Source organism: Mirounga angustirostris, unplaced genomic scaffold (genome assembly GCF_029215605.1).
Source record: "Mirounga angustirostris isolate CCGP_5_RB_7025 unplaced genomic scaffold, mMirAng1.0.hap1 SCAF_2, whole genome shotgun sequence".
In the NCBI taxonomy this organism is placed as follows: Eukaryota; Metazoa; Chordata; class Mammalia; order Carnivora; family Phocidae; genus Mirounga; species Mirounga angustirostris.
In genome coordinates this window covers 6,093,021-6,165,109 of record NW_026991710.1, presented here as the reverse complement: position 1 = coordinate 6,165,109, position 72,089 = coordinate 6,093,021, and positions in this window count along the sequence as shown.

Below are 72,089 nucleotides of genomic sequence, written 5' to 3'. Positions count from 1 at the left end.
AGAGCGCCTCCTCACACAGAATCACACAAAAACTAACCACTTAGTCCGTTTTGGAAGGGAAGTACCTTACAATTTTGGGTAGGTTCCTTGTTTTAAAAGCATCGAACTGCTTCCTACCCATCATAAAATATTATTTTAAAGATACTTCTTCCTCCAAATAGAAGTCTTATTCTTCACGAGATAATGCTTACATAAGCTTTGGCTTTAGACATTCTTGAGGTAGAGGTCTGACCGTCATGCTGTGCAACATTGGACAAGTCACTTAACCTCTCTGAGCCTGTTCCCTCAGCTCTGGGAGGGACTCTAACACCTTCCGCACCCAGTTGTTGTGGAGGTCGGTCACCACTCATGGGGGTGAAACTGTGAAGAGCTGAACTTATGTGGAGTATTGTTATGTTTTTTCGTAGTTACAATATATGTGTCTTAGGACATATAAAGGAATGCGTGTCCTTTCGGGAACAGACTGAGTGGATCACAAAACTCACGGCAGAGGGTGGGCACGCAGAATTCCCCAATAAAGGATGATCAGAGTCAACACTGAAGGCTCTGCCCTGCACCGAACACCTGTTCTCCGTTGGAAGTTGGGGGTACTGAGGCTCCTGCGCCCCCCTTCCTCCAGGCAGCTTTCCAAATCCTGTGCGATCAGAAGGCAGGCCCCAAGAAGGGGTCCACACGTGGTCTCGGGAGCCCCCCCTTCCTGGGTTTGAGCCCTAATTCTGCCATTTCCTAGGCGTGTGACTTTTGGGCAGTGGAAGTTTACCTCTGGGTGCCCCGGGCCGTCAGGAAAACGAGGCTGGCCACGGTGAGGACAGCCGGGTCCTCCGGGGCCGCTGTGAGGATTAAGTGCCTTCGGTCAGCAGAGCATGAGGTCCAGATACTGGCACGTCGTAAATGCTGAGCTGGCCGGATTTGGCCCAGGCCTTTCTGGCAGTGCTCCCTCCACAGTGTGTCTCCTAGCTCTGCTGTCACTCGATGCCTCCATGTCCCCGGCTCGGTGTCCACCGCCGGGCCAGGCCCTCCTTTCTGTGATAGCTGGACGACAGCGCGACAGAGCCCGGCCCCTCACCTGCTCCCTGGGCTCCCCCCCCACCCCCGCCCCGTCAACAAGGCACACAGGCTTTGCCCAGATCTCGGTGGGAGGGTAGGGTTGTCTCCCAGGGGGATCGTGACGCCCTTGTCCCAGCAGGGGCAACACTTGGAGATCTGGCCTGACTCGGGTTTTCCCTCGTGTTGCTCGGGACTTGGGTCCTCCTGGAAGGGGAGCCCCTGCCCCACTGCCCTGCCCTGGTCCCCGATCTGGCTCCTTCTCCAAGTCTCTCAGTGTGAAACTCCACCCCTCCTTCTGGAAACAGGCTTCACGCCGCAGGAGTCTCACCCTCGAGCTGACTGTGCCACCCCAAGGCCAAGCCCAGCAGCTGGGGGATGGGTATCGGCCTTGGCCTGAGTGGGCACTGATGCTCTCCTGCTTGGTCCCCCTCAGGTGGGCCGGCTGGCCAGTCCGGGCGAACGCCCACCTGTGGAGTCTGAGTCTCCACTTCCATGGCCCTTCCAAGTGTGAGCGGCAGGTCCACGCCCCGGCTCATCGCTCCCAGTCAGGTGCTGCTTGTCTCTGGTGACCCTACAGTCTACTTGCATCTCAAGGAAGGATGATCTCTTTTCCTGGGAAGGCTGGGGCCCTGCCCTTGGAAACAACAGACCCCACGATTCTACTTGGTTATTCTATATGAGCATTTGGTGGGGGAATGACCGTGCTCTCAGGGTATTATGGAGACCCTGAATCTCTCTCTGGTAGTGCTGGTCCCGGGGGGAGTAGCAGGCAAATCGCCCAGTGGGACTCTCCCCCACCCCCCCTGTATTGCTCGCCCCTTCTCCTCCGTGCTTCAGGTTGGTGAATGGCACCATGGCTGGACCAGTTCTCGGAGTCACTGTCCAGCCGTCATATCTGACCCTCCGTCCTCCTTGGCACTCCACATCCAACCGGTCAGCAGCCTCTCTTGGGTTGGTCCTCACTCAATCATTCGACAGACATTGACCGCGTTTCTGCTGTGTGCTGGCCCCTGGGGGTACCCCACGGTCTCCGTGCTCATGAGCTTGCAGTCTGCAGGGGATCGAGACACAGAGAAGCCCGCTGAGTCGATAAACCACACTGTGAACCCCGAGGAACAGGAGCAGAGCAGGGAAGAAACTAAAGCTCACAGAGGCCATGATCCACCCCCCCACCCCCACACCGAGATCACATGATGTCATCGATGGAGCCTTGAATCCAGCCAAGCTGGAGATCACATCTATCCCGACTGTGGGGGGTCCACGAGGCACAGAGCTACGACAGGGCCCCTTCCCCGGCTTCCCAGGGGTGGGCTCAGCTGCCCCATGGCCTGTTCCAGCCCCAGCATTCCCTGGGCCAGGATTAAATGTTAATTTATAATGGGGTCCGCTGAAGGCATCTCTGGTTGCAGGCCGCAAGGCAGATTACTCTGGAATCTCGGTGGAATGAATCAGAGGCCTGCTTTTGGCAGTCGGCATCTGAGACTTACCCAGGGAAAGATGGCAATTTATGCTGCGTTGAAGAGAATGATAGTGTTCTCATTTTCCTGCCAGGAGAGCCCCGTGGGGCAGGGGCCTGGGGATGGAAAACCAAAGCTGTGTCAGCTGGAAAACTTTTGTTTTTATTTATGAAACTGATTTGTATATGTTAAGGCCAATTGGTAGAAATTGGTCCATTTGCAAATTGGCAGACAGAGAAAAATCTTGATTTAGGACAAAAAGCAGCGAAGCTCAAGCAATAAAAAGAGAATCACTTTCATTAAAACGAAAAAAAGCAGACAACGACTCGAGCTTTTTTTCTTCTGCTCCAGTTTTTAACTTCTCCCATTGCAAACGGGCTTGAAATAGTTTCAGGGACACAATATGGGAGGATAGAGAGAAATAGATTAAGAAACTGGGGAGAAGGGACAGTAGAGGCAAGATAACAGCATAAAGTCAGAGAAAAGATAAAACACAGAAATATATGATACTCTGGGGGACATTAGGAATAGTTAAATTTTATTTTTTAATTGAGGTATAACATACATAGATGAAGTACAAAAATCTTGGGTGTGCAGCTTAGCTTGATGAATTCTTGCCTGTGAATTTTTGCCTGTGTACCAGCACCTCGATAAAGAACAGAGAGCTTTGCAGCATCCTGGAGGCTTCCCCCTCTGTGGCTGGCTTGTTTCTCCTGCTAATAATACATGCGTGAGATCCAGCCACACTGGTACGTGGAACTACCAGGTATCTTCCCTGTTGTGTGATATTCCCTCACAGGGATATACCGGGAGGTACTCATCCATTCTACCAATGATGGATACTTGAGTCATTTCGGCTTTTGGCTGTGATGCAGATAGCTAGCCACCATGAACACTCCTGGACATGTCCTTTGGGGGATGTAAGCACTCACTTCTGCTGGGTATATGCTCGGAAGTGTGGCTGCTGGGATATACTTGACTTTGGGAGAAAATGCCAAGCATTTTTCCTAAGTAGTTGCACCACCTCAGCCTTCCATCAGCAGCATGTGTTTGCCAATGTTTGGTGGTGTCAGTCTTCTTAATTTCAGCCATTTTTGTGGTGTTTCTAGAAGACTGTTGTCCCCTTTTCAACAACTTGTTGGGCAGAAGCATGGCGCTCCCATGGCATCCCCCAATCACTAGCCTTGGGCAGGGAGGTGGGACACATGACCCAGGTCTAAGCCCATCAACACATCATCTTGCCCCGATGTACTAATTGGCTGGGGCTGAGCCACTTAGGTGGACCACTATGAGTGGATTTTCAGCCTTTTGCTGGAAATTTGGGTGGATCTGGTATATGCTTTCCAGCTGCAAGGGACAGCTGGTCTAAGAATATAGTCAACGCGAGGGACCAAACCAAGAGGACAACAGAGACAAGAGCACCGACTGATCCCTGATTCCAGCTGTCCCCACATTGCACCTGCTTCTCTGGCCAGCATTTCCCCTTTTACGCTTAAGGCAAGTTGAACGAGGGTTTCAGTTACTTGTCTAGTTCAAATGCCCATTAAGTCCAAACCCCCACATCAACACTGTTGCAAATACAGCTCAGGGCTTCTGCCACGTGTGAATCTCTGTCCTCTGCCCCGGAGATGCTCCTTCTCTCCACGGGGACTCCCCACTCTTTAGGTCTCCCCCTTAAGCATCTCCCCCAAGGGAGGAGACCCAGCCTCACTCTGCAGGGTACGTGGGCACTCCTTTCAGCTTGTTTGCTTATTGCTTATTGATGGAACCCCCAGTGGCCTGTGGTTTCCAGAAGGTCAGAGATCATCTCTGTTTCGTGCCCAGCACAGGGCCTTGCCCATCAAGGCATCCGTTGGTATGTGTTGAACGAACAGATGAAAGGCTGTGTTTTAGCCTTGGTCTGGACGCCCATCTATCTGTCACTGGATGATCCAGTTGTCAGGTTGGTTCCCTGAGCCCCAACGTGCACACCTTCATTTGGATTCTCCTGGAAGCAGAGCCCGAGACACTCATCTGAGGGAAGGGCTGTCAATGAGGAAAACATTATAAAGTGGGTTACGGCTCACGCCCACTGGAAACTTGGGGACAGCGTATAGACAGCCAACTCAGAGTTACCCCACCCAAGGGAGAGGGAGCTGGGGTATTTACACTCCTACTCCTGCTAGCCTGGGGAGGCATGAACCCCAGTCCTTGCGGCTCTGCCCTGCGGTAACCAGAGAAAGCCCTCAGGTAATGAAGGACGAGTGCTGCTGTCAGGAAACAGGATGCTGTTCTCCAGGATGGTGAGGGCGCCAGGCTGTAGATGCGGCAGTCATGGTGTCTGCCTTACAGTCCAAATGCGGTCCCGCGGATGACCCGCTGTCCCTAAGGAAGCCACTTGGAAGGATGGAGCAGCTGCTTTGCACCCCGTCTGAATCTATTGCCTCTTTTGCTGCCGTGTGAATTCACCTAGTTCCCTCTACCAGGATGAGCCTCCCTGTGCTCACCCATGAAATGGGAGAGCAAGCCTCGCCTGCAGGGTGTCTGGCCGGAGTGCACACCACGCCGGCCGCTCAGCTCCTAGCAAGGGGTCTGGCCCAGAGTCTTTGCCACCAGTGTGCGTTTCCTGCGTCTCGGCCCCAAGGCTGGACAGCAAAACAGAAGCTCAACCTGACAAGTCTGAAACGAGCGTTGTTTAAAATGCTGGGTGGCTCCCGGACAGTCACCTCTAGGCTCTTCTAGTTGTGCTCCCTGGAGAACACACCTTTCCCACTTTTGTGCACGGTTGGGGGCGGGGCACGGCAGGGGGATGGCTGGTGGCCAAGTAAGGATTAGACCATTTCGGAAAAGTCGAAAGCAAACAAATAAATAGCTATTTCCCCCAAGCCACCCGATGGAGAATGTCTTCTCAGTTTAATTTCAAACGGCCCCTCTTTGTGGGCCTGGCAGCCTGAGGCCGGCAGAGCACAGGGACCCTGAACAGCTTCCCTTTGGATCCTCGCAGAAGACTGAAATGCCTGGGGGACAGCTCCCATCTCTAGGAAGGATAAAATTGCCATGACTCCTCCAGGGCTCAGGCCCTTTACAGTTTCAAAGCCTTTCCCCATCCAGCTTCTCCTTTGATCCTTGGAACCAGCCCTACTGTGAGCAGGGCCGAGTGGCCTCATTATATCCACTTTAACAAGGATCAGGGAGGCCCAGAGAAGGAGAGCTACCCGTGAACGGTCACACAGCAAGGCCCAGCACAGCCAGCATGGGGACCCAGGCCCGGCTCCTGGAGGGGCTCTTCCTCCACTGTAGCCCTCTGCACCCCAATATCAAACCCTGAAACTCCGGAAGGGAGGTGACGCCGGTCCCTTCCTGTCTTTTAAAGAGACCTCTCTTCTTGTCCCCACCCCCTTCTTTTTAGTAAGTAGAACCATTAGTTTTTATTGACGGGACTAATGCTTTTCATTTAGGGCCAATTACAATGGGAAGGGAGACGCTTAAGGGTAACTGGGTGATGAAAGGCCCCCATTAGGGAACAAGCTCAGGAGCTGCTGTTTCCCATTTGTAATGCTGGTTCCACATGCGAGTCATATTTAAGCCATAAACGGTGGCGCCCAGGGAGCACTCGCGGACTGCCTTGAGAAACCCAATACTTTTATCAAATCGCCAGATGGCCCCGTATTAGAGAAACCATTTATTTAATTTATTTTTTCCCCCTCAGAGCTGCTTAGATTCTCAGAAGCTGGCTTCACCTAACCCCATAGACCTTCCAGTAGCATCTATGCTCCTGCTTGAACTAATCGTCCTTTGGGTTTTCCTGGCGCCCCCGTGGCTGCTTGTAAACCCTTGCTCATTTCCCCCCCTCTTTTTTGCAGTTCTGTTCAAGAGGGGAGGAGATGAATATGTTCTCCGTGCTTACCTGGTCCTGGGTGCTGGGTTCCACCCTTCATTTGCCTTCAATCATGTAGTCCTTGCGGGGCTCCTTCAGATGTACCCATTTCACAGATGAGAAGATGGAGGCTCACAGTGACCGCCCCCCCCCCCCCCCGCCCCCGGCTTGCCAGGAAGTGGACAGAAAGAAGGGATGTCAGCCCAGGGTTGTCCGCCTCTTTTCAGGGCTGCAAATAATTTGGAATCGACACTGAAAATTCCTAATAGTCTAATATGTTATATATTTACATTGTATTCCGCCCCCCCCTTAAACCAGAGACTTGGCAAGACCCGTGATTATGTAGAGAATGATGATTATGTGTGGTGTCTGGGCTTCGAGGAAGGTTTTGGCATTTGTGGCCGCCTTTTTTTTTTTTTCTCAAGGTTTGTGAAAGTAAACTAGCGCTTGCCTTAGGGGACTGAGCAAGCGGGGGCTGGAGAGCAGGCCTGGGCTCCGGAACAATGTCGGCTGGAGGCCTGAGAGGGGAGGCAAATGTAAACAGAAAACCGGGAGCATAAACAGCAAATCAGCCCAGGACAGAGACTTGAGGGACTGGCAGGAAGGGAATTCTAGCTGTGGTGGATGGGAAATGAAGCAGGAGGTCGGAATCTGCTTTGAATTCTGCAGGCAGATTGGCTTCAGAGGTGGGGGTGAGGGGGTGGGAAAGTCCAGAGTGTGGGGGGCATTCTCCTGCTGGAGATGTCAGTCCCAAGACGGGGGGGGGTGCGGGGGGAAGAGTCCACACACGCGGTATTGGGAAGAACCCAGGCTGGGCTGAGGAAGGGCAGTGATGAATGGGAATCCTAGGAAGCGAGTGCAGATGCAGGACGGAACAAATTCATTCATGGTCCCAGGGGCAGGGCGGGTAAGAGCAGCCCACAGTGTGTTCCCATTTCATTGGCACACTACCCTCTTCAGTACTGGAATCAGTCTCATTTTACAGATGAGAAAGTTGAGGTTCAGGGAAGCCAAATCATTGACCAATATCCTCTCGTGAGTAAGTGGGAGGCTGAACCTGGTCACATTCCAGAACCCAGCTCTCATCACTGCACAGAGCTGTGTCTAGGGAGAAGCAGGGAAGGGGGAGAAGGCGCAGAAGAAAGAAGGGTCAACTCAGCTTCAAGAGGTCAGGGAAGGCTCCCAGGAGGTAGTGGTACTGCACACATGCCCTGGCAGGTGAATTCACCCATCAGAGGGGAGGAGAGAACGTTCTAGGCAGAGGGAATGGTCCAGGCAAAGGTGTGGGGGCTTAGCTGTGTGTTTGGGGACCTGAGCAGAGTTTGGTGAGGCTGAGGTAGTGGGAGTTTTGGGGAACGGAGCAGAGAGAGGAAACCCAAGCAGCCCCGCCTGTCACCCAAGGCTGGGCGATGTGAGGTCCCGATTTTATTTTGAACTTGTGTTTTGTCAGTGAAGTCTGACGGGACAGCGGAGCATGCGCAAGAACAGAGACGTATACAATAGGTACATGCCCTGCTGTTCTTTGCTGCCCCCTTTGCATATAGCATCCGTGAGACTCCAGTAGGGCAGAATTCCGATGGATCCACCTGTGCTGCGCGGGTCCAGGAGAGCTCAAAGCAAGAACAAGGGAAGCTTGTTACATCTTTGGACAGACTTAGGGGGAGTACTAGTAGTTCCAAGGAGCCACACCTTTTTTTCCAACCATAACTTGCTTCAAACACAGAAAGAAGACCCTGGCATTCTCAGAAATGCAATATCCTTTCTTATTCATGTTACTTCCCTGTACTGGCCAAATGCTTCTGCTGGAAGCCATGGCGTTGAAGGAAAAGGAAACCAGGCCAACCCATGGTTCTTTCTCCATTCAGTCCTTCTTTACTGGTGAGCAAGCTGAAGGTGGAAAGTAGCAGAAGAAAGTGCACGTGTCAGGAAGTGAAGTAAAGACAGACGAGTTAATTTTGTGCAGTGTTCCCACTGTTCTGGTAAGAACGGAATACATATACGTGAGCTATGAGATATGAGTGCGTAACTCCTGCAATTTCATCTAGAAGTGCTCTTATATTTGCATTTAAAACTAACATTGTACACCTTGAAGAGGAACGGTAAAACTTATGCTAATAACATAAAATTTTAAAAAGCTTTTTTGACTTAGAATGTCATAAACAGCGGTTTAAAAAACACCATGGCAAGCCGACAGTGAGCCTGGAAGAACAAGAAAAGCTTTATATTTCGGTACCATGAACGGCAAGTTTTTTTTTCTTTTATGAACAAGTGGCCCTGAGCCGCTTGGCAACTGAGGGGCTGCTTGCTTTGGGGTCATTCCTTCGTCTGTTGGAACAACCACCTTCACACGACCTGGCAACTCTCTGACCTCAGTCTCCCCATTGGTAAATGAAAGGAGCGAAAAGCTGATGAAAACAATACTTCATGGAGTTTTGGGTTTTTTAAAGATTTTATTTATTTGAGAGAGACAGCACGAGAGAGAGCAAGCAGGAGCAGGGGGGAAGGGCAGAGAGGGAGAAGCAGGCTCCCTGTTGAGCAGGGAGCCCGACGCGGGGCTCGATCCCAGGACCCCGGGACCATGACCTGAGCCGAAGGCAGCCGCTTAACCGACTGAGCCATCCAGGCGCCCCAGGAATGATACTTTTTATTTTTTAAAGATTTCATTTTATTTATTTGAGAGAGAGAGAATGAGAGACAGAGAGCATGAGAGGGGGGAGGGTCAGAGGGAGAAGCAGGCTCCCCGCTGAGCAGGGAGCCCGACGCGGGGCTCGATCCCAGGACCCCGGGACCATGACCTGAGCCGAAGGCAGACGCTTAACGACTGAGCCACTCAGACGCCCCACTTCATGGAGTTCTTATGAGACTGGCTCCACAAGGCAGGTGGCAAAGTAGCGAGTAACTGATAAACGATTAGCCACTATTTCTAAGTTATTACGAAGGCACACAAGAGGTACACAGCCGCGGAAAGCACCCTGTTTTGTCCGCCCAGTCCCCGCCCATGCCACCTCTGGAGCAGCTCCCCTCTGCGTCCCGGAAACTCTCCTTCCCCCTCAAGGAGCGCTTTCTAGAGGCGGCCATTTTCCCACGTGACTCCGCCCCCTTGGCCGGTTGTTGATTGGTCGGCAGGTATCCCGTGACCAAGCTCAGCCAATCAGCTGCAGAAACCAGGGTTTCTCGAACTACACGCGGCCATTGTTCGCTGTGGTCTCTACTTAAAGAGGCAAAGCCCGGGGGGCGTCAGAGGCGTCCTCTGTCTTTAGTGGGCGCTTTCGCAGGCATGGAGGAGAGGCATCGGGGCTTGCGGGACGCTCCCCGGTCGCCCCCGGGGAACAAACTCTGGCTGCCCTGCCCATGGAGGTTGCCTGTGTTTCTGTGGCTTTCACAAGACGATACATTTCTCTTTTTTAGAGATTTCCCGACTGTTCATTAAAATGGTTCGTTGGCGTCTATTGCTTCTAATGCGAAGACTGCTGCTTCATCTATTTAATGAAATGATCTTTGACTTCCCGCGAAGACTTTGGACAGCTTCCACCCGACCTGTGGGTGTGCTTGAACTCTGCCGCCAAGTGGGGCCCCCGCTCTGCCTCACGTGCCCTCTGGGGGTGCCTGAGGGCCGCCCGGTCCACTCCGGGGCTGACTTGATGGGGCCCCTTCTAGCATGCTCTGGAGAGAGTGGCAGGGATTTACTTATTTAGCAATCACTTCAGGCGAGGCTTGGGGGGCCAGCCAGCGTGGTAAATGATGTTAGTTCCCTCCCCGCCCCCCCGTTCCTCGTTCCTCGTTCCTCATCTTCTCTTCTGTCGTACCGCAAAAGGTCCCTAATTCACCCCAGAGACCGAGGTACTGCATGAATGGTCCTAAGTTAGAAGGAACCTGGGGCGTCCCCTCTGGGGAAGTTCATAGGCTGGTAAGGGAAAAAGCAAACCAACCCACAATTCACTTAATTAGTTAAGGGCAGGACGGGTCTGTATGTAAACCCTTGTTCTTTCTCCATTAAGTATGAGGCTAACTATAAGTTTTTCATAGATGCACTTTATCAGCCTGAGGACAGTCCAATCTATTCCCAGTTTACTTAGATTTTCTAAAAGATTCTCATGTACTAAGTTACCCAATCCTACCATCCTTATGTGGTAGGTACTGCTATTACCAACATCACACAGATAAGGAAACTGAGGCATATATAACTGGGCAGAAACTTGCCCAAGGTGCCATATAAGTTAGGGGGGTGCCAGAGAGTTGGACATGATGAGCTCCTTTCCAACACTCAAATTCATTCATTCATTCATTCATTCATTCATCTCTCTGACAAATATTTATGCTTCAGTAGGATCCAGACACTTCTGGGGTTCAGGATACAGCGGTGAAAAAGTTAAACAATGTCCCTGTCCTCAGGGAATGGAGATTAACCCAGAAAGATTAACCATCACAACACGCGTTCACACATCCATCAGGCACTTTTTGGTTTAAAATACTTTCACAGTAGTTTCCTAAATTTAGCCCTCCCAAGAGCCTCCTGGGGCAAGTACAATCCTCTCCCATTTTACAGGTGATGAAACTGAGTCCAGGCTGTTAAGTAATTTGCTCAAAGGGATTCAAATATACCTTGGATTCAAACCTGATACTGCTCCCAAATTTGTATTTTTTCTGTTAGCATATATATATTTATATAATTACCTGCTTACTCATTCATTCATTCAGCAGGGCTGGCCAATGAGACAGAGGAGAGGTCTGCTGGGGGAAACTCAGTAAAAATATTTTTGTTCCTTGCAAGCAGACAAGAGCGGCAAGAGTCAGATGGCTCCCTCTCCCATTCATACCCCTACACATCCCTGTACACATGGTCTACTTCCAATCTCAACCACGGTTGTGATGTCTGCACCTCACAACTCCAGGTAGCAACCGCCTTGCAGCTCCGAGACAACAAGCAGGAGGATGAAAAGTCAGTAAGCTGAGAATAGCGGTGAAGAAAGGTTGAGAGAGCCTGGATTCTTGAGAACACCTTGAGTTGCTGTATCAATCCAGAACTGTTTCCTCCAGACTTTATATTATGGGAGACAATTAAAGGTCCCTACTGCTTAATCCTATATAGATATTCTGTTACTTGGAGCCCAACACATTTCTAACTGATACAAACTGCCTGAATTTGAGTGTTGGAAAGGAGCTCATCATGTCCAACTCTCTGGCACCCCCCTAACTTATATGGCACCTTGGGCAAGTTTCTGCCCAGTTATATATGCCTCAGTTTCCTTATCTGTGTGATGTTGGTAATAGCAGTACCTACCACATAAGGATGGTAGGATTGGGTAATTTAATACATGAGAATCTTTTAGAAAATCTAAGTAAACTGGGAATAGATTGGACTGTCCTCAGGCTGATAAAGTGCATCTATGAAAAACTTATAGTTAGCCTCATACTTAATGGAGAAAGAACAAACGCTTTTCCTCTAAGATCAGGAAAAAGACAAGGATGACCTCTCTCACAACTTCTATTCAACATCATATGATAGATTTTAGCTACTACAATAAAGCAAGAAAGAGAAATGAAAGGCATTCAGATTAGAAAGGAAGAAGTAAAATCATCTTTTTTTAAAAAAGATTTTATTTTTAAGTAATCTCTACACCCAGTGTGGGGCTTGAACTCACAACTCCAAGTTCAAGACCTGCATGCTCCACTGACTGAGCCGGCCAGGCGCCGAAGTAAAATTGTCTTTATTTTCAGACAGTAGGATCATCTATGCAGAAAACCCCTATGGAATCTAGGGAAAAGCTGCTACAGCTAATAAGTGAGTTTCAACAAGTTTTCACCTTATAAGATCAATTCATATCAATATATTGTATCTCTATATAGTAGCAATGAACAATCAGAAGCTGAAATTTAAAAAGAGTGCAGGAGTCAGGAAACTTTCTCTGTAAAGGGCTAGATGGTAGCATTTTTAGGTTTGTAGCCACATACAGTCTCTGTCCCAACTCCTCAACTCCGGTTTTGTAGGACAGAAGCAGCCAGGGACAATATGTAAATGAAGGGGCGTGGCTGTGTTCCAAATACAAATTCCCTGACAAAAAACAGGCAGTGGATGAGAGCTAGCCCATTGGTTAACCCCTGCCACATACAATAGGATAACAGATATAAAATTCCCAGGAATAAAATTGACAAAAGATATGTACATTAAAAAACCACAAAACATTTGTTAAAGAGAAATTTAAAAGGACATAAATACATAGAGAGCTATACTGTATCTGGATTGGCAGGCTTAACATTGTTAGTTCTTGCCAAATTAACCTATAGATACAGTGCAATCCCAGGCAAAACCCCAGGAGACTTTTTTTTTGTAGAAGTTGACAAGCTGATTCGAAAATTCATATGGAATTGCTAAGGACCTAGACTAGCCCAAACAACTTTCAAAAGAAAGTTGGAGGACCTACAGTACTTGATTTTCAGAATTATTTTATGTGTGCTGTTGGCATAAAAATAGACAAGTAGATTTTTAAAAGCCAACAATAGAATCAAAAGGCCAGACTACCCACATACACAGTCAGGTGAATTTTAACAAAGGAGTAAAAAGGCAATTCAGTTTCACCAAATAATGTTGGAATAATTGAATATTCAGATGCAAAAAACCAAGTCTCAATCTATACCCTGCACCATATAGAAAATTTAACTCATAGACCTAAATGTAAAGCCTTAAACTCCTAAACTTCTAGAACAAAACGTCATGGCAAATCTTCATGGCCTTGACATAGGCAAAGATTTCCTAAGTATAACACCAAAAGCCCAGTATATATATAAAAGAACACACTGGTGAACTGTACTACATTAAAACAATGTTGTTAATAGATTAAAAGGACAAGCCACAGATTGAAAGAAAATATTTGTAAATCACACATTGGTAAGGATCTTGTATTTAGAATATATGAAGAACTTTCAAAAATTGGTAAGAAAACAACTTAAAAATTGGGCACTACTATTCCTAGATATTTACCCAAGAGAGATGAGCGCATATTTCCACTTAAACACTTGAGCACAATTGTTCATATCCGCTTTATTTGTAACAGCCAGAAACTGGAAACTACCTCAATGTCCGTCAACAGGTGAAACATGAACAGGTTGTGGTATATCCATACAGTGGAATACAGTCAGCAATAAGAAGGAATGCACTATCAGTGAATGCAGCAATGTGGGTGAATCTCAAAAGCATTTCACCAAATGAAATGTCAAACTAAAAAGAGTACGCATGTATGATTTCACTGATATGGAATCCCAGAAAATGCATTCCAATCTACAGTGACAAAAAGCAGATCAGCCGTTGTCTTGAGTTGGGGATGGAGAGGACAGGAGGGGCACAAGGAAATTTTGAGGGCCTTGGATATGTTTACTCCCTTGATTGTGGGGATAATTTCACAGGTATAAGAACACGTCAAAATTAAATTGTACACTTGAAATCTACACAGCTTATTACATGTCAATTATACCACAATAAAGGTATAAAGATAAACCTAGAACAATGCTAAGCACAGTGAATGTCAATTCTCACTAATATTTTTCCTGAAGAGGTAACTAAAACCCAGAGACAGAAAGTGATTTCATTCCACACCTATTCTGCTGTTCCTTCATCCAACCTCTCTATTCTCTTCTTTTCCCCCTGCCAATATTTATTGCATGCATTCTATGTCCCAGGCGCTGGTCTTGGGTCCTGGGATGCAAGGATGGATGGCACTCCATCCCTTGCTCCTCCGGAGCCCACAGTAGTGATAAATTAACAATCCTAAATGATAGGCCACAGTGACTTTGTATGGGATACATGCAGACTGGGGGCCTGTTTCCATTCAGACTCATTCCTCACACGTCCCGTCCCTGCTCTGCTCTGCATCTCCAGGGGTTGATCTCCACAGGAGGCAACTCCAGGGCTCCCATCAGCTGGATTCCGGCTGTGTTCAATGGATGGAAGGCTCTGGAGGGAGTCTTAAGGGCAGATGTGGGGAGGGAGGTTGATACAGAGTACCTTTCTTTCCTTCTCGGCCTCTTTCCATCTCCGGAAGCAGCCTTGCTTCCTGCACTACTCAGCTTCCACCCTGCGATTGGCTCCAACCCACTGTGGTCGTGCCCGCATTGGGTGGTCCTGCCCCCTTCCCCTGCTTCATTAGCACCCCCACTTTGTCCTCCATCGTAGGGGTGCAGGCAGCTCCAGCTGTTGGTAAGCTCTGTGCGACCTCGCATATTCACTCCCTTGTCAAGTCTGAAAGTGACTTCAACGTTCCTGTTAAAACTTGACAAACAATTTCTAAGGTTTCTTCCAGATTAAAAAAAAAAAAATCAAGAGTTTAATAGTAGGTTGGCTAACTGAACATAAAAAAAAAAAGAGTTTAATAGTGGAATTTCAGGGGGCGCCTGGGTGGCTCAGTCGTTAAGTGTCTGCCTTCGGCTCAGGTCATGATCCCAGGGTCCTGGGATCGAGCCCCACATCGGGCTCTCTGCTCGGCCGGGAGCCTACTTCTCCCTTTCCCACTCCCCTTGCTTGTGTTCCCTTTCTCGCTGTGTCTCTCTCTGTCAAATAAATAAAATCTTAAAAAAAAAAATAGCGGAATTTCAGGCATGGCAACAGGCAGTGAGGGAGATATGTGGAGGATGGGATGGCCTTCTGGAAGTCTCTCCAGACAGCTGTGTCCCTCCATGGCAGGACCCATGGGACTGTGTGCATGGGGACTGAATCCAGCCCCTAGTCTGAGGTTCAGAGGAGTATTTGGCAGGAAGCTCAGACGTTTCCATTTAGAGCCCAACACAGATCAAAGTGATGTGGCCGCACCCTGCTTTATCGTCTCAGTTAAAGCGCTCCAAGGTGCTTTGGAAGGACACACTTAGTCTGACCAGACTGTTGTCGACATCAGCTGGGAATTTCAACGGGAACAGCTGCGATATCTCTGTGCACACGTGTGTCTGTGAGCACGTACGTGTGTCCTCAACTTGGGGATCCTCTTGTGCCTGTTTAACTCCCCTGCATCTGGGACGCCAAAATTTAAGCCTACATGGAATGTCCCGCTGCTTCACTCCCCAGGAAAGCTGTTACTAAATCAATGACGCCTTTTATCACTGATGGTGTCTTTGAATTGAGGAAATACAGGACTCCCCCTCCCCCAGAACACCGCCCAATTAGTGTTTCCCCAGAAGGTGCCTCTTGTTTTCTTAATACCCAAATTTTATAGACTATCTATGTCTCACAATACTTCTTCTTTTTTTTTTTGGTTTGGCATTTGTAGGAGAAAAAATTATATTTACAAATTCAAATAACATAACATTTTTCCTAAATAAAATGATGAGTGGAAAAAGTTTCCAATTACATCCCAAATAAAATCCGTAGCATGTCAGAATCACACATACCTGTCAACAGAGGAGAGTATATGCTGATATATATGCTGATGTTAAAAGAAGCCTCCCAGATTCTTCTCGCTGTGAGCCATTCTCTACCATTGTGTACTTGCCCGCAGTGCTCAGGTCCTGCCCTTGTTTTTGACTAGTGTTGAACAATATGTCCCCTCCAAAGTTGAAAACTGTGGCAAAAAAAGTGCTTATGGTGGAAGAAAAGATGCTACCCCCCAGGACATGTATCAGTCAGCTGTAGCTGTGTAACAAATTGCCCCCAAATTGTCAGTGACTTAAAATAGCAATTATGCACCTGCAGGGTGACTGGAGTCTGGCTGAGCTAGGTTGGGCTCTGCTGGATGTTCTAGGATATGGTTGGCATTTAGTGAGATGGGGAAGATGATAGAAATAACAGGTTTGCGGGGAAGGGAAACCTCAGTGGTTGGGGTAAGGATTTGTTGAGTTTGAGAGAGGTGTTAGACTTCCAAATAAAGGTGCAAGTAGCCTGAGCCTCAGGGGAGAGGACACACCTGGAAAGACCAGTTTGGGGAGCATCTGCTAGTAGTTAAAGCATGAGATGGGGTGAAGTCAGAGAGGGAGTGCAGACAAGAAGAGAAGATAACCACGCATACCCAAGACCGGGAGAATGGGGTGCGATGTTGAGTATGTGAGTTCACCAAGGATCACCTGCTCCTAAGAGAAGCAGTGGCATTGGCGCCCCTCACCTGACCTCAACGTGGTGTCCCAAGGCCTGTAAATAGCCTGGACATGTGTTTTGTCAAACTGCAATGTTTTCTGAAAAATCTGAATTAATCACCATCATTGAAAAACTGAATAATTCAAAGAAAAAGTCTAGAAAAACCTGACATTTCACTGAAGAGTCTAGACTTTCAGCTTCCTTTGATGAATTAAAACCTCTGGGCAGGGGCACCTGGGTGGCTCAGGTGGTTAAGTGTCTGCCTTTGGCTTGGGTCATGGTCCCAGGGTCCTGGGATCAAGCCCCACGTCAGGGTCCTTGCTCAGCAGGGAGCCTGCTTCTCCCTCTCCCTCTGCTGCTCCCCCTACTTGTGTTCTCTTTGTGTGTGTGTCAAATAAATAAATAAAATATTTATTTTATTTTATTTTTTTAGATTTTATTTATTTATTTGACAGAGAAAGACACAGTGAGTGAGGGAACACAAGCAGGGGGGTAGGAGAGGAAAAAGCAGGCATCCCGCAGAGCAGGGAGCCCGATGTGGGGCTTGATCCCAGGACCCTGGGACCATGACCTGAGCAGAAGGCAGACACTTAATGACTGAGCCACCCAGGCGCCCCTAAATAAAATCTTTAAAAACAAAAACCCTCTGGGTATATGAAGTCTGCATTCCTGCCCAACAGCTCTGAGCCAGAGCTGAGAATGGTTGCCCTGGAGACAGGCTTGGGAACTCCATGCCACCCCAGTCCCCACCACCCCCTATTGCCTTATGCAGACCCCACTTTGCTCCCTTAATGTTTTCGATTGGAGCCCTGGGGACCCTTGAGTCTGTAACTCCCTAGCTGGGTCTATGGGCGTTCTTCACATATTCTTACCTCACGGCTCCAGGATTCCTGTCCTCAGAGAAGACTTGGGGCTTCACGAACCGGCTCATCCATGGCTTCAGAACCTGTTGGGAGGTTGATGGTTTGGAGCATGAGTTTGTCATTGAGGACCTAGAGTGAGTGCAGGCCTGCGTAGAATGTTTTATGTGAAAAGTGGGGAGCTTTTCCTCTTGGCTGCAAATGGGCTTCATCAGGGCCAAATCTCGAGTTCATGTTATAGACTAAACTCCCGCCTAAACCTTTAGGAAATGAAGACGGGACAAAGTGAAGGGGAAGGAGGAAAGCGTCCTCAGACTCCTCAGGCGTTTTCCTGGGCAACAGGTCTGCTCTGGGTGCATCAGGGTCTTGAAGGAGCACAGCAGGGAAACAGCAAAGAAAACATTTCTCCTAAGCACTGTCCTCAGGGCCCCCGGGAATTTTCAATGGTTCTGGGTTGGTGTACTTGGCATACTTTGCCGCACTAAACACAAAGCAGATTCTAGCAGCTGCAGCTACAGAGCTGATGCTGGGTCCCAGGCCTGGAATGTCAGCAGGAGCAGGAGCGGCTGTTCAGCTTGTGTTGGACAAACAAGGAGCCCATGGGAGAATGGGCAGTGGGGGGGAACACCGCCTTCGGGGACCACACTCAAGTTGGCTGAGAAGTCACAGCCCCGCCAACACAGGCAAGTCACTTTGCTTTCCTGCACCTCAAACTTTCTCATCTCTGAAATGGGAGAGAAGTTGCAGTTGGTAATAACAAATTACAATGGACTGAAGGAAGCTGGTTCAGAAGGTTTCAAATTCGCACTCAACACAGCCCTGTGAGACAGCGTGGGCTGTGTTTAGGAGGGATTTGGCACCAGAATGCATGAGCCTGAGAGCAGCCTCTGCCATTCATGGGCTATGTGGCCTTGGACAAATAATTTGACCTCTCTGTGCCTTGGTCTCTTCAACTGTAATATGGGGATGGACCTTATAGTTACTGGGATGGTAACAGTCTTGCCTCATAGATTGGTAGTGGGGATCAGTAATAGAGATAGTAATAGACGAGGCTCTGTTCTAGGTACCCCCGTCTGTCCTTTTAAAATGCGGGCTCCATGAGGATGAGGCCAGACTTTGAATCCTGGCCCTAGGGCAGCGCCTGGCACAGAGTAGGTCATCTGCAAATGTTGGCTGATGAGTGAATGCGTGTGAATGAATGAAGGCCTCGAGTTCCTTAACGGCACTGAAGTTCTAGACCGAATTCCCCCTCCTGCTCTGTTCTGAATTTGATTTTTGGACTTCAGTCTCCCGATTATACCCCCAGGAGACAGCAAAGGGACTTTCTCCCTGAATGGAACCGTGTTCCCAAAGTTTAGGCCGCTCTGGGGGCAGCCGCTCAGATCAGAGGGAGCTGGCCGTGAGGAGTGAGTCAGCTGCAGCTTTGGAGTGTAACACCCTTGGGATTTGCCCAGCGACCCTCACGGCCACGGTCCCTGACTCCAGGCAGCGAATGCACATCAGGGCTGTGGAGGCTGGGGGCTGGGGGCAAGAGCTGGCCATCCCTGCCCAGTGCTTCCCATACAGACTGCTGGTAAACAACATGGAACAGGACAACACGGTGTCACGGGCAGCTCATTAGTCCACGGTAACATCTACTCATAACGCCACACAGTGAGGATGGGGAAGTGATTTCAAATACGGAGCGCTATCTGAGACTTGCCCTGTTTGCCTCCAAAGCTAATTTATTTCTGATTTCTGAAGTCCACTTGGATTCACAGTGTTGAAAGTAATTCTCACTCACAGAATAGTTGCAAATGGCAACACTTCTCAAAACACCTCGTCTGCTGGTCTCTCTTCTCTGGTCATTCATTAGCTGGAGGAGGAAAGAGAGAGCCTCCCCCTCCCAACCCTGCTCCCCCTTTACTGTCTTAAGTCTGAGCAAAATCTAGTTAACTGGCCGTCCAAGTCATAACACATTCGTGGTGACCTCCAGTGTGCTAAAATCTGGTTCTCTGTCTATTTGAGTCTGTGTTGTTGTTTTTTTTTAAATCACATTTCTATAATAGTTAACAACTGTATTAAAGCACTGGAATATGAAACATGCATCTGAAACATTCCTTAAAAAACACTTTAAAATCACCGGGTGATGGGGCGCCTGGGTGGCTCAGTCGTTAAACATCTGCTTTCGGCTCAGGTCATGATCCCAGGGTCCTGGGATCGAGCCCCTCATTGGGCTCCCTGCTCAGCCAGAAGCCTGCTTCTCCCTCTCCCACTCCCCCTGCTTGTGTTCCCTCTCTTGCTGTCTCTCTCTCTGTCAACTAACTAAATAAAATCTTAAAAAAAAAAAAAAATCACTGGGTGAGATTTTACTAGGGTCCTTCTCCACTCGGATGAGCTCCTGGTAAGGGGACTCAGTTATTTGTTGCTGTAATTATGCAGCATAACCAGCCACTTGGAATGCAGTGCCTTAAAACTTAGGTCAGCATTTCTTTCTTTCTCTCCTGAGTGGCTTGGTGATCAGGCGGGGCTCAGCCGGGTGCTTCTTCTGGTCTCTGTTGGTGGCTTTCACTTTCGGAGGCCAGTGGCCTATGGCCAATGGAGGGGGCCTCTGCTGGCCAGCTGGAGGAATGGGGCTGCTCCACGCATCTCATCCTGCAGCAGGCTAGCCTCACAGCAAAGGTAGAGGAGCGAGACCAGGAGGGAAGCACACCACACTTTATCAAGCTTGGGCATGGGTCACATTGGCTCACATCCCTTTGGTGGACGCACATCATCTGGGTGAACTCAGGGGTAGGGAGAGGACATCCAAAGTCACACGTCAGGGTCATTGGTGCAATCCTGCACCTCACTTCTCTTCCCGCATTCCTGCCTTGACCCATTAAAGGAGGGAAGTTCAGCCACTCCTTGCAGGGTCTCAGGGATCATGGGGAAGGAGCTTTTTTGCTCTTCTCTCCACCCTTTATAGGTTAAGTACCCCCTTAACTGCCCCTCCACAACACAAGCCTGGTGAGAGCTTGACACCCATGTGGTCTCAGACTGGCTGGGGTTTTCACACCTCAGATGAAGCAGGGCTCCACCTCTGTGGTCTTGGGCCTCTTGCTCTCTGACAGCGCCCATCCTGGTGCATAGTGAATTCATCATACACTTCCTATCTCCAGAAGGAAGCCCCCACAGGGCCTTTCCATCCTATAGAATAGTTGCCCGCCCCCCCCCCCCCAAGCTCCAGCCTGCTACTCAGTGGGTGAGACCACTTGGCTCTTTGCTTCAGGTCTAAGGTTCTCTGTTCTCTTGTTCTGTTCTCTTGTTCTCTGACCCAGGTTCCCGGAGGGGGGTGGGCAGCGGTCTTGCACTAAAGGCCACACCCCCAGTGGACACTGGCCCAGTTTTGTGTGTATCTCCTGCTCTACCTTGTAATAATCCTGTGAGTGTCAGTGAGAGGGAAGCACCTGGGCATGTCCAAGGCAGGTTTCTCAAGTGCTCCCAAATTGGTCAATGAGGAGAATGCCCACTCCTCTGAGCCCTGCTTCCTCACTCCCTGTGATAATGGTGATGTGGTCAGGAGCCCTGGTCAAGCTGTGGACAAGCCACCCAAGGCATGCTGTGCTCCCGTCAACCCCTGGCCAGAGGAGGGCAGGGCTGGCAGAGCTGTGGGAAATACTCCGATGGAGACATATTTAGTACCAGACATGGTCTTCTTCTCTTAATAAGGCCATAACACAATGGAAGGGCAGGAGGAAGAATAGGAAAATTTCTCCAGAGCACTTAGTGTATTTTTAAGTCTAAGTAAGATGAAAAGTGACGAGGTCTTTCTGGGTGACCCTGTGGGCTCTGATGATCACCGTGGCCAGGCAATATGGCTCCCTGCATTCTCCATCCCTCTGGGTGTCTGGCTCAATGTTGAATGCTTAACAAACTAACAGGTCTCATTAGGAAATTTGTTAGAGCCATCTTTGGGAAAGGGGTGGAGGAGGGGTGCAGGAAGCAGAATGTTAGGGCAGGAGGGTTTAACTGACTCATTTATATTAGATTTACTTCTAGACTTCTGCCCCTTATTGAGTATCTGATACATTGTACTAAGATATATTTAATGCAATAAGAAAGGGGGGAGGAGAAATGAGGGCATTTAGGTGCAATAGGAAAAACAGATGGAGCCAAACTAAGTTGGGTCTTCCGAGGGAATGTCTGTAGGTGGTGTGTACTTGCCACAGCTGAGCGTCCAGGATGACAGTGCTTCCTTGTGGCCAAAGCAAAGAGGTAAACATGATCAGGGGCAAGATTCATAGGGTCTGTAAGACACCAACATTTGCTCAGGAAAAGCTCAGCTGTTCCTGGTACAGAGATGTGAGAAGGTATTTCCCTTAGGCTTAGCTCAGTGGGGCTGGGAAATCGGGCCTGTCTTGTCTTAGCACGAGGAGGGCAGATAGAAGGACGGCCTGGAGCACAGAAGAGCAAAGAGAGGCACTGGGAAGGGGGCAGGCTATGTGTCATCAACTACCCAGATGCAGAGGCCGCCCAATCCTGGAGGTCACCCTGGCTTGACCTTGGCATCCAGCCCATTTTTTCAAAGTTGGGCAACTTTCTGAGTCAAGCCTGTCTGGGCACCGCCAGGGAGAAGGGAGCAGGTCAGGAGAGACTGGGTCTCTGGGGGAGGGCATGGGAGCCTCCTGACCCGGGGCAGAAAGAAATGGTGGGGTCTGTGGGCTTTGGGGTCCTCTCCCTTGAGGGGCAGGGAGACTTTGCTCTCAGTTTGAGATGAGCAGTTTACAGAATACTTGGTGCCCAGAAAAGGCAGACTGTGGGAATCCTCACCAACACTCTCCTCCCTCCCCCTGGCGGCACACACAACCCTCTGCCCAGCCCCTCCCAGGCCTGTGGGCGTGCCGCCACGTGACTGGTGCTGACCAATAGGGCAGAAGTGGAAGAAGGCCACGCCCCATGGCCACACCCCTTCCCCGGGGCGGGTCCAGGTCCAGGGGCAGCCTTGCTGCCGCGTGGGCTCCTCCCCCAGAGACACACACCCTCTGGAAGCCAGCTGAGTCCCCAAGTCACTGCGTGAAAGGGCTGCTTGGAGAGCCACCAGGCCTGTGACGGACTCGGGCTTGGTTTGTTCCTGCCGCAGATCCCGTGGGGACTGAGGCAGAGGGAGAGAAAATCTCAGGCTGTGGGACTAAGTGAGAATGTAGCAGCGGGCTCTGGAGCCCGGCTGCCTTGGTTTGAATTTCAGCCCTGCCAACTACCAGTCTATACCTTGGGCAAGGAATGTGCCTTCCGCTTCTCCATCTATAAATGGGAATCATAACTGCAGCTGCTGGGGAGAAGTGCTGTGAGGGCTTAGCGTCATGCTAGATGAAAAACACGCAGCACCTGTTCCTTCTGTCACTCATGTAGTTAGGTCTAGTGCAGTGCCTGACGCACCAGAAGTCTGCACAACTGTTACTTCCCTGCCCCCACCTGACACCCCCGTTCTCCAGCCTTCCCTAACCCTTTGTCCCGCACTGAGGGATTGAGTCAAAGATCAACAATAAATACGGTTAGCCCAGGTGAGTTTTCTGTGTTAGGTGCCCAGCCGTGGGCACAGAGGAGCAAGACCTCACTGTGTATGGGCCTCAGACTCCGTAAGATAGACCTGCCTGGGGTCCAGTCCAGGCAGTACGATCTTGCTGTGTGACCTTGGGCAAGTCACATAACCTCTCTGTGCCTCAGTTGTCTGTGGAATTATGGCTTTACTGAAATGTGTGTTGTCAGCTTGGCTCTGTTGCTCCCATCTGTGGAAGGAAACTGCATTTCCCAGAGCCCCCTCCCATATGTAGTACTGGGTTTGAGTTGCCCAGGAGAGAAGCTTGCGGGGGGTTGCATGGAAGGCAGAAGCAAAGTAGAGGTGACTGATACCCAAAGATCATGGTGCTCAGACATGGGGACAGGCTCAGAGGTATATGGTGGGTCCCAAACTCTCCCTGTTCTCCATTCCATGTCCAGCTCGTCTTCCCGTCCGATGGCCCTGCTGGCCAACAGGGGTCCAAGCCCACCACCAGGTGCGCTGCAGGCTGGCTAAGGCAATCCCACAGGGGCCCACCAGCCCTCTTCCCTTTCCATGTCCTGCTGAGCAGCCAAATGCACTGGACTTCTTGGGTCTTTCTGCTGGCTGCCACTGTGCAGCCATGTTAGTACTCGCTGTCCCTCTGATCCCCTTCTAGACGCCCTCCCCATCCTGTCCTCGTTTGTGTATGGTCCTGTCCCTGTGTGCAGTCCCTCTCCCCCCAGTACTCCTGGCAGCTCTGCTTCCTGGCTGAACCCCAGTGATTGTGAAGGCAAACCCTAGGGTGTTATGGAGACAGCTAGGGTGAGGTCAGTTGCCCTCCTCACTAATCTGCGGGGTCACAACTGGTGGGAGCCGTGTTCCATGCTGGGTGCCCCTGTCCCAGCAACCGCTCCTGCTGGAGGGTCAGGCAAAAAGGGTCTGTGTCCCCAGGGTTGCTTTAGCCTTTGGTTGGATAAGGGCTCTTCCCCAAGCTGGAGGGGACACCCAGCTCCTCATGTCCAAGGAAGGTTCCAGGCTCTACTTCACTTATGCCTTGACTAACACAACGGGGACAAGACCGGACTCAGTGTCTGGGTGGCCCTGCTGGGACCCAGGTGGGGGGTGGTGGTGTAGTGGGGGGAAACTTGATTTCTGGTAGCTGGGCCCCAGCTTTGCGAGGTCAGTATTGAGACAGCCCTCATGTCTGCTCTACCCACGAGCATGACAGCATGCTTTTATCATGTCATTACAAATTCATTACAAAGATAAATATTTAATGACTACTTAGCATTCCATTGACTAGATGACCCTAAGTTTGTTTAACCAGTCCCCATGGTTGGACGTTTATGTTACCTGTAAGCCTCTAATATAAATAACATCATGATAGACACTTTTATTTCTAATCTTTGTCCAAATATCCAGTTATTTCCATACATTAGATTCCTAGGAGTAGAATTCCACAATCAACGTTATCTAAGACTCTGTACAGAGAGTTGAATTGCTTTCGAGAAGCGAACCCTTATTTTAGGGCTGCAGAAATGAGGACCAGAGAGGGGCCGTGACCTGCCTGTGGTCACAGAGCAGTGGGAGCAGAGTGGGCGAGAACTTGGTGATGCTGACACTTTGGCTAGGACTCATCCGCTTTTGGCCACTGGCGTGGACTGAGAGCCTACGGTTTTGCTCGACCTGCGTTCTGATGGCACCAGGATGGCGTCGGTGTGGCCAGGGGAGGATGGAGGAGGTGTCGGGATCTCACACTCTGCAGATTCCTGGGCATCATCTCAGCCAGTCTGTTGTCAACCTCTGCTTTGGCTTCCGAAGCAGGTAGGGGTGTGTGTGTGTGTGTGTGTGTGTTTGAGTGTGTGTAGATCAGTTCATTTATTCAAAAGGGGAGCAAGTAAGCGTATTTGGGCAAGGGATCATCCCGGTGTGATCTGTATTGGATAGGGACTGCAAATCACTTGCATGTGTTGCTCTGGTCAAGGAGGTGGGGCCCCGGACCCGTCCCACTCTCCCACCAGACCACGAGGTCCTGCTGCCTGGTCTGGACTGGCCATGAAGTGCCTTTGCCTCTGCTCCCCCGAGCCCCACTGCTGGCCAGGCTCTCTCTAGCGCAAGGCGCAAGAGGTCCAAGCGAGGGGACGGACGCTGAACCAGCCTGGGCCCGTCCTGGTTCGGGCTGACTTCCTCCTTCCCATTAAAACAGCCTTGGCCCAAAGACAAACAGCCCAGCCTTAATTTATGATCCTGTTAGTGCCACAGAAGTGAAGAGATGTCCCTTCTGGAGAGTATCTGTGAAAGGTCCCTAAAGCTGTCCCTTCCTATTGGAGAAGTGCCCCCCACCACCACCACTGGGTCATCCCCAAGGGGTGGTTCAGCTTGTGGGTTAGGGAGAGGCAAGAAACAAGCAAAGTCACTTGTGCAGAAAAAACCAGGACGCGGTCGATTCCCAAAGGCAGTATTTTACTTGCACTGTTCCCTTCAAGTCTGAGGCTCAGGCAGGCAGGAGTAATATATTAGCTCCATTGGTTTAACTGGACAGTAGCATGAGCTTGTAATAAGGATGTGGTAATACACCACGAGAATCTGTAGGCTCATAAAACTTGACCTTATAAATCTCCACGTGTATCAATTCCATATAGCAGCCACTCCCCGCGGTGGAAGTCCCAGACTTATAAAGTGGCCGTTGATAACAGAACAATTTATACCCGCTCACCTCCCTTCTTTTAAACTCCTCAAGACAGACTAATCAGGGCACATTAATCATTTCTTTTTTAAACAGGAATGCCACATCAAAACACGTAAGACCCAAACCAGTCTTGAGGATCAAGGAGTGGGGCCCTGGGAGGTTAAACAAGCTCATTAACAATTAGGCTAGAATGTTCCCTAAGCAACTTCCTCTCTCCTCCCCCACATTTGTGCAGCCTCTTTGGGGGTGGGGCGTGGGGGGGCTGTCACTGTACAACCCTCTTGTTCTAAATCAGGGGTTGGCAAGCAAACGTTTTCTGTAACGGGCCAAACAGTAAATATTTTAGGCTTTGTGGGCCGTGTGGTTTCTGTTACAACAGGCACAGACAATATGTAAACTAATCGGTATGGCTGTGTTCCAATAAAACTTTATTTAGAAAAGCACATGGGCTGGATCTGGCCTGCGGGCCAGAGTTTGCCAACCTGTGCTCTAAATGGCGCGGCCTCCTCCTTGAGGGTCTTGGGCACTGACAACTTGCTCTGTAGGACTGATGTGGGCACCTGGGATGCTCAGCATGGACGTGCCCGACAGTTTCCCATACAGCAGCTCCTTTGACCCCGAGAGAGAGAGAGAGAAGTGTCATCTCCCTCTCTGATTCCACGGATGAGAAAACTGAGAGGAGAAGTCCAAAGTCATGTAACTAGTATGAGCGGGGGTGGGATTCGAACCGGCACTCAAGTGCACTCAAGTGCACAGGAGGGCAGAAAGGTTGCAGTTCCCAGGGGCCAGGGGCCAGGCACCCCGATGGCAGCCTGCCCCGCCTATGCTCTGAATGCTATCTTGGAGTTGCCTGGGTTCCCGCTCCCAGCTGTGTGGCCGGGGGCAAGTCCCTAAACCTCTCAGACCCTCATCTGCAAAAGGACAGTGAAGAGCCTTATGGTGGGCTTATCACAAGGATTCAATAAAACATGTGGGAAACATCCTGGGAGACCCGAAAATGCTGAGTAAATGTTAGTTTATCTAATTTTCTTAAAGAGCTCAGGCGAGTGACTCGACAGACCTCTTTTCTGGATTAGAAGTGCACTACGTTGGCATCGCCTTTGTGCAGTCCCCGATTTTGGCAGGAGTCCTCTGCAGGTGGAGCTGAATGTGAGTCTGATTCTAGTTCCCAAGCCTTAGCTGAAAGTGGACGTGAGCTCTACCGGCCCGGTTGGCCCCAAAAGGAAGGACTTTGAACCCATTTGAACAGGCAGGAGGGTGCAGGGGGCAGCTCCCTGCCGGCCGTTTAGAGGAGGCTCCGGGCAGCATGGGGTTCTATTTAGGGAAGCCGTTTCCCCGTCTGGGCAGATGGCCTGCAGGAACAGGGGCTCGGCTGATCTGGTTTCAACTAATTCTATTAAACGAAAAGTTCTGTAGAGCAGATTCCTTTGCGAGCCTCTGTCCACATGGCGATTTAATCGAGTAAATTAAAACATCCTTGCTTTCTGTCCATGTTGCTGCTTTCTGTGGTGGCCTTGTAGGGAAATGGCGGGGGAGGAGGGGAAGTCTGGATTTGTAGGGGCTTTGGCCGGAGGTGGGGGTGCTGGAGGCCCCTGGAGCCAGACTGACAAGGGGATGGCAGGAAGAGAGGACGGGTAAATTGAGGATTAGGATCGCTGAGCTTGCAGGGAGCTCGGCAACCATGCAGTCCACCCCCTCATGATGCAGATGGGGAAACCAAGGCCCAGAGAGGAGAAGTGACTTGATCAAGGTTGTCCAGGCTGATTGGAGCCAGGAGAGCTGAGGGCTCAGAGGGATTTGAGCAAATCAGATGCAAGGAGCATTCCTGTTCCCGGAGCTCTTGCTCTCTTGGGAATCCCAGGAGGCCAGTGTGGCATTGTCATACCCTGGGAAAATGGGATTTGTTTTTTCCTTTTTATTCAGCAAAGAGCTTGGCTGCTTCATCTGTTGCCCTGCCTGGGGTTGTTTATGGGGATCTGTTCCCCGCAAGTCTGCCAGGGGCACCGCAGGGTGTCATGCTGTGACTTTCAGACCTCTCTGCCAAGGACTAGAACCTTCTTGTACCCAAATCTCACAGTTTATAAAGCAGAGAGGTACAGAGCTGAGCTGGCGGACCCCCAAGCTCTGTCCTCTCAGGCCTCCCCGTCTGCCCCCCGCCATGAGTGGCCCCCAAGCGGTGTCCCTGGGCCCCTCCCTCGACTCTGCAAAACACAGCTGGGAACCAACTGTATCTGCAAGAATATGGACTTGGGATTTGCTCACTCCTTGCTATCACGTCAAGCAAACCAAATAAAGATATAGCACCTTAAAATCTCTGATTCCCCAGTATTCCTGAGAAAACGGCGATGCCTTTCATGTAACTCACTGGGCTTTGCAAGGCTTAGGCGGGCTTCTACTGCCCTGATGGAAGGTCACCCGCTCCCTCCGGCAGCAGGGGCAACGTCCACTTGGGAGAGTTTGCCAGCCCGGGATGTCCTTCCTGACCCGTCATTCCCCTGATTGCCACGAGAATGTGGAAGAGAGTCCTCCCTCTGCTCCGCAGCTGGGAGCCGCTCGAAGCCCCCTCTGCCGGGGCTTTCCCAAGGACCCGCCAAATTAAATGGGTGCAGTGGACTTGCTTCCATCCCCGGACCCCAAAAACGTGCTTTGATCTGCCTTACTGTCATCCGAGGTTCAGCTGGAGGAGGATAGCCTTGCTCATCATACCCCAGATTTCAAACTCGCAGTCAATAAGCCTCAGTTCTATTTTATAGTAACAAGGGTGTTTTTATCTCATGCTTACTATGAACGAAGGACATTCTATCAAGGGTCATGAGTGTGCAGAGAAGATCTCAGCGTGGGCCCATAAGGTGTCTACTGATGATGGGCAAGCCTCTCTGGGCATGTCTGGCTCATACTAAGGCTGGTGTCTGGGCAGCTAAGGAGCCTGCTGTGGAAGAAAGAATACATTCAAGGAGCTATTATTTGCTTATTCGTGGATGGCATATGGCCGAAAATTATCTAGTGACAAAGCTCAGGTCCCTAGGAGAGAGTCACCCAGAGTATTAAGGTGTGGGAGATCACATGTCCAGATCATTGGGATTTGAGAAAAATCAGGTTTGCATGGGGGGCAACCCTACAAGATTACAGATGGGGGAGCATGTCTTTGGCATTCATTTGGGGGAGCACATCTTTGGCATCTTTATCCTCTGGAATGCTAGCACGATATTCTTCATGCATGCACCGAGAAGCAGCATAGGGTGGGAGCTACGTGCGTGTGCACAGGCTTTTGAGCCAGAAAAACAGGAGATAGGATCTTGGCCTGCCCCATTACATGCGCCTTGAGCAAGTCCCCCGACCTGAGTGTCAGCAGTCTCATGTACAACGCAAGGATGCTAATCTCAAACTTGGCACAGAGAGGAACGACAAATGCAAAACATTAGCTGGTAGCTTAGAAGAGCAGAGGATGCAGAGCAAGACTTCTCACCCTTGTAAGCACAGCGCTGGATTCTGCCCGTTGGAGATGATACTTGGCATTCCTCTGCTTTTCTCGAATAACGTTTTTGCTGTAGTCAGCAAATCTGGGACGAGTTGTCACTCAAAAGGCATATTTGTCCTTTGTCTCTGGAAGGGCTCGGTTCAAATCTCTCTGCTGGGCCGAAGTTGGCTATATTTATGCTTTTTGGCTCAAGACATTGAGAAAACAGAAAAGAGATTATGTTCCTATTGATTTCATTAAATCCATCATATCCCTGATTATCCCCTAGCTGTCCACGGTTAACCAGTGAGATCCCCACCATGTGCAGGCTCCTGGGACGGTGGGACCGGGGAAGCCGGCAACTCAGAGCAGCTCTCAAGCCAACTGAGTGGCAGAGATGGATCTCATCTCTCCGCGAGAAGACGTGCAAGGAAGTTGCCATCAATTTCGGGCTCCCTTCCTCCGGCTGGACTGGTTGGTCCCCTTCTAGGGAACTGAGTCCCAACAGTGCATCATTCTCTCAGTCCCCTACTTGTGGGGTATTTCTGGTGTGCTAACTTTGCGCTAAGCAAGAGGAAAAGGGGGTCAAGGTTTTGATCCACCAACGGCGTCAAGGTGCAAATGTTGCTTCGGGAACCTGACCGCCTTGTTCGCTGCCCATGCCCCCAACAGGCTTCTCGGTCACCCACTCCCAAAAACAACCTTAAAAGAGGTGCACTGGTGGGTCTGTGGTAACCCGGACAGCTGCTCCTGCCGTAGGCCGTCCCCCGAGTTTCATCCCCTGGCGTGAGCGGAGAGAGGTTAGTTTTAGAAGACAAGACCCACTGGTCCAGCTCTGCCACTTTAAAACGTTCTGAGCTTTGCTGGAAAACCCTTTCCTTCTGTCAAATTTCAAGCACTAAATTTACTCAACATACTTTCAGAGACTCATGTTTTATCCGTTTTTAATTAACTCATTTTGAAGCTTTCATACTTGCCCCCAAAATATTTTATTGGCATTTCATTACCATTGTTTTCCTTGGGAAGGCCGCCGATACTGTGGAGAAGGGTCACCAAGCAACATGGCTTGGCATTTGGACGCGCTTTTGTTCCCCTCTGCCTGCCAGGGCTCTCTGGGGCTCTTGCATTTACTGTTAAAATATTACAGAGGCCCACACCCGAGCAGCCATAATCCCCGGTGCTAGACTGTCTCTAATTGATTTAATTATTCATAATTGCTCAGCTGGGTTTATGCATACTTCTGCATGATTATGGTGAACAGGCTGATCTGTGGCTAGTGGTGTGTCCCTTCCTGATGAACAGGCTGGTCTTGGAGTCAACTGTGGACCTTGCCAGGCTTGTGGACATTTGGATGGCACCCTTAGAACGTGGGGCTGGAACCCCTGAGATCTGGTGGGCTTTAGAACAGTGCCACCCTAGAATGTTTGCTTTAAATGTTTGGGAATTTAGAATGCTTGGTGCCAATGGAATTTAAAAACAAAGGACAGACAGAGACGTCTGCCAGGGTGGGGAAGGGCAGGAGAAGTTAGGTTAAAAGGAAATTAAAATAGAAAGCAAGACACGCAGTCTGAGTAAACAGATGCATATCGACATGACCCCCAACCTGTCCTTCCCGGGCTGTTTGTGCCCCCAAATGTCTGTGGAGTTACCAGGGCAGTCCTGCCATATATCTGAGATACTTGGTCTGGAGTAAAACAAACCTACCAATATCTGGAGGAATGTGAGAGAGAGGCAAAGTGGATGCAGAAGCAAATTCCATCACAAGGAGATGTCATCAGCCTAAGGTTTCTCTAATTGTCCCCATACCCGTCTTCTTAATTAATTCAAGACGAGTAAATGATACGAGGCTTGTACGTTTCATGGGGCGGCTTCCTGGTGGCTCATATTTGAAGCAATAAATGGAACTGGAGCATTCTTGCTTCCTAATGGTCCCCAGTCATCCCCGGCCTTGACCCGGCTCAAAACAGCCCTAGCCTCCTCCCGCTTGTTTTGAAAATAGCACCGACTGACTTGGGGATGTTTATGGCCTCTTGTCCATTTACAAAGTGATTTGCATCCTTTTCCTTGTCTGAGCCTTGGGTCAGGTCAGAGAAAAAAAAAACCCATGAGATTTGGCAGGGGAAGGAGGATTATCCCCCTTTTACAGAGAAAGAAATTAAGGGTCTGGTGGGTAAAGTGACTGAGAAGAGAAGGGGGGACCCACACCCAGGCCTAGAAACACTGGCTCTCCACCTGTCGCTCCCTCCAAGTAGAAGTTTGAAAATAACTCACCAGACTATCTCTTCGGGGTTCTGGTTTCTCCAGAATGACTCTAGCCTAAGAAGCCAGGTACAGCCCCGAGTCTGAGAACAGACTCTCCAAAACAGGGGGGTGCAGAGGGGGGAGAGGGAGGGGCATTTCCAGATACCAAGTGCCCTTAAACCCACCGTCTCTGGTCGCTTAAACAGCACAAGGCGGTATTTTCATAAGTCAGAGCCCAGTAAATACTTGATTGAGTAAATGAGCCTCTGGCTCACAGTTGGGGAAACTTAGGCTAGGAGAAGCTAGGTGTAGACAAGAGGGACCTCAAGGCAGAGTCCTCTGATGCCACCTCGCTGGGCTCAGGCAGACAGCACTTTCTTCTGAAATCAATCCTAAAGCAGTCCCCAGGCCGAGGAGCGGGTCCCAGCTCTGCTTTGCCCTCCGGTGCCTCGTGGGACTTTTTCTAACACAAACACAGAAACAGTTTTATACTGTTACCGACAGCGCGGGCCCATGAGCCTCCGGAGGGAGCGCCCGACAGGCAGCCCGGCCTCTGTGAGCTGAAATGTATCACCCGAGGACGTCGTTACAAGTATGTGTGGACACCAATGCTGAGTCAGAGGATCCCGAGATGATGCTGGAACAGGGGGGAAGAAAGGAAAGAAAAGAAAGAAAGAAAGAAAAAGAAAAGAAAGAAAGGAAGAAAAAGAAAAGAAAGAAAGGAAGAAAAAGGGAAGAGAAAAAAGGCTTAAAACCTCCTGACAATAAGCAATTCTTCATGGAACAAAACTATTACAATAGCCAGCCTTTGATCCTGCCTGGCTCCTGTTGCCAATTGTATTTTGTCACCATTGGGCTGTCACCGGCCAGGGAGCACTTTTGAATTAAGCAGTCTACAGCAATTTAGTGTGCCCAGGCTTTGAAGTGCCAACATCAGTCAGGCCAGGACTAACTTTTTTCATTAAAAATTTTTCAACTTCTCTAAGGGGGCTTTTGCCCTTTTTTTTTTTTTTTTAAGCCTGCCGAGGACGGAGATAAGTCGAGCCTCCAACCCGTGGCCCCCGAGACATCAAAAGGCACTCGGTCTAGTAATGCTGGAGGCAGCCATCATTAAGCCCTAATGGAGTGCTTCATTAAGGTCCCTTCAAAGGCCCCCCGTTTACAGACTCGGAGATTGACTAATTTACACATTGTGGGAAAATTGCTACCAGCTCTGCCCGCGCCCGGCAGGGGGAGGGACGCCCTCTTTCTCCGAAAGGCGGGAATTGCAAAGGGACCCTCTGGTCGCAGGCTGCCCTTCTCGGGGGAAGAACGGAGGGGCGGCCCTAAATTTTGCAGGTGACGCAAGTGTCCACCCACCGGCCCCAGGGTTGCATTTGTCTGTCCAGAGGCAGCGTGGGACAGACGCAAGGGTGTGGACTTTAGAGCCGGACGCTCCTAAACAAACCTGGGTTGGCCAGGGCCAACCAGGTGACTCGGAGCAAATGACTTAACGTTTCAGGGCCTGGGTTTCTCTCACCTGAAAATGGGTCCGCTGTCCTCAAGGACGAGAGGTAAAGGTCCAGCCATGCTGGCTCTTCTTACCTTAGCACCGATATTAAAGAGAGTTTGAAAGCATCCCTGAGACAGGAGCTGCTTTTCCACTCCCGCGGGACGCTCCATCCTTTGGAAGATGCTTGCACACACAGCAGGGGGGCCTGAGGTCCACGCCCGGGCCGTGGCACTTGCTGCCGTGGGCAGGCCTGTCCACTCCAGGGCAGCACCTCCTGGTATCAATTTGTGTACTTTTCCCTTTGGCATCAAAGCAATTTGGGAAGGGCGCTATGAAAGGGGCTCTCTTTGGGACAGTTTTGAGTGGATACACCAACCGTCTGGAAATCGTTCGTGGCCAATTAAGGAAGGGGGTGTCACCAGAAGCATCGCAAGGAGAGCACAGAGCCAGGCGTGAGGGTCGTCCCCCTCCCTCCCAGCCTGACTCGGCCCCTGGTGTTCTGGACAACACCAGCCACCCTGCCTGCCCTCTCTGCTCAGCAGAGACTTCCTGGGGGCTGAGAAGGGGAAGGACGGAAAGTGCCCAGAGCCTCTCTCCAGCCCGATGCCTTGAGGTCCTCCCACCGCTTGCTACCCACACTGCGGTCCTGGGACCTGTGGTGTCAGCATGGCTGGGACTTAGTGAGAAATGCTGGCCAGCCTGACCTCCCAAACGGGAGTCTGCACGTGTTAGCCTGATCCCTGGTGATTTGGGTACACAGTTTGGGTTGAGGGGCACTGTTCTAAACTTCCTTTGGGCCAGAAAGACCCCAGTGATTGCTGTTTCACCCAAGGGGTCCCGTGTAGTGGCCGTGGCCGGGGAAGTCATGGTTTTGGGGACTCACGGCCTGGCCCCTGCTCGCCTACCCCCCAAAGGGGACCCAACATCTTCACGTCGGTGTCATGTTCTTTTACTCTCCAGGGCCATCTGGGAACCTAGGTGAGTGGAAGGAAGGACAAGGAACCGCCATTCATTGAGCACCTACTGTGTGCCCGGCATCCTGCAGGTGTGTTCCATGCGGTGAGCAACTAAGGTTATTAGTGATTTGATTTTTCTGTTGAGACGGCTGAGCAGGACAGAGGTCAAGTGACTTGCCCAAGGTTACAGGGGCTTCCTCCCAGGAACCCCTGTACCACGCCCCCTCCAAGCTGCACAGAGGAAGCCCCTGCAGAGCTGGGAGCAGAGGGGCCAGTGAGCTGGCAAGTCCCATGATATGGTCACGTTACCCTCCACTTTCTATTTGCCGATCTTCCTAATTCTAGGAAAAAAAAACTTCTGCAGTCACTTCCTCTGTTCAACCTTTCACTTAGAAAAAATGCAACTCCCACCCCCTCCGTTCCCAGCCTCGCAGGGAAGCCGCCCAGGCCACGGGCAAGCAAGCATCGCAGCAAACCACTTAGCAAACCGCAAATTTCAGAGGCCTCGTCACATCTGCGTTTTATCAGCTTTTTCCGGATAGTATTACCCCGAGCAATTGTCTGCAGATCTGGCCGACAGCTGAGACGTTCAAGCGCTGAATTACGGAGAAAGGGCCGGAGATAAAGCGGAGCACATGTATCCCATCAAAGTAATGAAAGCCTCCTGCCGCCAGGCCGCCCTGCTGCCTCCTTCCGAGCCGCCCAGCCGCCCAGCAGGAAGGCTGATTAACCCTTGCGGGGTAGGGGAAGAAGAGCAGGGGGTCATCCAATACCCAGGCTAATCAGGGCCCCAATGGAGGGGGTGGGGGTGGGCAGGAAGGAACAGGCGCTGCAGAGGGCCACTCTGGCCTCCGGATCAGCCCTGCTGCATTTCCTGTGGCAGGACAGGGCTTGGGGGCGCAGCTTCCACACACCCGGGGGAGGGAGGCTGGAGGCAACTGCAAGAGCGTAAACAAAATCAAGAACTCAGTACCCACCAGGTTCCGGGGACACTGGGCGGAGGCGGGCAATCTCAGAGGGGTGAGGGCTAGTGTTTTCCTATCCACAAGGCTTGCAGGGCTGCAAATATCATGATTGTGAGAACTGGTGAGCACTGGTAACTGAGCACCTCCTATGGGCTGCTCCAGGACTCCCCTGACCCCCAGTCCACCAGCTGCCATTGCTGTGGCTTGCTCCCTAGCACAGACGAAAATGCAGACGCTCAGGGGGTTCACTTGCCCTAGTCCAGGCCGCTGGAAGGTGGCACGAAAACAGGTTGAAACAGGAAATGCAAGCCCCGCTTTGTGACCTCAGGCGTCCCCTTTGTTCCCCTCGCTTCCTGCCCCAAATTGAGGCGCAGTCCACCTGGAGTCCCTGTCCTGCCCGCCACATGTCCCCAGTGAGGGATAGGCACCAGGTTGTCCCCATCCCTGGTTCCCTAGACCAGTGCCACCCCGGGACCTATGTGACAAGTGCTCAGCATCCATGATTCTGTACCGCAGAGTGGGGTCTCGGGGACCTGGGGGGCAGCAGACCGGCCTGGCCCAGTGGCAGTGCCTGAGAGCGCCCACCTCCCCAAGACACTCTGGCCAGCCTTAGTGCAGCCAGGGAGGAAGGAACCTAGGGGCTCGCTCGTGAGTCTGAAGCTCTGCCTCGCTTTGAAAGTCACCGTGTCTCTTGTCATCCTTGCCAGCCGCTGAGGCCTCTCTTCTGTCCTTCCTCCTGCTCTGTGGCATTCCCTGTGTGTTCGAACTGGTAACTGCTTCTCAGTTTTATCTGTTGCCCGGGGAGCTGGGTGTGCCGTCTCTGCCCGTGGCTGGTGCCTTTCACCAACCGGAATCCATCATTTTGTCTCTCTCTTCTCTCTTGTGCTTTCAGTGTCTTTTGGAGGAGAATCGTTCTTCCCTTCGGCACAAAGCTATCTTCCTATGCTTTCTTTGATTGGCTTTTTACGGGAACATTCACGTCTGAGGCTTCAATCCATCTGGAGCCCACCTTTTGAAAGGCTTAAGGGAGAAATTGTCCATTTTTATTGACGTAAGACAACTCTAGCACAACGTGTTGTTGGCCGAGTCGGATCTTTGGTTTCTCAGCGGGGACCTCAACTTGCCATGAGGCACCGTCCTGCACCCCAAGTTCTCCATCGAAGACTTGGGAAGAGGGGCATCATCCAAAGTCCCATTCCCAGCTCCCTTCTCTCCTCACTCCCACCACCTGCAGCTCCTGTGTACATTTGGGCATCTCTCTGTTTTGCATCAAACCACAATGAGCACAAAGAAAAGGAGGCTGAGATGATGGAAGAGCGTCCCTGGGATGTGCGTTTTGCATAGGTACTGCCCTCTGGCAGCTCGGTAAGCTCCGTGCTCCGTGGAGGACCGATGGAGTATGCTCTCCACATCAAGGCGGGTGCTGGGGATTTGCCCGATGGTCAGTCTTGGGCTTGGTTTTGCAGTCAGGAGTCCTTGTATCCCTGTTCGCCCCCGTGTTCCGGGCAGCAGGTGGATTCTCAGGGATCTTTGCCTGCGGCAGTTGCTCTGCTGGAGGTGCCCTTGTCGTCCCATTGTCTATCTCTGACCTCCAGACTAGGCTCGCTCATTCACCCATCCTTGCATCTGTGAAACAAATATGGGTGTGTTGAATCCGCCAGGGTTCTCGAGAGGCAAGCAACAGAAATAGACTCTGGCAAACCATGTGAAACAAAAGATGTTTATTTCCGAGATTTAGGGTAGTTTACAGAACTCAAGAGACACTGAAGCACTAGGCCTTAGAAGGACAGGAACTGGGTAGTCCGGGCCTCTGGACTGGCAGGAAGTAAGGAGAGGTCAGACAACTCCGTGTCAGCCCTTATGCCTCCTTGTCTCACTCTACCGTGCTTGAAATTCTCTGCAGAGAGTGTCTCCTTAGCCCAGAGTGGGTCATGTGCCCAGTTCACGGCCAAATCAGATCAGGCACCATGATTGCCTGAACACCGAGATTGCATACAATAGGAAAGGGCTGGGGATCTCAGGGGACACTTCAGTGCAAGGCTCCTGGCAGCCCAGACACCATCGTCTCCTATGGGTACTTTCTCCCAGACTTGGCCTTGACGAGTACCAGGGACCTTGACATGAATCCCACAGTTCCTACTCAAAGAATTCACAGCCCAGTGGAGGAATCCGGTTAAGTAGAAAGTGCTTGAAACAGGTTAAAGAGTGCCATGACAGAGGGATCCCTGGACATACGGGGGAGGGAACCACGATCCAGGCGGGGCATCAGAGGCGGCCTCCTGGAGGAAGAGGTGCTGAGTCATCTTCACAGATCTGTAGAAAGAGCCTGGGTGAAGGAGGTGAGGAAGGGTGCCCTGGGCAGCAAGAGCAAAAGCATGGCAGTGAGAAATAGGCATGTGCTTGAAATGAAAACATGTTTCCTCCCAGGAAACAGAGGGGCCTGGAATGTTCTGCATGGCCACCAGGGTTTCTTGGGCCTGCTCGGGCCAGTGATGGTGGCTGGAAAAGCCTGGTCTGCCAAGCAGGAGGGGACTATCTGTGTTTCTTATCTGGCTCGATAGTTTTTGGGTTGCCAGGAAGGCTGGGGACTCTGCCTCAAGACATTAACACGACAGCCCCAGGTAGCGAGGGCCAGATCCCTTACCTTCGCGTATAAGAAGAAAAACTCCAGATGGAACCAAGTTCATCCGAATGACTCACCTTTTCTTCCTCTGAGACTCAAGACTCAAGATGCACAATTCCATCTTAGTGGCAAACTGTCTCCCTTTTCTCTGCCGTTCCCACAGAGGTTATTTGAGAAACACGAATCCAGACCAACCAGGTCCTGTGACAGAGCTGGAAACTGAGGCCCAGAGAAGGATCCGCCCTTGTCCAGACCTGGAGTCTTCAGAGCTCACAGAGGTCAATGCAGAGCAATCAGTGCTTATGTACAAAATCAAAAATCACATTTAAAGCTTCATTTAAAAACCACATTGTTACCCTTCCACACCTACGAGGATGGCTGTAATCAACAGATGGAAAGTAAGTGTTGGTGAGAGTTTGGAGAAACCAGAACCCATGTGTAGTGTTGGTAGAAATGTAAAATGGTGCAGCCACGGTGGAAAATAGTTCGGTGACTTCTTAAAAAGTGAAATATAAAATTACCATCGGACCCAGCACTCTCACTGTTAGGTATCTGCGCGCGCGCGAGGATTATATGTGTCTACAGAAAACCATGTATGTGATGCTCATGGCGGCCTTATTCACAATAGCCAGGGGGGAGCACAACGGTCCATGAGCTGATGAATGGATGGATTAACAAAGGATGGCATATTTACACAAAGGAGTATTATTCAGCCAGAAAAAAAAAAAAAACGGGAGTAAAGCACAGGCCATCGATGCACCTGTGAGACATGATGCCAAGGGCTGGAAGCCAGGCATGAAAGTATACATACCATACAACTCCATTCCCGGGAAATGTGTAGACTAGGCAGGCCCCCAGGAACAGAAGGCACATCAGTGGTTGTCAGGGGCTGGTGTGGGGGACAACGGGGAGTGGCTGGTTAACAGGGACGGGATTTCCCTTTGGGACGATGGAAATGTCTTGGAACTAGATAGTGGTGATGGTTACACAACGTTGTGAATGCATTCAATACCGCTGATTTGCACACTTGAAAATGGTTAATTTTATGCTATGTGAATTTTACCTCAGTCAAAATAAAAACACATTGTTTATGTCTAATGATGTTTGGACGTTTGTATTGATTAAAGACGAGATGGCGTGACCACACAGTGCTTACCGTAGGGCAGGCCCTGTTATAAGCCCTGTTAGGGCAAGCTCTTCACAAAGCTATCCTCTTATTGCCATTTCACAGCTGGGAAAGCCGAGGTTCCAGACGTTAGAGTAGAGACCCCAAAGTCATGCCAGGAGGGGTGCCGCTGGGGTTTGAACAAGGCAATCCAGCTCCAGAGCCCATGCTTTGGGTATGAATCTAGCACTCTGACTTTGGGTAAGGCCCATAAGCTCTCTGAGCCTTGACATCACCCCTACTGAGTGGGGCTAATTGTGCAGGTGGTGGGGATGAGCTCCTATATGAAGAACACCTGGGCCGCACCCCCTTCCGCCCAGGTGCCTTTCTTGGGCTCAGCGTGCCTTGAGATAGCATTCTGGGGTCTCCCGTCCCATCCCTGAGGGTTCTCCAGGCAGGGACCACTAATGAAAGGACAGGGCCTTTCATTTTTTGCATTTTTTGCCCTGTAATTACCCCTGTGCCCCTGCTGTGTGGAGGACGGCCTGTGGCTTCCTTTATGAATTCTGCAGGACACTGTGCAGGGGATGGACAGATAGAGAGGCCGGATCCCAAAGTGGTCTTATAGACGGAAATCCGGGGGTAAAAGGCTGCGGGAAGGGGAGAGAGTGGGCCACATCCACCACTAAATCAGATTCCACGAGGGGCGTCATTTGTAAGGCTATATGCTGGGAGAGTTTGCATTAGCCACTTTGGCCTCTGTGTCTCTCTATAACCACTAATGAAATTGTATTTTGGTCAATAAATGTTTCTGGGCACAGTGGGGTGGTAATCACTGGGGCCTAGGGTACCGCATGTAGACGGAAAAGCCAGTGTGGTCCCTGGAATGTGCAGTTTTCTTTAGAAATAGAAGTTTCTTTTTCCATCTGTGGGCACTGAGCCTTTCCTGAGCCAAAATGTATGGAGCTCACCCATAAAACTTACATTTTGTTGGAGAAGGAGGATGAAAAACCCCACTGGCTGAGCATCTGCTTCCTGTCCCGCTCTGCCCAAGGCATCTAGGAAGCGGGGACTTTTGCAGGTGGGAAACTGAGGCTCTAGGGGTGGGTCCCACACGTAGGGTCACAGAGCTAGTTGGGGTGAAGTCAGGAAACCGACCCAGTTCTGTGAGTCTGCAAAGTGAGCTTTCTCCCCTTTAGCGGGGCTTCCCAGCCAAGCACTGTCCACCCTTGGGGAGCTGCAGGGTCCAGGGCCTGGGGGGTGGACGATCCGTGTTTCCTTTGAACCGCTCCAAGAAGTGATGTATTTCGTCTATGACAGTCCTATTGTTCTTCAGTTGTATGCGGACATGCCTACCAACAGAAGCAAATTTGTTTAAAAGGACCCAGGGCTGGAGGGAAAAAACCTTGTAAAGGGCATTATTGGGACAACAGGTGAAATTTGAATAAGGACTATGGATGAGATAATCATATTGTGCCACTGTTTAATTTTCTGACTTTAAATTTTCCTGACTGCTGGGGGTTATGTAAAAGAATGTCTTTATTTTTAGGACATGCTCACAGAAGTACTCACGGATTGTTTCCATTATCCGTTATCATTCCCTAACGTAGAGGCTTATGACAGCAATGACGGATTATGTCTCACAGTCCCATGGGTTGGCTGGGCCAAGCTGCATGGCTCTTCTGCTCCCGAGTTGGTGGCTGGGGTTGCTCACCAGGCTGCGTTCAGCTGGGTGCTGGGCTGGGCCGGCACCTTCCCGTTGGCCTCCCTCCTGGATCTGGGGTGGTTGAGCTGGCTGGGGGCTGCCTGGGCTTCTTCCTTGCCACGTGGTCACACCCCTTCCAGGAGGCTAGTCTGAGCCTCTTTACATCGTGGCTGGATCTCAGGAGGGCTGCCAGGTTTCCTAAGGCCTGAGACTGGGATGCTTCACCCAGGGGTAATGATCCATGGTCTTCAGGGGTTTAAAGTCTAGCAAGACCTCTATGGGCACAGCTCTACCTAGGGTGAGACCCCAGGGATGCCTGTCGCTGGCTAAAGAGGAGGATCCTGTGGTCATGGGTTTCCATTACCTGGGACCCAGCCATCTTGGGATCGGTAAGAGGGAGCTGTGTTTCCACCACTCCGGGGGAAGGGGCTGTCTTCTGACAGATGCCTCTTTCAGGCAAATTCTATTTCAGAAAACAACATTGAAGAGAAATTTTCCAAACCAGAGAGGTGGCTTGACTTCCCTTTTCTGCAAGAAAGGAGCTGTAAATTTTCAGGAAGTGGGTGCATTTGGGGGGGCCATTTGTCTTTGTGGAAGTCCAAGATCATGGCCACGGCAGATTCAGTGTCTGGTGAGCACCCCCTTCCTCACTGACAGCCATCTCCTCACTATGACCTCCCAGGACAGAAGGCAGGAGGGAGCTTCCTGGGGTGTCTTTAATAAGGGCACTAATCGCATTCATGAGGGCTCCACCCAAAGGCCCCACGTCCTTAAAACTATCACCTTAGGGGCTAGGATTTCAACCTGTGACTTTTGGAGGGACACAAACATTTAGGCCATAGCATTCTCCAAATTCATCAGTCACCTGGCGAGTGTTAATTGAGCCCCTACGATGTGCCAGGCATAGCCCTGGACTGTGGGGATTCAGGGACAAGATAGACCTGCCCCAGTGACAGGGTGAGCAGCGACAAGGTGCCTTCAGGCAGTGGTGATGCTGTGAAGGGCAAAGCAGGGTCTTATAGCAGAGAGGACTCTGGAGGGGACCTCTGGGAGGAGCTCATGCATCAGAGAAGGCCTCCGTGGGGAGGTGACATGAGCTGAGGCCGGAATGGTGAGCTGGGGCCAGAGCCACTGGGAGAAGGGCTAGAGGAAGCACATTCCAGGCAGAAGGAACAGCAAGTGCAAAGGCCCTGAGAGAGGAACAAGCTTGTCTAGCTTGCGGAGAGCAAGGGGAATGTGGTAGAGATCAGGGCCACAGAAGTGGGCAGGGGCGACCTCTGAGGGCCTGGGAATCCATTCCAGTCCAACTGTCCCAGGAAGTCATAGGAGGTGGTGTGGCCTGATGGTTAGGGATGTGGGTTCAGAGCCAGATGGCCTGGGTTCAAATCCCAGCTTCTCACCAGCCAGGTGGCCTTTGTATAACCTTTCTGTGCCTCAGTATCCCCAACTGTGAAACAGAGTTGTGCCCTGGGGATAAAAAGACGGGTCCAGCATGACCTCAAAGGGGCCATAGGACTGATCAAAGAAGGCAGAAGGGTGGGCAAGTAAAAAGAAGGGGCACAGACCCTGGGGCAAGACTGCCTGAGCTCAAACCCCAGTCCCCACTTCCTAGTGTGTCTGCACCTCAAGAGTAATAATAACTCATCATGCGACATTGTTGAGAGGCCAGGTGGATTAACACATAGCAGTTAGAGCAGGGTAATGTAAGAGCTGCTGTTGCTATAATGGGGAATGGTTGTCTTAGGTCCTTGCACACCCAGCATGGCCACACAGTGGCTGTGAGATCTTGCCCAGCCACGTAAGCTCACTGAGCATAACACCTCCCTTGGTCACAAAGACCTCGTAATTCCATTCTCCTCTGTCCCCAGAGGCTGTAGGGAGGAGCCAGGAGCCTGGGTCAAGGCCTGGGGACATAGTAAGGGGTCAGTTCCCTGCCTACCATCTGCCTGCATGTGGTTTGGAGGTAGAGGCTTCCTCTCTTCCTTTCCATCTCCAGGACCTACTGTCCAGAAAAATCTGATCTCTGCAACCATAAAAGGAGCAGTATCATCGGAAGTGTCTTGGTTTCAGAGTACTACAGACCCAGGTTCCAATTCTAGTTCCTCTGTTCTCCAGCTGTGAAAGCTTGGGTGGGAGCTTCAGCCTCAGCCCCTGTTGGGAACACCCATCCCACAGAGCTAGGGTGGGCTTAAACCAGATGACAGGTGCTGCTAGCCCCAGGATCCCCTTCCTCAGCTCCATGGCTGGTCTCCCCTGAGCCTCCCCATTGGACCTCCCAACACAGACACCCAGCACATGAGATTCTCTTGGCTTCTCTGGCAAGTCTGCCCCACTAGAGGAGGCTACAGTTAGCCCGTGGCTGAGACCATCTCAGAAAGCTGGTGTTGGACTGGATAGGGGTGGCAGGAGCTAAGTAGAAAGTAGGGTGGAGCCCGAACACGTAGCTTAGTGTCTACAGGGCAAGTTAACCTGCCTCCCTCTCCTAAGGCTCTCTGAGGGGGCAGGAGCACAGAGTCTCTTGGATTCCGGAAGTCAAACTGACAGGCACTTACAGCAAGGTCATACACTTACACATCAGCCCTAAGCTCCAGACAGAGCCTCAGAGCAGAGACCTGGAGTCACATCCTGTCTTGGCCACTTATAAGCTGTGTGACCTTCAGCAAGTTCCTTAGCTTCCTTTTCCTGCAGCCCCAAACCCTGATTTCAGTCTACTGTTAACCTAGGTATAGTCATAATAACAAACTAAGGAAAGGAAGAGAAAAGAAAAGAAATTACTTTGGAGACTGATGGAAAGAATAGAGTTCAGACACTTACCAGCCATGCGCGCTTGGGCAAGTTACTCAGCCTCTATTGGTTCAGTTTCCTCATCTGTAAAATAGATATAATATGCCTGTCAGGTACTACCTCTCATCAAATGAGCTGACACATGTAAAGCACTGAGTACAGTTCCTTGCATATGGTTGATGCTCAAAAAAGTAATAGTTGTTTTATTGTCATCATCACATCATCACCATCATCATCACCATCATTACCATCACCACCATCATCACCATCACCACCATTATCACCATGACCATCATCATTGCCATCACCACCATCACCACCATCATCATCATCACCACCATCACCACCATCATCACCATCACCACCATCACCACCATTATCACCATGACCATCATCATTGCCATCACCACCATCACCACCATCATCACCATCACCACCATCATCACCGTCACCACCATCACCATCATCATCACCATCATCATCACCATCACCACCATCACCGCCATCACCACCATCACCACCATCACCACCATCACCACCATCACCACCATCACCACCATTATCATCATCACCACCATTACCACCATCACCACCATCATTACCATCACCACCATCATCACCATCACCACCATCATCACCATCACCACCATCACCATCACCATCACCACCATCACAACCATCACCACCATCGCCACCATCACCACCATCACCAACATCACCACCATCATCACCACCATCACCATCAACACCATCATCACCATCACCACCATCACCACCATCACCACCATTATCACCATCACCAACATCACCACCATCACCACCATCACCACCATCATCACCACCATCACCATCATCACCATCACCATCACCAACATCACCACCATCACCACCATCACCACCATCACCAACATCACCACTATCACCACCATCATCACCATCACCACCATGACCACCATCACCATCATCATCACCATCACCACCATCACCACTATCACCATCATCATCATCACCATCACCATCATCACTATCATCATCACCATCACCTAGAGGGCAAGGTCGAGAGAGAGATCTCTGGTATCTCTTCCTTTTCTTGTAAGGACACCAGTCCTATGAGATTAGAGCTCCAATTTATAAACCCATTTAACCTAAATTGTCTCATAAAGTCCCTATCTCTAATACAGTAACACTGGGGTTGCGACTTCAACATACGAATTTGGCGGGGGACACAGTTCATTACCTAACAGAGGGGAAGGTACATTTGTGAAGAGGCTGCTACATGTCCAGCATTATATCAGGCATTTTCATGGACATTATTTCATTTGGGTTTCAAGACAACCCTGTGAGGCAGGTAACATAACCCTCATTTTATGGATGAGGAAACTGGGAATCAGAGAATTTAAGCAAGTGGCTAATTGTCCCATGGCTGCTACGATCTAGAATTCTAACTCTGGTCTATCTGACTCCAAATACCATACTCTTTATTTTTTATTTTTGTATATCAGTGGTTCTCAAAGAATGGCCCATGGACCCCCTAGGGGTTCCCTGAGGTCTAGGGGGTAAAAACTATGTTCATGGTAATACTACTGCTATGCAGTATCCTAATATTAATATTATTACTAATACTAAATTGTGTTTCACGGTGTTGACGTTTCACTGATGGTGAAAACCATTGGTGAGCAAAACTGCTGATTCCTTGACTAGAACAGAAGTGCTGGTCCCAAACTGTACTAATAGTCATTGTATGGTCCACTGCTATGCACCTAACAGTTAAAAAAAAATCATCAATTTTATTAAATCTCAACCCTCAAGTACACATCTTTTTAATACCCTGTGTGACAAAATGGGAAGGATAGTCAAGGCAGTCCCTCTGCAGACTGAAGTGTCATTGTTGCTTTGAGGAAAAGCGATCAGTACAATTGCTTGATTAGGAGCTGAACTAACCACTTTTTTTTCACAAAGCACCGTTTTTAGTTCAAAGAGTGATTGACAGGCTAACCATGGCTATGCAGACTTGGATCGGGGGCAGATCTTTTCTGAAAATGAATGAAGTGAGCCTTTCTCATCGGGATAAACAACTCACAGGACTGGTTGCCCGTAAGAAGATCTGAGCTTTTGACAAAATGTAGAATTTGGGGAAACTTGCATCCCCCATTGTGAGCTTGCTTCCCCATACTTCAAGACTTGGGGTTGGCGGTGAGATGAGTGATTGTGAGGTTTTGATGTGTGATTCTGCGTGTCCACACTGGGGAGATCCCATCAGTCAGTGAGCCAGCATCTTCCAAATGACGAATGCGTGATGTTTCAAAATCACGCGCGGGTCAGAGACCCATCCAAGGTGGCTACGCTCGTGGTGGTGAGCAGTGAGCAATGCCTAGAATGGTTGAATCACTATGTCGTACACCTGAAACTCATATAACACCGGTGTTAATTATACTTCAGGGAAAAAAAAGAAAAAGGAACGAAGTGCAGGATAGACACATGGATTTTATGGAACCAAGAAAAAAAAGGTTCATCGATAATTTTCAGATCCCACATCGAAACTGTTCAAGTGCTACCACTTGTCGGGTTTTGTGTGGTGTAAAGAAATGATCTGAAAAGCCTATTAAATCCCCCTCCGTCTTCTAGCTACATATCTGCGAGGCGCGCTTTTCTTCATGTACTTCAAGCAAACCATCTATTGCAACAGATTGAATCTATTAAACCAGACGGTAAGGCGGTCTGCCGAAATAGGACAATGCCACTCTTTTCACTGATTATTTTGAAACTGAAAACATATTATTTATGTTAACATGTCAGAGATCTGTTTTTATTTTTAATAAATTAAAAATAAAACATTTTATTTTCTAAATGGTAGATAATATCAGTAGATATAACATACACAAAAGCTCTCTGAGGTCCTCAGTACTTTTTTTTTTTAAGATTTTATTTATTTATTCATGAGAGATAGAGAGAGAGAGAGAGGCAGAGGGAGAAGCAGGCTCCCTGCGGAGCAGGGAGCCTGATGCGGGACTCGATCCCAGGACCCTGGGATCATGACCTGAGCTGAAGGCAGACGCTTAACCGAATGAGCCACCCAGGCGTCCCAGTCCTCAGTACTTTTTAAGAGAACAAGGTGGGGGGCACCTGGGTGGTTCAGTAGGTTAAGCATGCGACTCTTGATTTCAGCTCAGGTCTTGATCTCAGGGTTGTGAGTTCAAGCCCCGTGTTGGGTTCCGTGCCCAGTCTGGAGACTACTTTTAAAAAAGGGAGAGAGAGAGAGCAAGGGGGTCCCGAGAACAAAAATGTCAAGAACTGCTCCTCGTGCTATTGCAGCTGAGGGAACCAAAGGTCAGAGAGATTAGGCCATTAGGCTGAGGTGGCAGAGCCAGAAAATCACCTGGCACAGCAGACCCTGTGATGCACTGCCCAGGCCCCCCAGCTGCCAGAAGACAGACCTCAGCTGCAAGCCTCTCTGGGGACTTCCTCCACTGAAGAAAACAGGATCCGGACTTGGGCTTGATGGAGAAGTTCAAGGTCACGCCCCTTTCCAGGGTCAGCTTCCATCCAGTGCTGACCCCTGGGGTCAGAGAGGGGAAGGCCTGGCTGGGGCTAGCTCAGGTTTACGTGGAGCTTGGACAGGGTGTGTGTGGGGGGGCGGTGTGTTCACAGGGACAGGAGGCTGGGGAGAGACCAGGACCAGGCCACAGTCAGCCCTAAACACAGCAGAGGAACTTACACCTCTCCTGAATGGGGCCCTGCGGCGCTTCATCAAGATCACAGCTGGCCCCTGCCTGGGTTTCCGAGAGTTCATGGTCAAGGACAGAGCACCTACATTAACTAAGAAGAGCAGCTTTGAGCTTGCAATTCTGATCCTCCTCCCTCCATGAGCACTATAAAATGACAGTGTGTGTCAGAGGGGGGTCACCATGATCAGAGCCTCTGTTCTCAGGGGTGGGAGATGCCTGCACAGCCATTCTGGATGGGTGAATCCTCTCTAGGACTTCCCAGTCACAGGTTCATGCAGCCCTGCTTGCACACCCCCAGGGACAGTGGGCTCACTACCTCCCTAGATGGATCCCTGTGCTTCTGGGGAGCTCTGTCTATTCTTGTGGAGGCTGAGCTCTTCCCTTTGCTGAGGGCCTTTCCCTTTGCTTCTCTCGCCTCTCTTGCTTTGATTGCAACCATTTCCCCTCCAGACTTCTTTCTTGTTGACTCTCTCTCCTTACCTTTTGCCATTTTACTCTTCCTTCTCCTCCCCTGCTGCCGTGTCCCCAGTCCCTCTCCCTTCTCACCTTACCCATAGCAAGCCCCCAGACCCTTCCACCCACCGTGTTCTGAGCCCCTCCTGCACTCAGCCATGGGAGCTCATGGGTTTGTCAGATCAATCCTCGCCCTGATGAAGCTCATGATCCAGTGGGGTCATCATCGCCCTATGGTCCTGCGACCCACACAGGGCCCCATGGTGTAGGAGGTGTGAGGGGAGAGGTGAGACACCATCCATAAATCTTCCCCACCCAGAACACTGGGGAACTGTGTCACAGAATGGACACACAACTTAAGCCCAGGTCTGCCTGTGCGTAAACAAACTTCATCTCTCCCGCCCCCAGCTATGTGCACAAATGACTTCACCTTTTTGAGCCTCAGTGTCCTTACCTGGAAAGTGGGTATAGAATCATCCCCCTCTCCGGCCTGCTGTGAGGATGAAATAAAATGATGTGCGTGAGTCCCTGGCAGGCGGTAGTCACCCAGGCCCCATGAGCCGGGAGCCTGCTGTCCACACTCAGCGGGCCTGCGGGGCAGCTGTGCATCCAGCGCCTGGCAAGGAGCCGGCAGGTCGGATTAAGGACATATGTTAGCAACTTTCCAGTCAACAGAGGGCTGCCCGGCAATTGGCCCTGCCAGACTCCAGGCTTCTCTTAACCGATTTGGACACAGGGAATGGCTGCAGCATGAACCTTGGCTGCTCCTTTTGTGACCCCCACCTCCCAGGTGCCCGGAGAGGAGCCATGGGCCTCCAGGGACACGGCCAGCCTAACCGAAGTGGACGGCATGTGGGCCTGGGCAGCTGATCCCAGGACGCAGGCCCACGCTACTGTTTGAGGCCAGAGTTGTTGGGCCCGGTCCTTCACCCGTGGCTCTCAGGGGCTGGGGTCCATCCCCACCACCTGTAAGGTGGCCCCTGGGCTTTGGTATTGGACACACCTGGGTGTGAGCCCCGTGCTGCCACGTTCTAGTGAGGCTCCTCCGGGCACGTCAAGTCAGCTCTCCGAACCTCCATTCCCTCTTCAGGAAAATGGGGCCACAATGACGCGCGTCCCATTGAGTGGAGAAGATGAACTAAGACAGGATGCCAGGCACTGGATGGGTGGCGGTTGGGGAAATGATACCCTGGTGACTTCCCACGGAGGCCGGTGCCGGGGCCAGAGCTAAAGAGAATCAGCCCTCTCAGGGCCCACATGAAATGTAAATGTGGGCCGACTACACCCGTGCCCTTTCTGGAGGAAGGGGACGGATGGCCGGGTCTGGCCTGGACTCATCCACTGAATGAAGAAACAAGACATCAGCCGGGAGGACCTGATCATCTCTACCTTCGGCTGTGTGTAAGAAGGAAGAGCCAATTCACTCTATGTGGAGGCTAAGAGGCAGGGCAACGTGGGAAAAGTGCAAGGCGGCAGGGCTTGGGGTAAGGAAATCTCCTCCCACAGCCCGAGCAGTCCAAAGACAGACAACGATGCCCCCTGGGAGTGAGCTCCCCATCACGGTGGGTGTGCAAATCTGGTTGGGAGAACTGCAGGTGGAGACGTCGTAAAGGGATCCCTGCACTGTGGAAACTTTGCCTCTGGGATGTCCAAGGTCCTTTTCAACCCCGAGAGCTTCTGATTCTGGGAGAAGCTTTCTCTTCAAACCCCGCCATCGGTTATGAGGATCTAATGCTGTGGCAAACAACGTCCACACCTCAACTGCTCGACACGGTGCAAGTTTATTTCTTGGCCAAGTAACAGCCCAAAGCAGGTGCTTGGACCGCCCTCCCTCCAGACGGTGACTTAGGCACCAAGGCTCTTTCTGTCTTGGCGGTCCGCCATCCCTCCAGCCTCCGAATTCTCTGCTGGATCCTCTGCATACGGCTGGACATTGGGGAGAGAGAAGGAGCAGAGGATGTCGCAAAAGGTTTCTATGGACCAGGCTTGGAAACGGTGCCCATAACGTCTCCCCAGATTCCATCAGCCAGAACCACGAGGAAGGCTGGGGAATGCAGACCACGTGTTTGCTCAGGAGGAAGAGGCGTGCGGGTGGTGAGCAGCTAGTCAGTCTCTGCCACGGGACGCAGGGGTTCAGTCACTCACTCATTCATTCATTCATTCATTCAGTGAACACTTAGTGAGCGCCTACTGTGTGCCGGACCTGACACAGTCCTGCTCTCCGGGAGTCCACAGCCTCACGTCCACAGCCTGGACACACGGAGCAGCTCTTGCCGTACCATCGGGCCTGGACGACGGCCGCCCTCCACCACAGAACGTGGAGACGGTCTCGTGGGCCTGTTTCCTCATCTGTGAACTAGGAAGAACACCATTTAGCTCAAAGGATGAGAATGCCAGGCTCTTCCCACAGCCCAGCACGTGCGACGTCCTCCCTGAATGGGAGTGAATATTTTATTAGTAAGTCTACGGTTTTCACTGTCCTCCTCCCCTGAGCATTCTGAGGTTGGGCCAGGAGATGTTGGGCACCATGGGGCTGTATTGGTGGCATCCCGGGCACCCGGGCAGGGTAGAGGTAGGACGAGCATCTGGCCTGGGCCGGGGCAGACGGACTGCCTTCCAATCCCCCACCCGAGCACAGGTGCCCTGCGGGGGCTCTGCTCGCTTGGCCCCAGGCAAAGGTGAGTATTTCTTCAATTCTCCAGCGTGACAGCCTCCCTGGAAATAATCATTCAGGGGAGTTTTCCTCTCATGCCCGGAGGCAAAGCAAAAAGAACTACATGACTCACAGCTTTAGGAGAGGAGTGGCAGGATGGGGAAAACTGAGGCTCAGAGAGGCTTAGCAACTTTCCTGTGGTCACAGAGCTGGGTGAAAGGGCAGGGATTCCAGCCCAAGTTGGGCTACTTAATGACCCATCTACGGGACACGGGGACAAAATTTACAAGGGAGAACACTGGTTCAAGCATCAGCCTCAGGGGTCATCTCTGCAAATAGGAACGATGGCCTCATCTCCCCATCTGCGAGGTCAACGACACCCCCGCGTGTGGGACCTTGGCCCCAGCTCTCACACACGGCAGACACCATTTTGGAAGGAGCTCTGTGAAGCAGTTAGAAGCAGACGGTGGGAGTCATGTTTCACCACTTGCTAGCTGTGGCTCACTGGGAGAAGCGCTTTTCTCCTCTGTGCCTCAGTTTATTCATCTGTTAAATGAGTATGGCAAGACACCTGATAAATGCCGTGTACATGTGAGTTTTATTATCTGTCCATCGATGAGGCTGGTTCCTAATAGTTTGTTGAGCTACTCACTCTTTAAATGGCTGAGAAGAAGGTGTTACAAGCTAGATTTTTTCTTCCCCCAGTCCTCTTAGCTCAGTTTCTCCCTATGTAAACTAGGACGGGTGACTCTGTTTCCCAGGATTGACATGAGGATGGGGTGAGGCAAGCAGCGACAGCACCTCACACCTGAGCCCAGGTCCTGGAAAGTGAGGTGCTTTCCTGTTTTCCCCTCGTCGGAGAGGGAAACACTGCACTTGGACTCCCCAGGCGCTCGCATAGCTAAAGAAGGCGACGGTAAAAATAGGTAGGAGAGCTTTCCCGGTGCTGGCTGCGGCCGCGGCGCTCCAGGTTTGGTAATCCCATCAGGTCCGAGAAGCCGGGAGCAAAGTCCTGGCTCACAATGCACTCCAGAGCCTGTGCATTTTCCAGATGACCTACTGTCTGTATCTCATAAAATGAGATCAGGATCAGAAACACACCTTTCCAAAAGGACGTGGACGTGGCATTGTCCTTCTCCCGGAGCGTTTTACAGCTGCGAAACCGCTGTGCCTCGCTGAGGTGGCACGTGGCAGGTGTGAGCCAGCGGTGAGAGCCCAGCTCCGTGGTCAGCCAGGTCGGGGGTGGCCCCTGCCCCACCCCACGCAGGGCGCTCTGAGCCCCTGCTTCCTCATCTGTCACGGTGGGCGCAATCCCAACCGACTGAGCCACCAGGCGCCCCGCAAGCCCATCTTCTGAGCGATGCTGCTGGTGTGGAATTGAAACCTGAAGGAAACTTCCCAATGTAAGCGTACGAGACAAAGGACTTTGTGTCGCGAACATACCTGCAGTGCTTAGCACGGTGCTTAGAGCATAGCACGTGCTCATTAAATGGGTATTAACTTAAACGCTACAGAGTAGGTGCTCAACAACTGAATACAGGCGTGTACGTATGTCTTTCCAGCCTCTGGCATTTCCTGGAGTTTCCTTCTCTTTCTTTTGCCTTCTCTTCCTCTCTCTCTTTCTTGCTCGCTGAGACATTTAGACTCAGAGAGGTTAAATAATGTACCCAGGCTCACAGACCTAATTAGGGTGCCTCTGATGTTTGGACCCATGTGCCTTATACTTTTCACTGTGTCTGGAAGTTTCTTAGAAGCCTCCTGCAAGTATCAATTAGGAATGATAGCTTCAGCAGCGAAGACAAGCATTCCTCCCCCACAAGGAGAGAGGGGCGGTGGCAGGTCAGGCCTGGAGCAGCCGCTGAATGTTGGCACCACGAAACCAGGCTCCTCCCATCGTTCTGCTCTGTCTTCCTCAGGCAGTTGGCTTTTTGTCCCCGTGCATGTTGCTTTATGGTCACCAAAGGCTGCTACAGCTCCAGGCATCACAACCAAGTTCAAGGTAGGAAGTGGGAAGAAAGGAAGGGGGGGGCATTTCCTGGAGTGGTTTCTTCTTTTATTACCAAAGGAAGAAAGTATCCAGGGGCAGATCTCTCCGGAGACTTCCCTTTAAGCCTCACGGGTTGGACTGGGCACCTGGCCAGCCCTAGCTGCAGGGGATGGAGCATCCGGCAAAGGCGGACGGGCTGGCCAGCACTGGCCCCATCAGTTGTCTCATGGGCATGGGCTCACTGCTCTGAACAAAATCAAAGTTGGGACAGTGAAGGGCGGGGAGGAGATTGTGCCCACCACGCCTCTGGCAGGAGCCCAGACTTAGTGACAGGCTCATCTGACAAGCGAGGAAACAGAATCCAGGGCACTCGTCAAGGACAGGCACCGGTGTTACCTGTCGCACTGACCCAGAAGCAATCTAGCGCAGGGCAGGGTTTCCCGAACGGTGTCACCCACGGGAGAGATGATTTACTGCGGTGTGCTGGCCCAGGGGTCCGCGGCCACAGTGAGAGAGAAGCCCCTTCTTCAAGTTGCTCTCAATGCTTCCGATTACATCTCGGAGAAGCGATAAATAAACGCGATGAGCGATCCTTGATTGTATCCTGGGTTTAAAGAGAAAAAAGGCTCTAAAGGACGTTAGTGGGTTAATTGGGGGAAAATCTGAATGTGGATTATAAGTTAGATAATAGAATTAAATCAAAGTTAAATTTCCTGAGTGTGCTCATCATTATTGTGGTTATGTAAGAGAACGTCCTTGTTCCAGAAGACATGTGCTCAAGTGGTTACAAGTCAAGTATCATGATGTCTGCAAACTGTCCACAAAAATGTGTATGTACATACATGCATCATACGCACACACACACATAACCATATGTATACATGCTTGTGCATATATAACTGTAGTCATATAGGTACACGCACGTGCAAATACGTATATATAACTGTAGTCATATATGTATAAACATATATGGACATGAACATATATTATATATACCGACAGAAAGAAAGAAAGCAAACATGACAGATGCTCACATCCGGCGGATCCAGACTCTAAATAAGGGCACACGGGTGTCCCTTCAAGCAACTTTTTAGTAGGTCTGAAATTTTTCAAAACAAAAAGTTAGGAGAAGAAGAAATTAAAATTTTCAAAAGAGAGGAAATTGCAAAAGAAGTATTAAACAGATACAGACCGTATTAACACGAGTTACAGCAAGAGACAAAATCGATCTGGTAGCTGCAAAGCCCCGGTTTGGGGACACTGTTGTCAGTTTAGAGGGTGTATTCCAGCTTCAGTCACCCCTAAGCTTGAATTTGCTCCCAAATACAGTGAGGATGAGTTTTACACCATCCTGGGATGGCGGGTCGCCGACTCAGGGATGTGGGGAGAATTGCACGAGGTAACACAGCAGAGCTCTGGGCGCAGAGCCAGCTTACGAGGAAGGCGCACTGTGGTGTGCAATCCAGTAAGTTCTACCGGCACACAATAGGTCTCTTTGAGAGCTGGATGTAGGTGAGTCCCAGGTTCTGGTCTTCAGCTCACTCTGCTCCTGCCTTGGTTTCTTCCTACATCCCTTGGACTGGGGGAGCCCTCCTGGATAGGATATCTGATGGCTGAAGCCACAAACAGACACCCCCACCCAACACACACACACACACACACACACACACACACACACACCCTTCATCTCATTATATTCCAGAAAGCAGTTTCTGGTGTCTCTCAGCACAGAGATCCTTGATTCGTGGAGGAGTCTGGGCTGGGCGAGGCGGCAGCTCTCTGTGCATTTGGGTGGGGCTAATTCCATTTTCCGGTCCCTGCATCCGTCCTCCCTTCTTCCCCCAGCGTCAGGAGCCTGGCAGCGTGGAGGGGCTGGGCAGCCTGGAGCAATTCTTCCCGGGATCACCACGGTGGGCAGTGCCTGCCAATCCCCACTGCTGCCTCAGGCTCTGCCATGGGCCATGCTAATCCCATTACCCACAAATGAAGATGTAATCACAGCTCTTTCAAAGGGCCTCCAAGGCTGATCCCTCTTTGGAAAGAGAAAAGAAGGTGCAATTGTCCGAGCCACTGACTTCTGGGGCTCCCGCTGGGATGAGGGGACACCTAAGTTATTTGGGGCCCGCAGCCTCTCAGGGGGCGGAGGCAGCCTGAGTGGGGGGTGGGGGGTGCAAAGGGCCGAGGCTCCCCAGCTCCCACACCAACTTGCCCTGCCACCTTGGCTAGACCCCCGAAACTCCGCCCCTCGGCTGTGCATCTTCCAAACGGCTGCAAAGGATCTTGTTTGATGCGGTTGTTGAGCAGATGTGTGCACAGGTGGAAACAGTGATGTGCACACAGATGTGAGGGTCCTGTTGATGTTAGCAAAATGTTACGTTAGTAAGAGCGAACTTTACTGAGCACTTACTGCAGTTGACCCTTGAACAATGCAGGGCTGAGGGGCGCTGACCCCTCACGTAGTCAAAAATCCGTATTCCCCATACAACTTGTGATTCTACAAAAACTTAACCACTCATAGCCTACCGCTGACCGGCAGTCTTACCGATAACAAGAATAGTCGATTAATACACATTTTGTACGTTACATGTATTATATATTGTATTCTTACAATAAAGTCAGCTAGAGAAAGGAAAATGGTAAGAATATCTTACGGAAGAGAAAACACATTTCTAGGACTGTACTGCATTGATCACAAAAAATCCTTGTACAAGAGGACCCATGCCATTCAAACTGTGTTGTTCAAGGGTCAGCTGTACGTGCCAGGCATCTTTCCGATGCTACTGTCATTTTACAGACGAGGAAACTGAAGCACAGAGAGATAAGTGACTTGTTCAAGGTCACAAGGCTGGAGAGAGGTGGCCAATTTCAATGCCTAGGCCAGCTCGAAAGGGAACACAAAGCTATCATCTGCTTGAACTATTGTTGCTTTTGAACAGACACCGTGGTGTTTGGCTGATAGCAAATCATCAACCTCTTTTTGCACGGGAATAGGGTCATCCTCCCCTTTGGCCATGCCCTTCTAGGCTCTGGAGTTCAAAGAAGACGAAAGGATTTTCCGTGGCCTGGAATGGAAGATGTGGAGTTGGGGTATGTCCTCAGTCCCCCAGTCCTGGGCTCCATGTGAGCCTCACTGCCCTGTCCGAAGCACGATGTTGGTGCCAGGCTCTGTCTTCTGTAGATTCAGTACAATAATCAGTGGCACGATGGTCAAGGCTTAAAAACCAGCTCTCTGGGGAAAGCCCCTGATCTGTAGCATTTGCCAATTTCTGTGGTATAAATACTTCTACTTCCCACCAGGCCAATTCAAGCTACCAAGCTGCCATGATGTCTCTAACAGAGTGTTGGGAAGAGACACACAGAATTGGTTCTCATGAGTCTCTTCAGCACACCAATATATTTTTTAAAGATTTTATTTATTTATTTGAGAGAGAAAGAAAGAGAAATAGTGAGAGAGCACAAGCAGGAGGTGGGGAGAGGAAGAAGCAGACTCCCCGCTGAGCAGGGAGCCCGATCTGGGGCTCAATCCCAGGACCCCGGGATCATGACCTGAGCCGAAGGCAGACGCGTAACCAACTGAGCCACCTAGGCGCCCCCCCAGCACACCAATAATTAATAACTCACAGCAGCCTGATGTTTTTGGCTGGGGGTGGGGGGCTATGCTGTTATTATGTCAATTTTATAGATTAGGGACTTAAAGCACAGAGAGGTAAAGATGGGTGCTTCCCAGGATCACCTCCCATATAAACCCTGCCACTGAAGTCCTGATCTCAGGGGCAGCTTCTGGAAATCCAGATGAAGATGCTGCCTTTGGGGTAGAGGTCTGTGTTCCAAAGCCCCTTCTCCTGATCTCTCAAGGCTGAGTCCACCTGCAACCAGATGCTGGTCTCCTCAAGGAGCCCAGCACAAAGCATTAGCACCAGGCACACACTAAGTGGCCAGTAAATATTTGAAGAGTTGAACTGAGTGATTTCACTTCAGTTGAATCAACAACCTTGTCCAAGGTCACACAGGGAACCAATAGCAGAGGAGACTAGGACCCATGACTCTCGGTACTCCTAGGAGGGAAGTGGAGGGGCTGTGGGTTCACACTTTGCATTGTCAATGCCCTTGCCCCCTCTCTTTAGTTATCACCATCCAGAGAAGTATGACCAACACCTTCTGTGTGCTGGGCACTGAGTGAGACCGAAAGCACCAAGGACATCTGTGGAGCACTTCACAGATTTCAAGGTTTTTTTCACATGCATGATGGCAGTGTTTCCTAAGGTCTGATAGCATTCCACTGTGGGCAACCAGGATGACAGCAGTGGTCACGAACCTTTTAAAATGTTAATACTTAGGCATTTATTTTAACATGTGTTCAAAACTAGTTCTAGCACGTTACATTAGTTCGGAATAGCTTTCACTGCAATCGACAGACAACAACAAACCAGTGGCTCAACAAGAAAAATATGTGCTTCTCCTTTGGTAAAAGTCAAGGGCTTGCATGGCCTTCCACAAGATCAAGGCCCCACCTCCTTTCCACCTTCTTACTCTGCTCCAGGACTTCCAGTCTCAAGGCCACCTCCAGGTCTAATCTAGTTGCTGCAGCTCCAGCCATCATGCCTACATTCCAGGCAGGAAGCAGACTAGGAAAGGAAAAAGATACATGCCTCTCCTTTAACTCACACTTTCGGATTAAATCTCATTGACCAGGACAAGTTATAAAACCACACCTAGCTGAAAGAGAGAGGCCAGATCAGGAAGTTTTTATTCTAAGCAGCCTACAGCCTGGCAAAGAGATCAGGGCTTTTCAACAGGGAAGAAAGAGACAGTCACTTTTGTGAAAGAGACCTTGGTCTTTGCCACACACACGCACCCAAACTGTGATTTCATCAATATTATTGCTTAGGATGAGATCAACATTTTTAAAAGGTGAGGCGATTGCAAGAAAATTGTGAGGTAAATTAAGCCCAGGTGGCATGTGGGTGTGGTCACAATCAGGAAGGTGGGAGGAAGTGCTGAATGTGGAGCCGACTGCAGTGAGTCTATCCCCACTGCTCGAGGACCTGGAGCTCCGTAAGGCGGCGTCACTTCCTTCTTTCAAAGGAGGAAAGGCCAGGCTCCAAGAAGCTGCTTGCAAACCCGGGGCTCATGCTCACCCTCCTTCAGGTTCTTTCTTGGGCATCTGGTGGCCACTGGCTCGTGGCTCCCCAGCCCTATGCCCTTCTTGCTGGTCCATCCCTCACCACAGAGGCTCAAGGATGGGGTACAAACCTCCCCAGCTCCCTGGCAGCTTGAGGTGGCCTAGGCTGGCCAATGAGACGTGAACAATGAAGCATAAAGCAGGGCACCGAACTGCACTGATGTCTGGGACTATTATTGGAATGGACTTTGCCTCTGGGGCCACACTTGCCCTGAAGAACTAGCCAAGAGCCTGAAAAGAAACAAATTGAGTAGCTTGGACCTTGAATGGTAAAAAGGAAACGAATCGAGTAGCCTGGACCTTGAATGGTAAAAAGTTTGTAACGAGGGCCAGGCGTAGTGCCTGACACATAGTTGGCCCCTACTAAATATTTATTTATTATAAATATGAGTGCATTCCATCTGTATTCACTCTTTCATTAAATGTATTTAACCTGTGGAAAGACTTAGACCAGTGCCTGCCCAGGGAAAGTGTTTCAATAGTGTTAGTTACAATTACTATGATGATCATAGTCATGGGGATCATTGTCATTTATCCATTCAACAAAAAAAAGTATAAGACACATGGGGCCAGACACAACTGGGTCCAAACATCAGAGGCACCCTAATTAGGTCTGTAAGCCTGCGTACATTATTTAACCTCCCTGAGTCCAAATGTCTCAGCGAGCAAGAAAGAAAGAGAGGAAGAGAAGGCAAAAGAAAGAGAAGGAAACTCCAGGAAATGCCAGAGGCTGGAAAGACATACGTACACGCCTGTATTCAGTTGTTGAGCACCTACTCTGTAGCGTTTAAGTTAATACCCATTTAATGAGCACGTACTATGCTCTAAGCACTGTGCTAAGCACTGCAGGTATGTTCGCGACACAAAGTCCTTCGTCTCGTACGCTTACATTGGGAAGTTTCCTTCAGGTTTCAAGTCCACACCAGCAGCATCGCTCAGAAGATGGGCTTGCGGGGCGCCTGGTGGCTCAGTCGGTTGGGATTGCGCCCACCGTGACAGATGAGGAAGCAGGGGCTCAGAGCGCCCTGCGTGGGGGGGGGCAGGGGCCACCCCAAACCTTGTGTGCCAGGCACCATCTTGGCACTGTCGAGTCTGCAGTGAAAAAGGAACCCAGGCTCCAAACAACCCATCCCACACTTATTAACTAGTATTGTGGTACGTGGCAGGTGTCGTGAAAGCATAAAGCAGGACCACGGAGCCTAGCCTGGGATTCCCCAGGGAGCAGCTGTCCCGAGCTGAGACCTCGGGCACTAGCCAGAGTCAGCCCAGCTAAGAGTAGGGAAAGCACAGACTGGGCATGGAGGCCAGTAGGCCTGCTCATCGGGCCTCAGCTCCCAGGCCCCGAGTTTGGGACGGGGCCAGGCTGGCTCAGAGTGGGCCAGGCACTGGCAGATGGCTCCGGACTAAAGGCTGGGTAGAGCTGCCTGGCTGCCTCCCTGGCCTCCCTGGACATCCCCTTTGTGCGACAGCTGTCCCCCATGCCGAGCCCCCTGGGATCCAGTTTCTGTAGAGGCTGACTTGCAAAACTCAGTGTATTGTCCTGAAACAGCAGGCTCTGGGGAGGGCTCAGTGAAGTCGTGGCCCGCATGGCTCTGTATTCCACCTTGAAAAGAATCACATTACATCAATAGATGGCACCCATTATACACCAACATCCGAGGCTCTTAATTGACTCAGGCTTAACAAATGGTTTGAAGAACATGCATGGCTAGCCTGAAGCTCCAAAAGAGGGGCTGGGTAATAATATGAAGGATATTATGGGGACATTCCATTCAACTATGTCTGAGTCCTGGGTGGAGATGCCTTTGGAGTGTGACAGCTCGTGGGGGGGGGGGGGATGGAAAAATATTTAATGAGGGAATCCAGATTTGTCCCCTGTCTTGCTTCAATATGACCTTCTTCTCTCCTGCTGCCTAAGGCAGAAGAAGCAGTGCAGACACATCCCCTACCTGCCTTCTCATTAAATCTGAAAAAGACGTCCCTGTTTCTTTCCCTGTCCTGAGCATCCTTGGACAGAGGTCCCGCAGATTGGACCTGTCTTGTCCTCGATACTTCTGAGAGTCTTCAGTTCATTTTTGTTCCCAAGGAATTCTGCAGGATTTCTCCAAATGCTCTCTGTAGTTTCTAAGATAATTTAGTCCAAGTTCTGTGAACATTTCATGGGAATTTTATTAGCATGCCATAAGAATTAATTAACAATTCCATGGAAGTTGAGGGAGCATTTCAAGTAGGAATTTCAGGATATTTCTGTGAGAATTCATCATGAATCACATGGCAACTCCAGGAGGTTTTCGTGAAAATTCATTGAGAATTCCACAGGTGTTCTAGGATCATGCCATGAGACTTCTGGAGTTCCATGAGAAGGCAGCACGACTGGGAAAGACCCAAGAAAATGCAGCAGGACTTCCAGAGGGCTCATAAAATATTTTATGAGGAACCTCTGCAAAAATCCCATACAGACTGCTCAGAAATTCTGCAGGAGTTCTTTGAGAGTGTTGTAAGAATTTTAAGAGCATGCATGGCAGAGTTTTCTGTTGGAGTGACCATTGCTTTAGCTCTGTCTTCCACATATGCCAGAACTTCAGCTTCTGAATCGAGGAGGGTCCCAAGAAAAATGGCTCCAGTCTACCTTTATTTCTTTGTTTCATTAAAAAAATTTCTTTCTGCTAAAACAATTCAATTTGTTGGAAACATTCTCAAGGGTCTGAAAGCAATAGACAGAGACCTATGGAATGATGACATAAGAAAGTGGGAGAGTTAGGCCACTTGGGAGAGGAAAGAATCATCTATCCTGTGAAGAATGTTTGTTGCTCAACACATTTCTCCCATGGCCTGGTGTCCGGGGCAAGAACACTGGAGCAGGGACCAGAAGTTCCCAGTTCTAGTTCCAGCCCTGCCATTAACTCACTGCATAACCTTGGACCAGTTTCTGTGTCTGTTTCCCCTTTTGTAAAATAAGAACTGTTGGACTAGGGAACCTCCAAGAGTTCTTCCAACCCTGATGGTGATGGTGGTGATGGTGGTGATGATGGTGTTGATGGGGATAACGATGATGGTGATGGTGATGGTGGTGATGGTGTTGATGGGGTGTTGATGGGGATGATGGGGATGGTGATGGTGGTGATGGTGGTGGTAATGATGGTGATGGTGGTAAGGGTGATGATAGAGATGGTGATGACAGTGATGATGGTGATGATGATAGTAATGTTGATAATGTTGGTGATGGTGGTGATGATGATTATTGAAATTATGATGATGGTGTCAGTGATGATAATAGTAATTACCATCACTGAGCACTATTACTATTACACTCTGGTGTCACGTTAACCACCTTACATTCTCTTCTTTAATCCCCACATCAATTGTATAAGGTAAGAACTATATTTTTAATTTTTTTTGTTTGTTCATTCCTGCTCCAGGATCCCAACTATCTATCACTTCCCCTATGTGGTTCATCCTGCACACAATAGCAGGTGATTTTCTGCAAGCCCTCCATAGTCATCACAACGTTCTTTAGCTTGAAAACATCCAGTGGTTCCCACTAATGGCTAAGAGTCTAAGCTAAATTCTTGAAAGCCCTTTAGTTCATTCTTCTGGACCTCCAAAATCTGGATTCTTCACACCTAACCAACTCTTGCTATATCCCCTTAACACCCTAGGCTAAATTCTATCTCTGTGACTTTGCTCATGAAGATCCTTCTTCCTAGAATGCCTTCCTCCTCCTCCTTCCTGTTTTTTCCAACAATGAGACTTTCCAGACTCCTCCAATCTGCATTCCAGAACATTCACACATTTATATTACAAAGTAGCATGTTCTATAGGGTCTCATATTGTTTGGGCTGCTCTTCTCCTACTAAATGGATGGGTAAGTCACTAAAGGCAGGGACCATGTCATGGTCATGGCCACCCAGACTTGGCCCTGAAACAGAACAACTATGTGACCTTGGGCAAATGACTTTACCTCTCCCAGCCAATGTCTTCATCTCATAAAAAACAAAAATGGAAGTAATAAATCCTAGTTGGCAGAGGTATAGTGAAAAATGAAATGGGATGAAACAGAAAGATCTTCCTGATAAGCTTTAAGAGTTTCAAAGATGGGGACTGTGAAGCATCTAGCACATTGCCCAGCATAGTAAAGGCATTCAGAAATGTGTTTAACCCCCCTCCCTCCACATCCCTGAGCACACTGTCAGGCACACAGCATCTTAATGGTCAACATTTGGAGCTCTCTGTGCTCCAGGAACTGTGCCAAAAGCTTGGCATCACGGGCACTTTAATCCCCTCATCTTTATGATCCTAATTCCTGTAGGGAAGATGCTGCCTTTTTCTCTGTACTGCACTGGAGAATCCTGAGCCTTGGTGATAATATCTGAAGCCATGTTGGTGCATCTGACTGTTAGCTACTATGCTTTACTGCCTCTTCGGTAGAACATGCTGCATGGCTGCAGGCTCCCTAACTGAGCAAAACTCCTGGTTCCCCAGACCTGGAATACCTCCATGCATGTAAATGGACTGTATCCTTTTCCTCATGGGAGCCTGCAGTCTTAACTCTCAAGAGAAGTGGTTTTTCATCAGCAATAGGAAAGGAAGCTGACCTACAGAGTCAAGGGGTACAAGTCTAACTCCCTCTTGCTAAGGAGGGGGTGCCTTAAAATTTTCATGTACCTTTATAGAGATGAGGTAAGTCCATAACAAAGCCATTGGACTCTATCTAAGAGCTAAGGAGAAAATCAAGGTTGAAAAGCTTGCAGGGGGGCGCCTGGGTGGCTCAGTTGGTTAAGCGACTGCCTTCGGCTCAGGTCATGATCCTGGAGTCCCGGGATCGAGTCCCACGTCGGGCTCCCTGCTCAGCGGGGAGTCTGCTTCTCTCTCTGACCCTCCCCCCTCTCATGTGCTCTCTCTCATTCTCTCTCTTTCAAATAAATAAATAAAATCTTAAAAAAAAAAAAAGAAAAGAAAAGCTTGCAGGGTTGAAAACCATAGTCCTTTTATTCTGATGGAAACATGTTCAGAGAGAAAAAGTGATTTGCTGGAGCTCTTGGCAGAGGTAGGAGGATCTGAAGCCCGGGTCCCAGTTGCCTGCATCGTGTCATGACCAACTTCTCCCATGTCCCATTTCTGCAAGCGTTTGCTCTCTGCTGGGACTAACCTGATCAGTTTCTTCATGTTTCAATGTTGATGGATGATTATGTTGTGTCGTATTTTACTTTCTAAGTATCATCTTCTGTCATTTTTATTTACAACATCCCCAACATGCTTCTGGCCTTATGCTTATCTCCATGAAAGTTACAGTGAAGGAGACAAAGTCTTTGCTCTCCTTAAGAGGTTCAGTGAGATGTGGCCACCTTGCAAGCGTATAGATAAATATAATTCATTTTTCTCTCACCCAAAAATGTTGGAAATAGCTGGTCCAGGATCCAGGACTCATCAGGGCCTATGCCTCCTCCCTGCTCAGCCCCATCATCTGCAGCCTGAAGTTCTTGTCGTCATGGTCACAGGGTCTGTCCTCCACCCCCACCTTCATGAAGTCTTTCTGAGCAGGAAGAAAGGGTAAATGCAAGGGCAAATGTATGCATGCCAGCTGGTTCATTCCTATTTAAGACCTTTGCTGGGAAGATCTTCCCCACACTTTCCACTGACCACTGCAAACTCCAAGAAAGGCTGGGAAATTGCGTTTGTATTTGAGCTGGTACATTGCTGTCTCCCAACAAGATTGGAGTGCTCTTAGAAAGAAAGAAGGGAAGTAGATATTGAATAGACTCCCGGCCATCTCTTCCAGAGTGGGGTCAAAGAGTTCCTAAAGTTGTATGCAAAATTAGGAATATATACACATGATTTTCTAGGAAGAGTCCATACATTCCCTAAATCTTCAATAGGATCCATTGGGTTGAGTACCTTTGGTCCAAATAGACTTGTGCAACAATAATTCTACTAGCTGAACTTGGGTTCTTCATGCCCATCCCTAGTCAATTTCTTGACAGTTATCAGCAAGGGGAGCATTAAGAAGACACAAGGCTCCAAGGCAAGGCATCTGTTTTATAGACTCAGTACTCCCACATCACAGCTGTGTGACCATCAGAATGTCTCAGAATCTCTTTGAACCTCAGTTTCTTGTCTAGTGAAAGGGGAGAAAAAAACCTACCTCAAAATATTATGAGAAGATTCTGCTTCCTGCAAAAAAATAGTCATAGGGATCAGATTTAGCCTCCCCTTGAAACAACTACAAATTCAGACAAAGCATGAGAAACAACAGTGCTCAGATGTTGAATATCAAGCAGCACAGGACAGCATCCCTGAGACAGTGGAAACAAACAAGGAGTTCCCTGCAATTACCCCAGCTTATTGCTAGAGACCAGTGCAGGGAGGTAGAACCCAGGCAGAATTTGGCAGGTGTCCATGAGCTGAGGAATAGAGTATGAGATGACTGGAGCTTGCAAAGCAGAATACTAGTGAAGAGAGGATGCACACAGAGATCTGAAGATGGTACCTCTTGAGTCTCATCTGAATACTACTCAGTACACATGTGCAAGGATACCATCCTCTTCCAAGGATTTGGAGGAAGTAATCCCTAGAGCTCAAACAGAAATACCTAGAGTTTTCACCAGCCAGAATGGAAAAACTTCACAATTCAAAGGACATCAAGTAGGGTACATGGAAGGGTATTTATTGCCTCAAGAGTGTACAAACATAGCTCTAGACTAAAGGCTGCCCTGACACCATCTAACAAAGATTAAAAACATGTGCCAAAAGGAAAAATGGTTTCCGAGTCACTTAACTGTGTCATAGAAAAAAAGCTCAAGAATACTTACAGAATATTAAAATATCCAGCACATACGAGAATAAAAACCATAATACATGGCATAAAAAATTACCAGACATGCAAAGAAGCAGGAAAATACAATCCATGATGAGAAAAATCAATTTCTATATTGTATCTGCTTCTACAGAACACAAAATGGCACAGATGATAACATTAAGAGACAAATATCCCAAAACTGTTACAATAATGATGTCCAAGAAAGTAGAGGAAAGATTGAACATGTTGAGATCTGAAAGATTAATAGCAGATTAGGAACTGAAGAGAAAAAAAAAAGACAAGTAAACCTGAAGACATAGTACTAGAAACTACCCAAAACTAAAACACTGAGAGGAGAAAGACTGGGGGAAAAAATGAACAGAGCATCAGTGAGTTGTTGTATGGCCTCCGGTATTGGTAATATATGTATAATTGTAGTCTGAGAGGAGAGGAGAGAATAGAAGAAACAATATCAGAAGAACTAATAGCTAAAAGACTTCTAAATTTGATGAAAATTTTAGCCCACAGAGCCAGGAGTTTCAATGAACCCCAAGTATAAGACATACCAAGAAAACTTCAGTGAGGCACATCACAATCAAATTGCTTAAAACCAGTGATAAAGAGAAAATCTTAAAAATAGTCTGTGATGAAAAGACACATTGTGTACAGAACAATGAGAACAATGGGAGCAGATTACTCACTGGGAACAATGCAAGCCAGAAATAAGTGGAGCAAAATCTTTCAAGTACTAAACAAAAAGCCCCAGCAACTAGAATTTATGCCCAGTGAAAATATTTTTTGAAAGAAAGGTGAAATGAAAAAGAAAGGCAAAAAGGACACATGAAAATTAAAAGCAGCACAGCAGTACTACAAGAAGTATTAAAGGAAATCATTCAGGCAGAAGGAAAATGCACTTGTTGGAAACCTGGATCTACACAAAGGAAAAAAGAGCACCAGAGATGGTAAATGTGTTGGTAACTCTAAGATTTTTTTTAAATTATTTTTGATCTCTTTAAAACATAACCAACAGTTTAAAACCAAAATAGTAACTAAGTATCATGTGGTTTATAACTTGGGTAGAAGTCGAATGTATGACAACAATACCACAAAGGCCAGGAGGAAGTTGATTCTTATCTTATATGTAAAGTGATATAACATGACAAACTGTGATAAATTACAAATGTAAACTCTCAGCCCTACAACATCACTAGAGAAAAAAAAACTGAGTTATAACAAATAAGCCAACAAAGGGACTAACATGGCATCATTTAAAAAAGAAAGAAAGAAGGCAGGAAGGCAGGAAGGGAAGAAAGAAAGAAAGAAAGAAAGAAAGAAAGAAAGAAAGAAAGAAAGAAAGAAAGAAAGAAAGAAAGAAAGAAAGAAAGAAAGAGAAAGAAAGAAAGAAAAGAAAAGAAAGAAAGAAAAAGAGAAAAAGAAAGAGAGAGAGAGAAAGAAAGAAAGAAAGAAAGAAAGAAAGAAAAAGAGAAAAAGAAAGAGAGAGAGAAAGAAAGAAAGAAAGAAAGAAAGAAAGAAAGAAAGAAAGAAAGAAGAAAAGAAAGAAAGAAAGAAGACAGAAAAAAGAAGAAAGGGAGAACAAAGAACAGGGGACAAAATGAAAAAACAAATAGTAAGATGATAGATTTTAACTCAACCATATAAATAATTACATTAAATATAAAAAAGGCTAAACACTCCAATTAAAAGACAGAGATTGTCAGACTGAACTTAAAAAACAAAACCCAACTATATTTTTCCTACATGAAACCCAGTGTAAATATACAAATTTGTTTTTACAAAAGGATGGAAAAAGACCATGCTAGCACTATCCCCCCACCCCCCAAAACTGGGGTGGCTATATTAATATCAGACAAAGTAGATTTCAGAGCAAAGAATGTTACCAAGGATAAAAAGAATAATTTCAAAATGGTAAAGGAGTCATTTGTGAGGATGAAATAACAATCCTAAATGTTTATCCTCCTACTTGCATAGCTTTAAGATACATGGAGGAAAAACTGATAGAATTGAGAGGAGAAATAGACAAATGTACAATTAGTCACAGATTTGAACATCCCCTCTCAATAACTGCTGGAGTGGGTAGAACAAAAATCACTGAGAACATAGAAGATTTGAAAACTATCACCTAAGTTGACCTAATGGACATTTCTAGAATACTCCATCCAACAAGAGCAACATAATTTTTTTCAAGTGTACATGGAATATTTACCAAAATAGTCATATTCTGGGTCATAAAACAAGTCTCAATAAATGTAAAAGGATTCATATCATGTAAAGTATGTTCTCTGAACACAACAGAATTAAATTATAAATCAATAACAAAGATATTTGGAAACTAACACTCTTCTAAACAACCAGTGGGTCAAAGAAGAAATCAAAGGAGAAATTAGAAAGTATTTTGAGATGATTAAAAAAATAAAACACAACTTATCAAAATGTGTGAGATTCAGTCAAAGCAACGCTTAGGGGTAAATTTATAGGAGTAAATACCGATTTTATAAAAAGAAGAAGGGTCTCAAATCAACGGTCTGAGCTTCTACTGAGTCTTTATCATGCCATTTCAATGTGTCCCACATGTGCTCTGTTCATTGTTTGGTGTTGGTGAGCCTGAGAGGTAGGGTGGCCTTGGACGGTGGTCTACTTTTATATTAGTTGTCAAAGATATACTGGATAGTATAAGAAAAGATCCGCACCCCTAGAGGTGGCAGATGGGGGTGGGAGGAGGGGATAAATCCAGGAGGTCAGAAAGAGCTTTGTGAGGTCACTTTCCAAAGTCCCTCCTTCTCCACGATTTTCCAAGTACTTTCAAATTTCCAGGGCTTCCTTTTTCAGTCCTCTGGCCAGAAAGCTGTGACTTGAATTAATGTCCTCTTTTTTTACAAGTTCATATCTACAGCCAAAGGGCAGAAGGACTGAGCGAGAAAAAAGCAAGGAGGCTTGGCCACACTCATGACCACAGCTCCAGCAATGGGGAGAAAAGATTCCACTTCCTCAGATTGGCTCTTGCAGGGCCTCATTGCTGGAGCTTTTGCTGCTGCTTTAGGATGTCTTGGGTGTTGGGGATGGAGTGTGAAAGGATGGGAAAACCCAGGGGAGTTTCACACTTGCCCTGATGGTTAGGATTCTATTTCTTACTCTATGAGCTGGAGGTAGAGGGCTTCTTTGAGAGCTCTCTGGGCCACAATGGTCTCATTTTTGGGTCTCATTTTGGGTTTTGGATGCATTAAAAAAATGATAAATTCATTTTTCAATGGTCCTTCAAATTCTGGCATTCTTCCTTTATCCTCCACTATGTATTTCCTTTTCAGAGTCCCATATAGCAGCTGCAGGCATTCTGTGCAGGTTTTATAGTTGCATTCAGTGGGAGAGACAGATGCTTACTCTATCTGACCTGGAACCAGGGCCAACGATCGATTTTTGCCAAAGCGTCGAAGCAATTCAAGGAGGGAAGGGTAATCTTTCAACAAATGAAGCTGTGACAATTGGATAGACATATGAAAGAAAATGAACCCTGACATTTACCTCAAAGCACATGCTAAAACCAAGTTAAATAGGTCATAAATCTAAATGTAACAGCTAAAACTGTAAAACTTCAAGAAGAAAGTGTAGTAGAAAATCGTTGATTGTGGATTTGGCAATGATGTCTTAAATAGGATACAGAAGCCACAAACTATAAAGGAAAAAGACCAAATTGTAGTTCATCAAATAAAATTTTTTGCCTTTCAAAGGACATTCACACAGATAAAAAGGCAAGCCACAAACTGGGTAAAATTTTTTGTCAATGTCTAACCAAAAGGGATTTGTATTAGTTTCAGGTGTACAATGTAATGATTCAACAATTCTGTACATTTCTCAGTGCTCGTAGAGCTAAGTGTACTTATGTAATCCCCTTTATCTACTCGACCCATCCTCCTACCCACCTCTGTTCTGGCAACACCAGTTTGTTCTCTATAGTTAAAAATCTGGTTTTTTGTTGTTGCAAATGGCAAGATCTCTGTCTTTTTTTTTTATGGTTGAACAATATCCATAGATATCCCATCTTCCTTATCCATTCATCTATTGATGGACACTTAAGCTGTTTCCATAACTGGGCTATTGTAAATAATGTTGTAATAAACATAGGAGTGCAGATATCTTTTCAAATTAGTGTTTTCATTTTCTTTGGGTAAATACCCAGGAGTAGAATTACTGGATCATATGGTATTTCTATTTTTAGATTTTTAGAAACTCCCATACTGTTTTCCACAGTGGCTGTACAAATTTGCTTTCCCACCAACAGTGCGTGAGGGTTCCTTTTCCTCCATATCCTTGCCAACCCTTGTTTCTTGTGTCAATAAATTATTTTGATTTTAATGGGCAAAAGATATGAATAGTCACTTCACTAAAGACATGCAGATGGGAAAAATTCACATGAAACAATGCCCAACATCATTAATCATTGGGAAGTGCAAATCAAAACCACAAGGAGATACCACTACATACTCACTAGAATGGCTAAATTCAGAGACAGACCATACCAAGTGCTGATGAGAATGCAGAACAACCAATTCTCATACATTGCTTGGAGGAATGTGAAAGCGTTCAACCACTGTGGGAAACAGTTTGGCAGTTTCTTAAAAAGTTACACCACTGTATGACCCATGCATTCTACTACTACGTATTTAAGCAAGAGAGATGAAAGCGTAAGTTCAGACAGATCTATACACTAATGTTCATAGCAGCTTTATTTGTAATAGCCCCAATCTGGAAACAATCCAAATGTCCACCAGTGGGTGAATGCCTACACAAATTGTGATATAACTACAACGGAATACTCCTCGGTAATGAAAAAGGAATGGCCTTTTAATATATGCGACCACAAAGAGGAATCTCAAGTTCATTATGCTGAGCGAAAGAAGCCTGACAAAAAGGGCACATCCTGTATGATTCCATTGACATAAAATTCTAGGAAATGTGTAGTAAAAAGATCAGTGACTGCTGAGGAATACAGTGGAGGGGGGACAAGAAGGGATTCCAAAGAGGCAGCAGGAAACATTGAGCGAGTGCTGTGTTTTATGTTAATTAACTTCATTATGATGGTAGATTCACAGCTATATGCATGTGTTAATATTCCATGAAATTGTACACTTAAAATATATGCAGTTTATGTTGAATCTCAGATCTGTACCTCTGAAACAAATAATGCAATATATGTTAAGAAAAAAAAAAAGAAGAAGAAGAATAAGAAGGTAGCGGGAGGGGAAGAATGAAGCAGGGGAAATCGGAGGGGTAGACGAACCATGAGAGACGATGGACTCTGAAAAACAAACAGGGTTCTAGAGGGGAGGGGGGTGGGAGGATGGGTTAGCCTGGTGGTGGGTATTGAGGAGGGCACGTTCTGCATGGAGCACTGGGTGTTATGCACAAACAATGAATCATGCAACACTTCATCTAAAACTAATGATGTAATGTATGGGGATTAACATAAGAATAAAAAAAAAAAAGAATAAAAAAAAAAAGAAGTAGACACCCAAAAAAATATATATATATGCAGTTTATTGTGTGTCAATTATACATCAATGAAGCTGGGTTTTTGTTTTTTTTTTTTTAGTTGTCAGAAGAGAAACAGAAATAATGGATAAAAGGGCTGTAACCACACGAGTTATGAATTTCAAACATAGCATTCTTCCCAGTAAGAGGAAAATAGTCCAAAGTAAAACGGGTTCCTGAGTAGAGAGCCAGCAGGATCAGATGAATGAATGCCTCTCCTGGGTCAAGCCTTGGCCTAACAAGTCTATGTGAGCTGACTTGGTACATCCCAGCCTCCCAGCTAGGAACTGTGTTGTCCTCATTTTACAGACGAGGAAATGGAGTCACAGAGAGGTGAAGGAACTTGCCCAAAGTCACATAACTAGACATGGGTCAAGCCCAGAATATGAACCCAAGCACCGTGGCTCAGGAGCTTGTGCTCCTAACCACGACTCTCCACTGGCTCCTCGTCCTTCTTTTGTTGTCCCTTATTCAGGGAGCTGAAAGCAACTGCATTCTGTTACATCCCAAATGAGTTCTCTATGGGAAGCTCCATGGTTCTTGTCCACAGCCTCCAAAGTGAGCTGCAGTGTACTTTCCTTCCTCCTCGTTCCTAGGACCCCCCACTACCACTGCACCCCTTTGGAACAGCTTAGAATTCCAGAACCTTCTAGAACTTTCCAGGTATTTTCATGCCTCAGTGCCTACATTCTTGTGAACCCGCTGCCTGATACATGCTGCCTGTTTTGGCAGCCAAGCCAGCACCTCATCTCGAAATCAGCTCATCTGTGACATCTTTCTGACCCAAGCCCCCTGCCACACAGAACTCTGCTCTCCTGTGCCTCATTGAGACTCTGGACCCAACTCCTGTTTGTAAGCAGGAGCTCTTGGCTATCAAGGATGGAGGGTTCTGGGAAAGACACCCAAACGTCATAGTAAATAATGTGGGGCAGGGGGAAGCTAATTGGGGTTTATCTTGTAAATAAAATTTTAAATTGCAAAAAAAAAATGGTTTAAATAATATTTCACACAATTTAGTCTATTAAAATTGTAAACTGATTCCTGAGACCAATCAAGATAGATAAGAGTCATCGGTCCTTCTGGAGATTCTGACAAGGCAGAGGACAACAGGACATACCACGTAAACGGCATCCTTTTTACCACACATTTGAGGACTTCATCAGCACTCCAAAGGGCCTCTGCTATGGCAAATTCTCAAATCACTGTCCTCGAAAGCCCCTATGCTGTCTCAGTGTGGTGGATTTGCTCTTCACCGAATGTTCTGGCATTTCATTCCTCCAGATCCTCTTTCGTCCCCAGCTTTGCTTGTGGCAGAAGAAATTCTTGAAAAGCAGTGGGGCCCCAAAGATGACCTCCTTCCCAGTCCCTAGAACCTGCGAATACATCACCTTCCATGGGAAGGGGCCCTCTCGGATGGGATTAATGTTAAGGATCTTGGGAGGGGGCGGTTAGCCTAGATTGTGCCGAGTGGACCCAATGGACTCACCAGGGTCCTTATAAAGGGAGGCCCGAGGGTCAGATGTAGAAGATGTGAGGATGGGAGGAGAGGCCAGAGGGGACGGAAGATGGTGCATGACTGTCCATGAGGATTGGAAGGGGCCTCGAGCCAAGGGACACAGAAGCCTCTGGAAGCTGGAAAAGGCAAGGAAGCTGGTTCTCCTGAGAGCCTCCAGAAGGAAAGTCACCTTGGTTTTAGCCCCAGCGAGATTCGTTTTCAGATTTCTGACCTCCAGAACTGCAAGATAATAAATCCACGTGAAGTCACTAAGTTTGATAATCTGTTGCAGCAACAACAGGAACCGAAGAAAAACATCTTGCCACGTTTATCCACTTTTGGGAAATCATGCATCTTTGAAAACTTCATGCGACAAACTGATTCATGTCTTCCCCTTAATCCACGAGCTGAAGCGTTGACTCCCAACGTCACTGTATATGAAGACAGAGCTTCTGGGAGGTAGTTGAGGTGAAATGGGGTCATAACAGGTGGGCCCTAACCTGATAGGCCTGGCGGCCTTCTCTCTGTCTCTCTCTCTCTGCCGTGTGAGAACACAGCCAGAAGGCGGCTGTGTACAAGCCAGGAAGAGGGTCTTACTGGAACACAACCATGCTGACATCTTTTTTCAAAAGATTTTATTTATTTATGTGACAAAGAGAGAGGAAGAGAGAGAGAGCACACAAGCAGGGGGAGCAGCAGGCAGAGGGAGAAGCAGACTCCCCGCGGAGCAGGGAGCCCGATGCGGGGCTCGATCCCGGGACCCCGAGATCATGACCTGAGCCGAAGGCAGTCACTTAACCAACTGAGCCACCCAGGTGCCCCACACTGACATTTTGCTCTTGGACTTCCAGCCTGTGAGAAAATAAATTTCTGTTAAATCAGCCCATCTGTGGTATTGTGTCGCGGTGGCCTGAGCTGAAACAGCTCTTTGCCACCTCCTTTGCAACTGCAGTGGGTGCGGCCACATGCCACCGCTACCCTGCTCTTGTCACCCCCGTCATGCCACCTGGACCCCCAGCCCCTTGCTGACAGCAGCTGATCTACAGAGAGATGGGGGGCTGTGGTTTTAACCGAGTGAGCGCTGGAGTCAAGCAGGGAGAGCTGCTTGCTGGAGAGGACATTGCACGTGTCACTTCATTGGAGTCTCTCCCTGTGACGAAGACCTCTGCTTCCCCCTGCCGCGCCATACCTGCAGGGACTTGCATAATGAGCCCGTGTGCAAAGAGACTTGCCTTGAACTTGTCTTTCTGTGGGGCATGTCTCCTTCAGCTCAGCCCAGCCCGGCCCGGCGGCCTGCTGAACACCCCCTTGACCCAGTCAAGGCCACACGGAGTGTAAGGATTGCCTGAGGGACCCTGCCCAGATCTCTGACCCCCAAATCATCACATGGAATAAAACAATTGCTTTAAGCCACTAACACTGGGGTCCTTTGCTCCCCAGTGGTAGATGACGGGAACCCTGATTCC